At 32.4% G+C, this 71942-nt stretch overlaps 5 protein-coding genes, 1 long non-coding RNA gene, 1 other non-coding gene and 1 pseudogene across 17 annotated transcripts in view; 4 read left to right on the top strand and 4 right to left on the bottom strand.

The window, feature by feature from the left end:
* Nucleotides 1–1106, bottom strand: part of LOC133681932 (uncharacterized protein At4g22758-like) — a 1321-nt gene extending 215 nt beyond the window's left edge. Inside the window, exons 1-4 of the mRNA XM_062105141.1 lie at nt 1031–1106; nt 757–938; nt 394–601; nt 1–110 (exon numbers count right to left, since the gene is read on the bottom strand). The exon at nt 1–110 is cut by the window's left edge and continues 215 nt beyond it. Coding sequence (XP_061961125.1) covers nt 1–110; nt 394–601; nt 757–938; nt 1031–1106 — 576 coding nt within the window. The remainder of the gene's footprint in view (nt 111–393; nt 602–756; nt 939–1030) is intronic.
* A 1520-nt stretch (nt 1107–2626) lies between these two features.
* On the bottom strand, nt 2627–10050 carry LOC133681926 (pentatricopeptide repeat-containing protein At4g22760-like; annotated as a pseudogene).
* A 4214-nt stretch (nt 10051–14264) lies between these two features.
* LOC133684487 (methylsterol monooxygenase 1-1-like) lies at nt 14265–18102 on the top strand. The gene is made up of 5 exons (XM_062106838.1): nt 14265–14824; nt 15389–15711; nt 17279–17426; nt 17509–17541; nt 17740–18102. Exons 1-5 carry the CDS (start codon nt 14495–14497, stop codon nt 17818–17820), a joined length of 915 nt encoding a protein of 304 aa, XP_061962822.1. The 5' UTR covers nt 14265–14494; the 3' UTR covers nt 17821–18102.
* Nucleotides 18103–20812: 2710 nt separating this feature from the next.
* TRNAK-CUU (transfer RNA lysine (anticodon CUU)) lies at nt 20813–20885 on the top strand. The gene has a single exon. It is a non-coding gene; the product is annotated as a tRNA-Lys (tRNA).
* Nucleotides 20886–30595: 9710 nt separating this feature from the next.
* LOC133676797 (uncharacterized) lies at nt 30596–35528 on the top strand. Of its 9 annotated transcripts, none has more exons than XM_062098539.1 (3): nt 30596–33303; nt 34270–34287; nt 34673–35528. In XM_062098539.1, exons 1-3 carry the CDS (start codon nt 30872–30874, stop codon nt 34794–34796), a joined length of 2574 nt encoding a protein of 857 aa, XP_061954523.1. In that variant the 5' UTR covers nt 30596–30871; the 3' UTR covers nt 34797–35528. The 9 variants fall into 9 exon arrangements, with proteins under 9 accessions (XP_061954523.1, XP_061954555.1, XP_061954581.1 ...); XM_062098571.1 differs by having other exon boundaries at nt 30597–33257; XM_062098597.1 differs by having other exon boundaries at nt 30597–33280; nt 34673–34766.
* Nucleotides 35529–50309: 14781 nt separating this feature from the next.
* Nucleotides 50310–55341, bottom strand: LOC133676772 (uncharacterized). Its single transcript, XR_009835662.1, has 2 exons — nt 55112–55341; nt 50310–50472 (listed from the first exon to the last, which is right to left on the bottom strand). It is a non-coding gene; the product is annotated as an uncharacterized LOC133676772 (long non-coding RNA).
* Nucleotides 55342–55576: 235 nt separating this feature from the next.
* LOC133676763 (deoxyribodipyrimidine photo-lyase) lies at nt 55577–59089 on the top strand. Its single transcript, XM_062098500.1, has 9 exons — nt 55577–56045; nt 56290–56633; nt 56714–56954; nt 57188–57345; nt 57441–57477; nt 57589–57647; nt 58061–58142; nt 58221–58292; nt 58604–59089. The coding sequence occupies exons 1-9, from the start codon at nt 55719–55721 to the stop codon at nt 58775–58777; spliced, it is 1494 nt and encodes a 497-aa protein (XP_061954484.1). The 5' UTR covers nt 55577–55718; the 3' UTR covers nt 58778–59089.
* LOC133676748 (SNARE-interacting protein KEULE) lies at nt 59083–70055 on the bottom strand. 3 transcript variants are annotated; one of them, XR_009835659.1, is made up of 22 exons: nt 69768–70055; nt 68973–69031; nt 68474–68555; nt 67890–67968; nt 67172–67222; nt 66965–67061; nt 66775–66807; nt 65568–65693; nt 65300–65491; nt 65127–65210; nt 64931–65029; nt 64778–64854; nt 63690–63786; nt 62001–62126; nt 61824–61919; nt 61559–61678; nt 61391–61471; nt 60730–60920; nt 60305–60395; nt 60097–60186; nt 59888–59998; nt 59083–59547 (listed from the first exon to the last, which is right to left on the bottom strand). XR_009835659.1 is itself a non-coding variant. In XM_062098483.1 (21 exons), exons 1-21 carry the CDS (start codon nt 69841–69843, stop codon nt 59945–59947), a joined length of 2001 nt encoding a protein of 666 aa, XP_061954467.1. In that variant the 5' UTR covers nt 69844–70055; the 3' UTR covers nt 59815–59944. The 3 variants fall into 3 exon arrangements, 1 of the variants encoding a protein (XP_061954467.1); XR_009835658.1 differs by lacking the exon at nt 59083–59547 and adding an exon at nt 59636–59784; XM_062098483.1 differs by lacking the exon at nt 59083–59547 and having other exon boundaries at nt 59815–59998.
* Between the last annotated feature and the right edge of the window lie 1887 nt (nt 70056–71942).

The raw sequence follows: 71942 nt of genomic DNA, 5'->3' as shown, positions 1-71942 counted from the left end.
TTCTGTAATGGAAGAAGCTGAGCCTCCATTACTTCTACGATTGCTGCTGCTGCTTCTGAGATAGAAGCTTCTGCTACCGACATCCCCAACCATTTCTGATTTATCTAAACCTGTTAACACCAAGAAGCATAATTGATAACTTCTTTAAAAGGTAAGAGGATAACATGACAGAAAGTTATAAAATTAAAAAAACAAAAAGCAACTTGTAAATATTAAGATTGTTGTATCGAATCTAGCAACAAAATCAAGGCGTATTAGCTGTATAAAAAAGAAATCAACAAAACAACACTATCCCTTGGTGAATGACAAGGAACACCTAATCACTGAATTCCTAAGAAAAATGCAAAATCATAATTACTAATAAATAGATGAAAAGTCCAAACCTTGACTTACTTCGAAGGCTGAAATAGGAATGATGCAATTCACATGTTGATGCTGCATTCTTATCAAGTTTTGGGGTTCGCCCTTCTTCACTGTACTTGTCTACCACAAGCTTAATTGTGTCCTCTACATTAGATCCCAATTTAACCATGGTCCTAACTGGCCCTGGACTCCCTTCAACTGTTACAGTAATCACTACTTCTGCATCCTTCTTGTATCCCTACAGTCCAAGTTTTGCATCAATACAGCATAGACTATTTATGAATGAAATTCTTGAATTCAGTAAAATTGTGTCCAAATTGATGGTTGATTCACCATACTTCAACAATGTATTAGTAAGGGACTAATTAAGTAAGAACAAAAAACTTCTGGTACCCGATCAAGACTGGAGCGAGGAGAGAAATTAGTGGGCACGATCAAAGAAGGAGAAGAAGCAAGAGCATCTGTACAAGTATGAGGCCTAAACAAAACACCGCCACTACCACCATCACACTCGTACAGTAAGATGCTGCTCCTCTGTTTCTGCTGATCAACACTATCTTCAGCACGGCTCCCTCACACCATCATGGGCTCTGAGGACCACATCGCTTCAAAAACTTTACAGGCTTGGAGTGCTTCACCGATCGCCATGGTGATGGGGTCGGTCTACTTGGAGATGGGTGTGATGGCCTGATCTTCCGGCCTCCGTTCTCCGGAACTCTACGCCGGACATCCCTCTTTGGCATATATGTGGTATTATATATATATATATATATATATATATATATATATATATATATATATATATATATATATTACGTGCGATTAAAACAGTGATAAAATTACAAGTTTTAGTTATGGTTTTTTACCATGAGAGTGGAGAGGTAGAGGTTGTGTGAAGATAGCGAGGGAAAGGAAGGTGGAACGTTGGAAAGGTGAGGTGAAGTGTTAGAGTGACGATGGAGAAAACTTGTATATTAATTGTACTTGCTTGCCTCTGCGTTTTGTTTTTTTATTAAACTCAGAAAAAAAAAAAGGAATAGATTTTGTTATTTTGGTGCTGAAAACATGGTCAAGGCCATTCTAAATATTGAAAAAAGTGTAATTTATCCGCATGGAGGTTAGAAATTTATCACATATATTATATATCAAACTCTCAATTTGAGTACTAAATATAAAATAATGCACTTCTCTTAGAAAAAGTTTTTTCTAATTAATATAGATATTCGGGTCGGTCTATATTCGGGTCGGTCTATATGCATCTTAATTAATCTTACAGATTTTAAAGTTAACAATTAATTTTCAGTAACTATAATCATTATATTAGTAATCATATACTTCAAACTTAAAATTACATAAAAACAAATCTTTTATTAGAGAAGCTCTTCTCTTAGAAAAACTGGTAGAGGTCTCCGGCCTCTCATGGTAGTTACTCTCACCTGAAAAACAAGATTCGCAACAGACATGAAATCTTTCCTGACGGGAAAAGGAGAACTAATAACCACTCCCTAATTTCCTAACGGTAACACATCAGAAATCTCTTACAAGCTCTCTGAGATCTTATAATCTATGTTTAAACAATTTTTGCTACAACTTCTGCATATGTATGCCGCGTAAACCGTGTTGGATTAAAATAAGGATACAGTCCTGTAGCATAGGGCAAGCAGTGTATCTAGTATTGGCTTAGTATGCTCGCACAAAGGGTTCCAAGAAAAGTGTTCATAATTAGCTCTCTTAAATCAGTAATTATTTGGATGCGATCGTTTTTATGGGATTAAACCTTGATGCATATATTTAAAATAACCTAAACTAACAGAGGTGCTAAGAGATGAAGTTATATTGTTTCCCTGTTGGTTTAGACACTACATACTGAATAATACTTAATGTTTATTAAGAAATATAGTAGAGTTATTATATCAAAATAATCTAAAATAATTTTAAAAAATCAAAAAATAACAAAACAATGGTTTAATGCCAAACAGACCCTTAATTTTCCTGCCCATTTCCATTTATTTTCTACATTAAAAAAGATTTTCCCGTATCTGTGGCGCCATGGTCCTTTTCAAACTCTTCTCCGTCTCAGGGCAACATTGATTTTGACGGGCATTAATCCTCTAAAGCTGCCGAGAACAAGGCAGGCAAAACTCCTTTTGTTGCAGAATGGGAAAGACAGCCATCACAGGTTACAAATTAAGTTCTTTTCTTCAAAACATTATCCAGGATAATATAAAATAAAAGAATAGTATATCCTAACAATAACTGCTAATGGTTATAACTCTTCACCCTTATAAATATATTGGTTAACAGTAATAAACAACAACAAAGTAAAAAAAGCAAAGAAAAGAATGTAATTATACTTGTACTGGTGAATGGAGATACAAGATTTTGTTTTTTGGGACATGTTTATTTTGGTTTCTCCCTTGACCCTTCTGCTACTTTTTCCAACAACATTAAAATATAATTATTTTGGTTTCTCCCTAGAATGAGGCTGCATTGGCATACTCTTTATCAGCTCACACGCCTCTTGTAATCTTCCAGCTCTCCCTAAAAGAGTGTCCATGATTGCATAATGATCAATTGAAGGTACAGGTCATGGTCCTTCATGGAACTAAAGAATCGGTAGCCCTCTTCAACCAGACCAGCATGGTTACATGCCTGTAAATAGCCCTGTAAAGGTGGCTAAATTCAGACGAGTTTGGGTGTCCACCATCATTTCCAACAACTTGATGGCAGCAGCAACCTTTCCATTCATGCCACATCCCGAGATCATTGCACTATAAGCAACCGCAACCTTCTTGTTTAGGCCATGAAATAGATCATATGCCTTTTCAACACTCCCACACTCTGCATATAGGTAATGCAAAGCAGTAACCAACGGGTCATCAATATCTGTTCCAATATCATTTACATATGACTAGCCATGACGCAAATCTCCTGTCCCCCAGTTGTAAACAAGCTGTTACAACACTCACCAAAGTCAATCTGACCTGGCCGAATATTTGCATAAGCTTTAACGGTTTAACCATCTCGCTAAACAACTGGAGGGCCTTCTTCGGTTGGCTATTCTGAGCAAAGCAAGATATCACGGCATTAAACGTAAGCAGATCCTTCTTAGCTATCTGATAAAACAACATCTCCACATTTTGAGCACCCAACAATCATTGTGATCCAGGAAACACTGTCTCTTTGGGGCATTGCATCAAAGAATCTCCGTGCTGATTCTATGTTCCCAAAATCAACGTATACACTATTGAATGCATTCCAAGAAAATAGTTTTTCTCTGGCATCTGTTGAAACAAAACAATGCACGGTCCTGTCCTCTATTTTTGCATACCCTGATATCATTGAATTCCAGGATATGATATCTTTCCTTGGAATCTGGTCAAACACCCACTGAACCTCTAGTAAATCCCCAGATTTCAGATGCCCAGATAAAATTGAATTCCATGAGACTACATTCTTCTCCGCCAGCTCATCAAAAACCTTCTGTGCAGTGCTCATATCACCCAGTTTTATATATAAATCCACAAGGGCTGTTTGAGCATAAACACAGCTAGAGAGTCATATTTATAACTTTGAGCGTGGATCAATATTCCAACCATCTTGTAAAAGGTCCTAGCATACGCCATTAAGCAGAGGATACATCAAATGCGCTTGACACAACCCTTGTCTCTGCATCTGAGCACATAGATTAAAGGCTTCCTTGAAGTGGCCTCGCTGCGAGAAATATCTAACAGTGCAACCCCATGTGAATGGATCTGGAAGTCGCAAATGGTCAAGGATATTATGGACTTATTGATCAATTCTTCTATGGTAATTACAAGCAGACAGGAGGATTTGACGAACTAAGAGAGGCTCCAGGTTATTAAGACCATTGATGATGCATGCATGCATGACTTTGTTTTGTCTGGCTGGCAGTCGGATAATTATTCAATATCGTCGTCAGTTTGGCAGGCCACATCTACATGGCAAGGTTGAACAATCCAGAACGAATCTCTGGTTATTGAACCATTTGGTTGTAAATTCTTCGTTTCTATTCAATTAGAAAACTTAGTTTCAGCTTGCCTCGTAATCAGTATGTCTTGAGGTGAAGAAATGGCATCACAAAAAAACGAGGGAAGTCAAGCCTTTCACTCCCACACAACCATACCACACTGATGGATGATTGGCCATAATACCCACAAAGCATAAAAGATGATAAGGTTAAATGTATTATAGAACAGAAATTCAATCCTTCAAGCTATTAACCTGAACAGAGAGTAGTCCCACAGATAACCCAAACCTGAAACAAGAAAACCAAATCATCCAGCTTACTTTTACAGAACTTCAAAGGAACCCATAACACTAAAAGAGCTCAAATTCTTCACCATGCTTGCCTTCATTTAATAGAATCTCCAACGAATCGATCGAGTAAACTAAATAGCGACCAGAGAACTAAATTAAAAACAAAATACATTCATTTCTACATCAGGCATATCAGCAAGCATAGATACCCAGTAAGAAATGACTAAGCTTTGAGCTTTCAGCCTTGACCCCCCAAAAAAAAAGTCCTTTAACATCAAATGATTTAATACTAACGAAATTATACCTGAATTGAATATCACGCCACTTCCATTATCTGGGCTTTCTCTTTAACTTCTCAATGACCTTCCTGCCTCTGCCTCATCTCTCGGAAACAGCCATACTTATTAGTAATTATGATCTTTTACTATTAAAAAAACAATGGTTTATATATAAAGTATAAAAAATCATAAATCAAACCGAATCCAAATGAAATCTTATACTTATTTCAATCTAAAAACATTCTAAAAATCTCTATTAAATCATTTTCAAGCTTCAAACATCATTTAATATCTAAAAACATTCTAAAAATCTCTATTAAATCATTTTCTAGAAACATCATTTAAAGCTTAAAAATCATAAATTAAATTGAATAAAAAATAAAATTAATAGGTTTCCATCTTAGAAAGAACTTATTGACTCTAAAATCAATTCATTTTTTTTTTTACTTCTGTATGTGATTGAACACAAAAGGAAATTAATTAATGAGATAAAATCATATCTAGAATATATTAAAGATAATAAAAACAAATTGCATCATCATTGAATATTTATGAGTAAATTTTTAATTTTATTTGCACATTATATATATAATAATTAAAAATAAATAAATTTGTAACGCTCTCATAAAAATTTATAATATTACTTAAAAACTATAAAAAAAATTAAATAATAATATAAATGTCATTTTAAATATTTAATTTACAGGACAACCAAATCAAAATCTAAAAAACATGAGAAAAAAAATTGGACCCGAAAAATGAATGGCATGTTGTCTACTCTTTTATTAAAAAAAAAAATAACTTTGAGTCATATGTAGTAGCAAACGACATGTTATTTAATGGCTTAGTTTTCGATTAAGGAAAGTCATACAAAGATTTTTTAGACTTAAAAAACTTTTTTGTAATATACTTTCATCTAAAAACACCTAATAAACACTCTAAAAAACTCAATAAATCAATTACCACCCCAAAAAAATAAAAAAAAAAGTAAAAAAAAAACACAAAATAAATAAAAATTTTAAGTTCTTAACCCTAATCTTCTGTTTTTTTTTTTTTTTTTTTTGCGAGATGAAAGCTCAAAAACACTTCAATGATACTCCTCTCATCAAATATAACCCAATAACATTAAGATCAATATTTTTTGTTGTTGAAATATAGCAAATCAATAATTTTCTCTCTCCTCTCGTAATTTTCAACAACTTTCTTTTTCTTATCAAATTTCAAGGATTAAAACATAAAAACAAATGAAGTTCAGAACATAAATGCAAAATGCTTCAAATATGGACCAAAAATGAAATACTAAAAACATTTAGGAATTAGAGTGTACTTTTACTTCCTTTGAATAGTAAAAAGAAAAAAGAGCATGGGAACATTAATTTCTCTTCTCTGTAATTTTTCTCTCATTTGTTTGTTCATTGATTTAAGTATTAGAGGATCCCTGACTATGCAAGGAATTTGTTTTGCAGGACAGATCATCACACCTACACATCATCAGACGGGCTATGATTCGATGGTCAAGTAAATCATGTGTTCATGAGCAGCAACAGGATTTAAGCATGGAATGCACGCTGTTAAACCTTTTTTTTTAATTTAATAGTAAGTATTTTCAATGGAAGCTAAATTAAAGTTGAGAGTTCTTCAGACTTGTATTGATTTGATTATAGTGATTTTCTCTCCTGTTGTTCCTCGGTAGAGGAACAATCGTACCACAAAAAATATTATATTTTCTTTATATCCATGGATCTGAATCCTTAACAGGCCGATCATCCAAGTTTTTCTTGATTTTAATTTGCGCTCGATATCCCAGTTACATTTTCAGTTGGCTTCTATATATCACTTAATTATGCAGGCCGACCAGTAGAAGGATGTGCGAGTATTATCATGCCGTTGATCTTATAACCATTGATGACAAATAAGAAGGTTAATGATGACCTTTCATTATTTATCAGCAATCCATTTTGCCTCTTCTCGCATGCTAGGCATCAGTTTCTTCACCACTGCCTGGTCAATCATATCTTCAAATCCGGCAAGTGCGTGGCATATCATCATCAACATCACTGAGTCATTTGATCAAAATAAGGCAGGCCGCATGAAAGTGAAGATGGACGAGTCCATCGCATGATTGGATTTCGATGCGTTCTCTGTGAATCAACACTGTTTTTACAGAAAAAGATGGAAGATGATGTCATCCTCGAAGCTAGCTTCGCTTTGGTCTTTGTTGTCTGCTTGATAACTTTTATGTGAGTTGCTTTCACTATTGGGATCGCGTAAATGATGTCAAAAGAGAAGAATGCCAGCGATATTACAAGCTGAAAGACCGAGAGGAGCAGCGGGAAGGCCTTTTCCCCTCTGTTAATTGGAATTAGCTGGTGGGAGTTTTTTAAACCATAAACGTGTTTCATCTACTACAAAATCCATCCCTAAATTCTTCACAAATCGATCAAGCTGAGAGGTGTTGATCGGAGCTTCTATGATTCATAAGTCGAGTATCAAAAAGGCATCTCCAATGACGCATAAATCGGATCCTCTAGCGTGAAAGAAACTAATGATTCAATTATTTTTTTCCAAGTGATCAATTAGCTTGCAAGTTAATTATAATCATGGTAATCGTGCTTCTTATTATCATATGTGACGATTCTCATTCAAACACTCGAGCGACCTTTCTCTGTTCTAGGCTTGTAGTAAGTTGATTGGAATCAAACCGTAGTAAGAAAAGGATAAGCAATAACAAATTGTACACATTTAAAACACAAATAAAATAAAATTGTCTCTTGTAGAAGATTTATGGCAAGTTTTCTTTGAGAAAGAAAGATTTTTTATAAGATCAAGAAACTTTGATTCTAAGAAAACATTTTAAATGATGTAGGTCTTTCATTTCAAATTCTATGGCTAAAAGTAATTGCTATAATGTTTTTGGATAATTCATCATGTAAAAAAGTGTTCTTCAAATAAAAATATTATATTAGTCAATCTAAGTTGGCAGTTAAAAATAATAAAACTTAAACTATGTTGATTTTTTCTACAAGTATAAAGTCTTTGTGTAATTGATCTTATAAGTTTGAGTGTAACATTTTATCATCACCGTTTTCAATTTTTTAATTATGTTATTAACCTTGTACTTTATCATATAAATTCATTGGTATTTAACTGTTTTTTTTTTCTAATAAAGAATCAATAAGTTTTCACATTTTATCTTTTTGTAAAGATTTTATCTTTTTGTTCATGGTTGTTTTCCATCTCGAGTTAATGAAGGCTTTTTGCCTAACAATAGATATATATTTTTATTCTAGAACTAGAAGGATGAAACTAAAATTAAAAAATAAATATTTTAAATTACTATTGTATGTAATTAATTCACATTATGAGTGTAGATGAATATTAATTTCTCCACATTTTTTTTAGTTATTTTTTTTTATACAGTTAGGAAGAAGTCATATTACTAAGGAAGATATAATGCTTTCTGAGGGGATCGAAGTGTTTCTCTTCTACTTTTGGAAAGACACTTTTTATTGTACGTGTTATATGTTAACACTATACTTTATATTTGCATATTATTGATTTAAAGTATTTTGAGATTTACCGTTCTTCACTTTTTGTTATGTAAAAACTTACTTTTCATTATTTCTTCATTCTATACTACTTCTCATCCTCATTTTCAATATTTTATTGTTTTACAAATTTAACTTGAAATTTCATTATCAAATAATAATAATTAATTAAGTTATATTTCATTGGAATTATGGATTTATTTGTGTTTAAATACTTCATGTTTATGTTTTACTTGTTACATGTTGGATTTTGTAATTTATTTTTTAATGGATATCATAAAACAAAAGGAATTTTCAATTAATTTTTTATGTTACAACCAATTAAACATAATAAAATAGTTTATTTTATAGTGAATACAACTTACCCTAAAAGAAAGCTGATAACTCAAAAATTATAATTTATTATTATTAGTTTTAAAGTAAATAACACAAAAAATGTTATTTTACACGTCATTTTTCATTATGGATCTAAACATAAAAAAATAGGTCCAAACATTAAAAAAGAGGTTTTTCCTTTATTTTTTATGATATAGCCAAATTAACATGAAAAAGTAATTCATTTTTTCATCAATATTTCTTAAAAGGATTAACTTTCAAGGACATGTAGTTTTAATGTGTTAATATTAATTTAAAATTACCTATCAATAATTAAAAAAAATGGTAGAAACGGTTGTCTATCAAGTCACGAAACCACGATAATTAATTACAAATACATGGCTCATATACGGTCAAACAATTGTAACGTGGCGAAAGAATTTTGTCTTCTACTTGATTAACATAACACGTATATATAATTTGCTCAAGATGATGCACCGATATGAATTCCATGAATCAGATAATAATTGATCGCACTCAAAGTCAAAGACAAACGTGAAAGCAGTGGCATGAAAGCTATGAATGATAAGAGAGAGAGAGAGAGAGAGAGAGAGAAGCGCAGAGCTATGATGGCAACTTATCATGTGAAGGATGCCATGTATGATTCCTATCCTCTTTCTGTAACAATCCTGTTCCTACGTCACTTAAGCTAAACTTGATTTTGTTCTTTCTTAATGAGAGCTTAACAGTAGACAAGTTAACCAATCGGGCTCATAATGCACGAGAATATAATTGAAAATCGAGATTTTTAGCAGATGCTTTTGCTTTCCAAGCATGCATATTGCACTTGCACACATGGAAGGAGCCTTGATTCACACCGTCATGAATTTCATTCATTTTTACCCTTTCTTTAGCTCACTAGATATCTCTCTCCCTCTCTCTTTTAATCCAGAACATTCTTGAATCTATCCAGAACTGTGCCCGATCGGCTAAGTTGAAGGTGACGGCAACTCTTAATTATTCGGTAATAAATTAAGTAGAAGGTAAATCCCATATCGAGGAACTTGCTTCATCGTGCTTGGAGCTGATTTTGGTTCTGTAAACAACTGTCCAATTCGCATGTGGAAAGTAGACAGAACTCGTGTTTCAAAAGAAACAATCATTTGGTCATAAAGATGACTCAGTCGAAGATGATCATATGAAACAGTTGTTGGAGACAGAATTTCCTTATCCGGATTCCTGCATCTGGGGTGATCAGGACACATCGCTGATCGGCACATTGTTTCAATTGACACTAAGCTTGTGTTATATCTCGGTTAACTAGCACTCCCTCTCTCTCATTTTATTGATATTCCTACACTAAGATTGTAGGAAAGTTGCTTGTGCAGTACAGTTATAGGTAGGTACACAAAAGTCTCTGGATACCATCCAGTAGCGAGAACAAACTAGTAGTTTGTTGAAAACCAGGAGCGGTCCAAGGCCCCATCTGATCTTACTACTGTACTTCCGCTCACATGCTCTTTCTGTCTGAATTACGCTGTGTTCGACACCATGTAAGAAGAATCGTTTAGAAATTGATCCCAGCATGTTGCAAAACTGGCGGAGCCAGGGCAAGAAGAGGTAACTGTTCTTTTAATTTTTAATTTTTAATTTTTTAAAAAAATACTTTTTATATTACAGTATTAATAATATCTTAACAGGTTTAATTTTTTTTAACGGCTACTAATTAATCCAAGCTAGTTATTGTTAATTTATAACACAATATAATATATAATATATATGTTCATCACATTTTATTAATCTTTTTTTTTCTTTTTCATTAACTAACCGAGAGCCTTTCTTTTTTCTTTTGAGTTACTATTCTTACCTCTCTTTTTTTTTTTGTAAAATTTCTCTTTAAGTCCTAAACTATTAATTAGTTAAGCAAATAACTTCTTATGATTTATGTTTTATGTATATTTCCTTCATCTTTTCTATTTGTTTAATTGTTTAATTTTAGTTTTATTCCATTACAATTAGATATTGAAAATGTTAGGATTTATGATAATTTAAGGGTTTGTTGAATTAATATGTGTGCGGGTAATATTATATGCATATGGATATGAATTGAAATGGATTTTGATGAATTGATAAGTATTTTGCTATGAATTTCATATTGAAAATGGATGGTGATGAACTTACTAGTAATTAAAAATAAAGTATAGGACAACTCAGAAAATTAGGAACGCAATAGAGAAATAAAAAATTATATTTAACATTTATGTTTAACCCACCTGTAAAAAACAATAACAACATCAATTTGTCATAACAATCCTTTTAAATTATGGTTTTAGCTATTCTCTACCGGATATCAGCATAGAATTATTGTCTAGAACTTCGATAGTAAAGTTATTATGAAACGGTTTAAAATATAAAAACTTCAAAAGAACAATTATAACATAAATTTTTTTATTTTAAAAATATTCTTAAATTAATTTTGTTTGATATGAGTTAGCACATATATTTTAAATTGATTTCTCTATATAATATATATCTATATAATATATAATATCAAATATTTATTAATAATTTGTTCATCCATTTAAAAAATCTTAGCTACATCACATCACCACCTTCTATTGAACAACACTTACGATGATCGGGTGATTGGCATAATTAGAGAGTACGGGATGAAACTGCGACGGAAAAGAATAAACAAAGAATTGGAATACTAAATATACCATTAATCCATTTTCAATCTCATTGGCTTGGAGCCCACGTGCATCTCAGATTCTTTTCTCCGGAGTTTGGAGTGTTAGAGAAGAGGACAAGGTCGTCGTAGACATGCTTCCAGTTTCAGCCTGTGACTTGCAGACTTGCGAGGCTACTTGTTGCCTGCGTGTCTCCTGTCCATGACAATAACATGTGCCCTCCATCTACACGTGCGTGCCTGGGCTGTGTCGGATTTTTATTGTGAAAAAACAAAATGAATTTATAAATCCAATCTTATTTGAATTAATTATTTATTAAGAAACATGTAGTGAATGGAGTTTTTCTATTCAATATAAGGGTATTTTCTATCTGCTTAGTTAATAATATTTGTTTTAAATTTTATAGATAAATAACCCTGTTTTTTTTTCCTTGTAGCTGTGAGGACCTGCCTGATTTTTTTTTCTGATCCATGATATATATACTTTTAGTTTTTTATTTATTATTATTTCAAGCTGAATATTACATAAAAGATATGCGTATACACATACATCAAATCCTATGGCCATGTAAAGTTGGAAAGTTCTTATAAATTATTCTATTGAAGTTCGATGCCTTCATATGTGAGTTGCTAGCTAGTAATTATTTTACTTAATTCAATCTCTATATTAAAATAATTTTTAAAACAATTTAAGGGACCTTAAAATGGATGAATACGAATTTGAAGATATTTCTTGTATTTTATGTTCAAAGAAAAAATATGCAATTTATCACTTAAATGAAGACTTATAAAATGATCTTTTATTTGGCCAAAATAAAAATAATTTATCAAATAAATATTTTGTAGGAAATTTTCATTCGAAGTTTTTTAATTTTAATATCTTTAATATCTCTCCTTATCTTACCTAATTGCCAAGATGTTCAGATTTTGATTCTATGATGCACAGTTATAGGATATTAATAGTTTTATTTGGCTTATTACCAACCTTTGAATCCACTCTTCAAGATGACGAGAGCTTATAGATTTTACTTTGTTGCTTCGCTGCTGCTATTATTATTAATATTATCAATAAATCTAAAATATACTCAGAATTCATTATACATACATTAGAAATCCTCTCAAAAGAACAATCTAGACATATCTGAGAAATAGTTTAATTAGTTAAATCTTAGATTTATTTTTTAATGGTCATGAATTTGAGTCCCCTCATAACCATTAGAGTTTTATATTGTCATTAACTTCAAGACTTATAAGATTAGTCGAGGTGCAGATAAGCTGACTTGTACTCCCACGTTAACAAAAAAAAAACTATGAATATACTATTCACAGTGTTTATTTAATCTTTTTTTTATTTTTTATTAGAATAAGTAATATGCCGATTCAAACTAATTTATTAAGGGAATGTGAGAATAAAAGACAGGTTTGAAATGAAAAAATAAAATAGCTAATAAAATAGGCGTCTTTTTTTTAAATTTAGGGTTAAATGCCTATTTTTTTCTTGGAAACAAAACCAATAAAACATGATACTAGGGTAATTTAGTGATTTCACAATGATCCATTTGTCATTTTAAAATTTAAAGGGGCAATCACATTGTTTTAGTTTATAATGCATAGTAAAATGACCCTCATATCCTTATATTAAAAAAATTTTAAAGCTTTACGTTTAGGGTTGTTTTCATCGTTTTCATTTCTAATGAACAATAAAATGACTTGCATGCTCTTGGGTTTAGATTTTTTATAATTTACTTTCAGGGGTATTTTTGTCCCTGCACTCCAGCTTTTTGTAATTGTCAAGTTGACGCATGAGACATCTCATAGCAGTCAAACGCTGCCTTTAGCGATAATGTGTACACGACAACGCAATGGTTGGGCTCCAATTTTTTTTCTTCTCCTCCCTTTTTTATCTCTCCTCACCTCAGGTTTCATGTATGTCTTTTAAAAAATAAAATGTGTCTTGTTAGTTTGTATTTGTGTCAATTTTAATCCTTATTCTTTTGATTACTATTTGTTTTTCTTTTAATGCCTTTTGAAGTTGATTTTATTTTTCAATTTAATTCCTCAATGGTTGATTTCATATAATTTTTGTATCCAATTTGGTCCTCATTTTTTTACCATTATTTTTTTTTAATTTTTTTTTATCATTTTCTTGATTTTTTTTTCAATTTCATCCCTTATTATTTTATTATCTACTAGATTTGTTCCCCTTTTTTTTTGCTATTTGATTGTTTTTCAATTTTGGATAATTGAGAATTTTGCTTCATTATTTTTTTGTATTTTTTTTCTATTGGGTAATCCGGGTCTCGTGACATGGGTTATAGGTTTCAAAGATTAGCATGGTTTGACTTTGGTTTTTTTTACATGTTTTTTTAATTGATTTTTTTTTAGTTTTGTCTTTCATTATTTAGTTTGCTTAAGAGTTTACCTCCATTGTTTTATTCAATTTTTTTTGTATGATATTATCATGATTTCACAACTAAACCGTGAATTTAGCATGTCAACTGGAGTCAGCTATTTAATTTGTTGGTAATTGAGTTTCAGATTTTTAATTTTTTCTTTTTACAAAATTAATCGAGTTTATTATTTTCATCTAAAATCGGATTTTTTGCTCTCCTTTTAAAGCACCATATATAATAGCTGCATGGATGACGTATTAGTTGTACTTATATCAAGAATGGAATAAAAAATATCTTTGCAAACGGGAACAGTCAAACTAACACCTCCGATGAAAAGAAAAAAAGAGAGAAGTCTATTGTGCTTTTATAAATCTAATTTTATCAGAAAACATAATGCCATCCCATCCTAGTGTAATTGCGTTGTCGTATACTATTATGGGACTCCTATGGCCCGGCGAACGCTGATATAAAGACCAAAGCCCTTTGTTTGTTCCTCAATCCAGTTTTAATTTCCCGCATATTTTAAGTTTAACTAACACCCATCACTCTCTCTCTCCCTTTTCTCTCACCACCACCAATTTTCATCACCCAAATTTAGTCTCCGCCTCTGTCTTCTCCACCGCCGCAATGCTCCCGTACTCCACCCTCGACGAGGCATCGGCGGCGCTAGGAAGGAATTTGACTGTAGCGGAGACATTGTGGTTCAATTACTCTGCAAAAAAGTCTGATTATTATCTATTTTGCCACAACATCTTGTTTCTTTTTCTGATCTTCTCTGTCGTGCCTTTACCCTTGTTCTTCACGAGTCTCTGGCGATCTGCTGGGCTTGACAAGTACAAGATTCAGCCTAAAGTCAAGCTGTCTCCTTCTGAAGAGTTCAAGTGTTACAAGGATGTTATGTTCATGTTCTTTTTTGTCGTGGGGCCTTTACAATTGGTTTCCTACCCTTCCATTAAGGTAAAACAACTTTTGTTTCTTTTTTGGAAAAAAAATGTCTTTGTTAAAAGAGTTTGTTAGTCTCATTTTGGATTTTGATGGGAACTTTTTTTTTTTTGGAGGGGGGGATTTGTGTTTTTGTTATAAGAATTTGGTAGTGAGGTTTTGATCGTTAAAGTTTGGTTTTTGATGGGTATTTTGGCTTTTTAACAGACTCTGTGTAATGGTATTTGCTGGGTTTTGGCATTGCTTTCCGTTGGAAATCACATATTTTGTTGATTTATGTGATATTGGATAATTTGTTTTGTTTACTTGGGTAATAATTGCGTGATTTCTATTAATTAAAGCCTGCTGTATGTATATTTTTTTCCCTTGGATTGATTTTCTGGTATCATGTTTAATTTTATTGGAGTATATTGATCAACCAGTTTTAACGTTTGATTCTTTTAGGACGTGGTTGTGACATTTTGAATATTTTTAACCATCCGTTGACAAATAATTGCTATATATATATATTTTTTTTGTGAAATTTTGAAATGAGATGAAGACTTCTGATGTTGCGTATTTAACTTTGCATGTCCACAGATGATTGGGATTCGAACAGGTTTGCCATTGCCCTCCGGATGGGAAATCTTTCTACAGTTGTTGGTGTATTTCATGGTTGAGGACTATACCAATTACTGGATCCACAGATTTCTTCATGGTAAATGGGGATACGAGAAAATTCACAAGGTTCACCATGAATATACAGCTCCCATTGGGTTTGCTGCCCCATATGCGCACTGGGCTGAAATTTTGATCCTTGGAATTCCATCTTTTCTTGGTCCAGCAATGGTTCCTGGGCACATGATCACATTTTGGTTGTGGATTGCTTTACGGCAGATTGAGGCAATTGAGACGCACAGCGGGTACGCATGCTATGCTTTTCTTATTTGCTGAGAGCCCTTTCTACTTTACTTAATTGTAACAAAATGATAACGACTTTAGAACTTCTCTGCTGTTTTACTGTTTTATTATTAGACTTCTCTGTAAAATAGTAGATCTCAAGTATCTTCAGTAGTGGCTTACCTTTTTTTGATGTGGGGATCGGCATGGCACCTTTTCTTTTGTTATTATTTTTCTTTTTCTTTGGTTTAGTCAGCGAATGGTTACTGATTTATAAGCAAATTGACAATCATTTGCCTGATCAATTGATAGAGTTAGGGCAAGATAAAAATGCAAAACTTGCAAAAGGCAGCTAATGTTTTTCTGGAGAGGTTAGGCCATGTCGCTCTCTCCACGGAACGGGAAGTGCCTATAAAGTAACAAATTTTCTTTTTCTTGTTGATTTTATTCTTGTAAAATTTAAAAGCATACAACAGGTGATGGATGAATATTGTGATTACTGTTCAAATGTAGTGTATACTAGTTCCTATCCTTAGATTATGCATACCAAGGAGTTTAAGATTAGTGAATATTACCTAATTAGATTCTGTCTCTTCACTTTTCCCAAAATTTATAAAAGCTCATGGGTCTACGGGTTCCTTGTATAGGATGAATGAATGGTGTATGTAATAAATATTGCCAAGTTAGTTTTGTCTTGACCAGACTATAGTGTGGTAATATTGTGTTTATGGCAGTTACATTAGCTAAATGCTGTGTGCTTTCTAACTATGATACAGAGTGCTTTGCTAGGGTTGAAACTGTTTAAAAGTAAATTCGATGTTTGGGATGGAGTCTCCTAGTAAGAGTTGTAGTATCTAACTATTGTGTAGGCTTAAGACATGCAAATCTGTATGCAATAGATATGTGGAGATAAAATCCAGTGCTACTACAAGGAGCCGTGGGTTTGATTTCCCTCAATTCATTATCCTGCAGACAGGTGTTGTGATGGCTCCAAGTGATAGCTTCACTACAATTGAAATGACTTGCATGGAGCTAAGAGATAACAATGCTGCTTCCTATGTTTTCAAACTTTTTTCTATATAATTTGGGAATAAAAAATAGCTTAAATAGAGCTAAGAGATATTACTCAGTTGTTTCCTTCCTCGTATGAAGGAGTGAAAAAGGAAAAAGGAACAATACTACCGAAACATGGGTCTGTGCAACTGCCTAAGAATGGAGAGGTGTGCATACTAGACATCTTCATATATTGTTTCATTGGGATACACATTTAGTTATGGACATTTTCAGGACTTCCTTTTCCCATCATCAATGATGGGTGGTAATTGCAGCATGAACCACATTGAGCATGTTTCATGTCTTTTGTGAGTTTTTCGGATCCTGTTAGTACATATTGACTCCTCCCTCGGTAGTTTTCTTTCTGTTTTTCTTTCTTTCTTCTTTTGTTTTTTTGGTTGATAAGCAGCATAAGGACCCGCTTATTCTTCTGCTACTCTTCATCTCCTGGCTATATATATTTTGCAATGATGATTTAACTTAACTTTCGGGGGCACACATGGTATGCATGTGAGTAACTTACATCTTGCTATGCAGTTACAACTTTCCCTGGACTCCCACAAAATATATTCCATTTTATGGTGGTGCAGACTACCATGATTACCATCATTATGTTGGAGGACAAAGCCAGAGCAACTTTGCATCAGTGTTCACTTACTGTGATTTTATTTATGGAACTGATAAGGTAAACAGACAATTCTTGTGACTAACAATGCTATCCTGGAAGTTATGATAACTGATATTGGAATGTTTTCTTTGATGATTAGGGTTATCGGTTTCAGAAGAAGCTTCTTCGGAAGGTAATGGCTTTTTTCATTTTCCAAACATGTTGATTGCCTAATGGAACTTGTTTGATATCTATCATCTATGTTTGAAAAATACAGACAATTGTAGTTCAGTACAGGTCAATGTGAAGCAGAATGAACATAGTTACGCTTTCTACTTGGATTTTGTATCATTAATTCCTGCTAACATCATGTTTCTTTTATGTAATTCAGTTGAAAGAGGGAGTGGAAAATGGTGGTGAGCAGAATGGAGGTTCCTACCATATTGCTACACAAGATCTTAAATCTGACTAGCTGTCAGACTGCAGAACTCTTATTCAGCACAATGCTCTTAGGGTACAACTCTTGTAAACGAGCCATTTTAAGCTGACGTTGTCCATATGCTAGTCTGGTTAATTACAAGTTGTGAGTATTTCAGGTGGATATTAATTCATGTTGTGTAGTCGTGAGAAGGAGAGGGTGTTAGGGCTCAATGTCAAGTTTCAGAATGTGGGGGTTTTGTTTAAATGAAATCTGGTTTTCTTTCGTGTTTGTTATCCGTGAAAAGTGCAATCAAATGCTGTTAGTTTCGGTCTCTCTCTTTGACTTGGTTGTCTTTGCTTTAGGATGAGCGCTGCGTGACTAAGGGGTTCTTTAAGCGAAAGAAATAACAGTCCCACATCAATTCTGAGTTTGATCAGTATCTTACTTGTTCATTGTCTCTGATCTGCTGCGGATCAGGTTCACGAAATTTTTTTTACATTGTTATTAAACTTAGCAAAACTGATAATCTTGAAATCCTACTATTAACTCAAGTTTTCATTTAAACAATGTGGAAGCTACCCTAATAAATCTACTGATTTTATTTGTTTAAATATAATTTTGAAGATTAATAAAAATATAGTTTTATTTTTAAAATAATTTTAAAATGATATTTTTTAAAAAAAAATGTTAAGATAATAAAATGTTATATTGATTATATTCACCCAACAAGTCATGGTAAGAACTATATTAAATTTAATAATTTTCTATAAATATGTTTTTTAATTATATGTTAAAAATATATGCTTATAAAATTGAGTTTCAATCTAAAAATAGATATTTATTTGAGACAACAAGAAAACAGATAAAAATAAATCTTATAGTTTATTTTTCAACTAGTTTAATATTGAAAAAAAAATAAAGGAAAAAAAACATATTTATCTAGTGGGTAAAATCATCAAACTTGTGAATCAACTAATTTGAGTTAGCATGCTAGACATGTAGACGAGATCATAGACTCTAGTGGGATTATAATTTTTTAAAAAACTATTTTTTATTTAACTATATAATAACAAAAAAAAAAGATCGTTAGATTGAAGACCAATCCCATACTAAGATGTTGAAAAATAACTAAAAAATAAAAAAATAACTTGTTAGACTTGTTAACCAAGTCAACCAACCAAACCTGTGAAAATGTTCATGAACTCTATAAATTCTAATAACATGATTTTTCTCTGAAACTATTTTTTTATAGTATTAAAAAAAAATTGATGGACAAAAATGTCACAGCCCGACCCAACCTGCTAAATATTGTCAATTTTGGGCTTTATCGTCCTCACATATTTGTTCTTGGTGATCACGCATGACTTCAAAACGCGATTAACAAGTCAGCAACCAGCACTACTAATAAGACCAGCTACTAAATTCTGACATTATTATTATTATGACACTATCACTATTGTTATTATTATTACTCTTAGTATTATTGTTGTTATTGTTTTTATTGTTGTTGTTGTTGTTGTTGTTATTTACCTTGTTATTATTATTATTATCCATTATCATTACTACTATAAATATTATTATAAATATAATAATAATTATTATTGTTATCATTACTATTAATGTTATTATAACCACTATTACATTACTACTATAAATATTATTATAATTATTATTATTGCTATCATTACTACTACTACTACTATAATTACTATTACTATTACTATTACTATTAATGACATTATTATCACTATTGTCACCATAATTATGGATATTATTACCATTATAACCATCATAATAAATTATTATTATTACTATTATTGTAGCTATTATTGTCATGAAAAACTATTATTATTACTACAATTATTATCACTATTAGCAATATTATTAGTATTATTATTGGTTTAATAGTTACTACTATCATTAGTATTATAGAAAACTATAAACTTGATTTGTAAGATAAAACTAAAAATCGTAAAAACTTTGATAAAAGGGCAAACAAAAAACAAATAAAAAATTCAAAAAAAAGAAAGACCAAACTGAAATAGATATTATTACTATTGAAATAAAAAATAAAAAACTTGATTGGAATGATAAAATTAAAAACTATAATTTTTTTTAACAAAAGAGCAAAAAAAAAAATCAAAAATAGAATGATCAAATAAAAAAACATTATATATACAAATTAGAGTTGAATGATTAAATTAAAAATAAATAAAATTTTAACAAAAGAAAAAAAGGATTAAAATGAAAAATCAAAACTAATAAGATGGATTTTGAAACACCAACAACAATGATGAACAAATTTATTTTTTGGAGTAGGAGAGAGAATGAAGAAAAATAAAAGAAAAGGAGTCACTAGCGATAAACATGTTATTTTTAAATGACATGCGACACCTATAAAAAAAAACATGGCAGAGAACAAAATAATATGATAGAATCATATTTTTAACTGTTGTGAGACGCTGCACGCACAGCCCAAAAAGTACAGCGTCTCCCACATGCCATCAACTTTTTCAATTTAAATTTTAATAATTAAATTGTAAATTATGTTATCACCCTAAGCAAACCAACAATCACAACAACAACAAAAAACCAGAATTGAAAAAAAATTAATAACCCTATATATGTCAATGGCTTAATGTTTTTAATTCTAAGGTTAAATTTGTAATTTTATTGTATATCAAAAGGTAAAATGTCTCAAAAGACCCTTAACCTTAGTGAAATGATTTTTTACTTTTAAAGATATTAATGTCATTTCACTATGCATCAATATAATAAAAAGACAATAAAACTTCTGAATAATTTTCATATAACAAATGAAAAAAAAAATACTATTTTACCTCTAAAAATATATTAATATAAGAGTTTTTTAAGGAAAAAAATTATTAGTTTACTATCACAATGACAAACAAAGAGAAATTAAATATTTTTCTTTTAATACCGGCACATGAAGCCTGGAGTGACTCCATTGGAATCAAAACGTACGTTGCAGTTCTCTTAGTTTATAAGTGATATAAAACCAAATATGAAAACAAGACAAAAAGCCCGTCTAGCTCAGTTGGTAGAGCGCAAGGCTCTTAACCTTGTGGTCGTGGGTTCGAGCCCCACGGTGGGCGCATTCTTTTTGTTTTGTTGAGGACAAGTGTGCCATTCACTGTGAGGGGCTTCCAGCTGTGGCACAGTGCTTCCTATCCAAAACAAAAAGGTTAATCCATTAGTCAATGAAAAGCATTCTCAAACTCTCCTTTATTTTTTTTTATTTTTTTTTAAGGATGCTATTTAATTTGAATGGATGAATTCACGATATTTATTTTCAGGAATAAACCCACCCAGTTATTAGTTATTAACTGGGCCAACCGGAAAGACAAATCTTGCACGAGGAAGCCTTGAAAATTGAAAGGTCACATTCTGGGCTTAGAAAAGCCCATTGTGTACATGGGCCGGCCTACCATTGTAAGTTGCTAGTTGAGGTTCATAAGATTTACTTTTTTAGGCCCACTGTGACCCCTAAACATTGGAGATGCTGAATGGCCCAATCGGCGATTTATCAGATGGAGAAAGAAAAAAGGAAAAGAAGAGCAAAACAGTGGTTAGCGGAATCAAGGCCATTGGCTGTCCAATCAAGTTAATTTTAAGTGATCTCCAGGTGGAAGTAGAACCAAGCCAAATGTCAATTTGACCAAAGTGGGTCCAGCAATAATCATGTGGTAGATATACAATATACATGTTAGATAGATTACTTTTGTTATATCGCGAGTCGTGTAAAATGTTTTTAATATAAAAAAAATATGAGGAGAATACTAATATTTTTTGAATGAAGTAAGAAAAATATGAGATATAAATCTTTGATTATTTAATTGAGTTCAATAAATTTAATTAATTTTATAATATTATTAAAAAAAATATTGATAATAAATAAAAAAAATAACAATAATTAACTATAAAAAATGAGCTGTTAATATTATATTTAGGATGAGAAAAAAGAAAATTTTATTGAAGATTCATTGTTGTTCTTTCATGGACACCATCCTACCACTAAAAAGAGGTTATTGAGACAATTCTAATAACAATGTGAAAGGCTACATGATGACAATTAAAGAGGTGTCACATGCCATCAAAGTAGCAACCTGAAAAGAAAACCAAACAAAATATCATGAAGTGAGTATCTTACACTTGTATTTAATCAATTCATTTAATTTAATTCAAAAAAAATCTCTTTAACAAAAAAACCTAATTTTAACAAAAAAAAAATGATAAATAAAAAGACTTGAGATAACTAGGGTTATTTTTAAAATCAATGAAAAATCTTATAGAAAAAAAATAACAGAGCCCGATATCCAATTAAATAAATGCTGAAGGATGAAACTAGAAAAATCATGGGCTTAAAAAAAGAAAAAAAAAGAAAAAAAATCAAGTGAATCTCCTAAATCTTTGTTAATCTCTCAAACTCGCAACCCAAAAATCCTAGAAATTAGCCCATTCAAGAAGATCAAGTATTAACTAATTTAATACTAAAGGATAAAACTAGAAAAGAAAATATCAATTTTAAAAATTTATCAAAGTAAAAAAAATAGTAATTAAAAGAATGAAGATCAAATCTGATAGGAAAGAAATTGAAGGAGGATGAAATTGTACGGAAAAAAATTTAATTTTAAAAATTATCTCAAATAAAACAAATAGCAATCAGAAGAATGAGGATCAAATGATAGATAAAAAATATTGGATGGTGAAATTGAAAAAAAACTAATTTTATAAATTATTTTAAATAAAACAAATAATAATAAAAAAACATGGACCAAATCTTAAGGAAAAACAAAATGAAGAGATACTTTAAAAATTTAAAGGGTCAAGTGCAAAAATCAAGATGGAGATAAAAAAGAGAGGAGAATAAAGGCCGCTTGTTCCAAACCAAAGATCAGTAAGCCACTTACAGCTGCTAGTTCCAAACCAAAGATCGGTAAGCCACTTGCGCCATCTAGGGATGGAGGGGCTGTTGAGATGATTTAAATGCTGCTTTGGAAGCCATCGTTTGGATACCAAAGGTCTCCTTATGCGATGCTCGAATGGCGTGACCATCACATATGCACTGACGTGTGCAATGCACACATCAACCACTTTTTTTAAAAATAATACTTATATTTATAAAATTAATAAATTGTTTCTCATTCAACATGATTATAACAAAAAACCAAGATGAAAATATAAAAAATTCATTGGACTTGAATTTAGAAAATTTTATTTTTAAAGGTAATTTAGTTATTTGATTGTGTTTTAAAAAGTGAAAATATAAAAATACTCATTAATGCATGTTTAATTTTTAAAAAGGTAATATAATAACTTTATTATGCTTTAAAAATATTAAAAAATTGATTTATCTCTTATCAATCTGAGAATAACTAATGAATTCTTGTGAAAAGATCGTATTACCTTTAATAACTAATTCATTGAATTTTTTTTAGAATGAAAAATTAATGATTACAATTTATCGTGATATACTAATTCATGGTAGTTTTTCTTTTTAATATATATATATATATATATATATATATATATAGTTGTTTTGATTTCTAAAAATAATAAGTGATTCAAAATGTAATAAGGCTTGATCGACCCATTTTCTTTTTTGCTTTTCCAGTTCTTATAAAGGAGGGTGAAACTTTGCAAATGAAATGTTTTGTTATTTCCTTTATACCTTATTGTATTTTTATTGGGTATCATCTAGGAAGCTCATATTTACTTTAAGGTATTGGTTTTCTTGACACAAGAAAGCTAATTAATCTTCAATAAATCAGATATACAATCTTTGTCCTTACAAAGAAAAAATCTTTATCCTTACAAAGAAAGATATTTTATCATAAACAATGAAAAGGAAAAAAATTCATGTTTATTATAACCAAGCTGCTAAAATTTTCAGCTCCAAAAACATTACAGAGTCTCCTCTAAATAATCCGAATAAATCTTTTTTGAGTTGTAAGCCAATGAACCCAAACTAAGAATTAACTAACACAAGTTCAATAATAAAATAAATATTTAAACAATGTCTAATGAGCTAGAATAAACTCAAATTAAAAATAATTGTTCAACATCAAATAAATAAAATAGGATAATAAAAACAAATTTTCATGTTAGTATTCCTCCATATATCCGAAATCTCCTAGCTCTCCCGAGTGGTGTTTTGATCGAAACTTTTAGTGTAGAAATTAAACAAGGAAACTTTGTTTTGATTGCTAGAATTTTATTCATTATATTGCCTCCTTTTAGTATTCTTGATGTGTTAGGAATACCTGTAAAATAAGAAAAAGAAACCCAAAAGAAAGATTTCTTTAGATTATACAACATCAACTTATAACCTTTGCAAAGTATGGACTTTTTTCAACAAATCCTTGTAATATTAGAAATCCTTGTAACCTAAGCCCGTGCACAAGTTTAGAGTCTAAATAAGCTTCATTTAATCTTTACTTGCTTTTCAAAATTAATCAATTAAAAGTCCGTACTAATTGAGCCAAAAATAACCAAGAAATAACACTATATCGACAAATCTGCTAAAACAATAACAACAACATAGATCAATTTAACTAAATATGTTTTCAAATTTTGATTTACTTGAAATCTTATCAAAATATATTTTTATAAGTCTAGTTTTTTCCTGTAATATTTTAGTTCGGCCTAATATACAGGTTTAAAAATATATTCAATCTCTTGTAACTAATAAATATATATTTTTAAGATAAAATTCAAACCTAACCTGACTGATACCATCCATTGCTGAATAGAACCTCGTTCTCAATCCTTTCTCCCGCACAAATGCATAGAATCCCTCTGTAATCTCACATTGCTTTTTTTTTTCGAGAGTTGTTTTTCCTTTATGTCTTAAAAAGCCACCTTGCTGGAGCTGTTTGTGGATGCCGTCACCAAGTTGGCTACCTTTTTATATGGTGAAAATACACGCTCATGAATGTTCCATATTGATATTGTAGTAGCACCGAAAGTTCCTGGTTGGTGTGGGAGGGGGGGCATGAAGAGTTAGGTCTTGTTGGAAGCCATTTCAGCTATGTCTCCATACACTTGCTATGTATGCATATTCTCTCTTGTTGAACTAGTGTTTTTTTGCTATTTTTACCCTTTCTCTTATACGTAGCTAGCTACTCCATGATATCAAGTTGGTCCCATATTGGTATTGTGTAGTAGCTAGCAGAACCTACCCTGTATTAAGTTATTAATTTAGTCTCGAATATAGTATTCTTCTTCTTCTTCTAAACCAAGACAAATTAAGGTTTTGAAAACAATCAAACGAGAGATGAACTGAACAATTGGATGGTCACTTGCGTGTGGAAATTAGCTCCTAGCTCAATAATGCCGGCCCTTAGAGGTGAGATCAGGTATCAGACACATCAAAATTACGTACGTTGGAGGGGGGAAAAAGGTGTGGAGATGTTACTTGAGCGGGGAAGACGTTGAGCAGTAAGGGACGAACACCTTTTGGAAATGCTTAGAGAAAGGAAAGCTAAAATCCAGCAGGCATTAAAGTAGAGAAAATGACAGGCCAGATGTATAATTTCCCATCTTCAAATTCAATCATCATCCCTAGCTCCTTAAAAGGTCTTCGAATATCCAAAATGAGTTAGAACAGGGAGGCAGAGGCCAGCCCATATGGCCTCGTATTCAATTTTTTTTCCTCTTAACGAGCATGCATAGAGAACTTTTAGGTAGCAAGCCACTGCGCTGTGATCCTAATCTGAACTTTCATCCAAGCTCTCTGATGTATCGTACCAACCTTCAAATTTTCACGCCAATAACAAATCATGGGCCAAGCGCTCTTGATGCCTAGGATTGGAAAGTGGGTGGCAGTTGTGACATATGGTTCATTGACTAATTGGCAATATTGACAGGCATGAGACATTAATACTGTGCACTAACCTCATTCAAGAGTACTTCAATAGCTGCCTCCTCCTGGTTGATAGAAAAAGAGTCTTTCCTTCCTTGAAAAATATAATAAATCTGTAAAATCCTAAACCTTAAACTCAGACGCTATAAATCTAATGCATTTGGATTAGAAGGTGGAGCATTTTGTATAATTTCATGGTGGATTAAAATCCTTACGAGGCAGTCATATTGTTTGTCGTTGTAATTCTTGTTCTATGAAAGCTCTTTTTCTTCGTTTTGCTTCTGAACCATAGATTAGTGCGTAGTCCATGAACTATAGGTTAACAAAATAAATTGATTTACTGTTTCATGGGGTGGGAAGTGGGACACATATTAGACTATTAGTTATATGACTTGTAAATTAACCATTTTAATTTTTATATTTTTTTAATAAAAAATATTTTAAAAACTCGTTGCTCTATTTTACCGTGCATGCAGCTACCTACTTTATATATATACTAGCTTTGATACCACGCGATGCCGCGGGTCATTTTTTTTGCATAAAAAATATTAAAAAAAATAAAAATTTAAAAATCTTGGGTTTTTCTGCAAAGTTATACCCAAAAATCTTGGGTTTGACTGCAACGCCTGACCTAAGAGTAATATTTATAATATTAATAATAAAATTAAATAACTCGTCAAATCAGGTTAACCCATCAAACCTGAGATTCGTATCATGAAAATCTGATAACTAAATAAAAAAAAATCACATTAACAAACTAAATCAAACAAAAAAAGTTCATAAAAAAATTAAAAATAAAAAACAAAAGGAAAAAACAATTATGTAATATAATACAATATAATAATAATTATTATTATAATTATAATGAGAAAACGTGGGGAAAATTTTAAAAAATGAAAAAAAAAGTGGGGAAAGCTAAAGTTAAAGCTAAATTCTCAACCAACTCAATATTGAAAAAATAAATTTAACAAAGATAATTTAAAAAAAAAACATGTGGGGAAAACACTGTAGCCAAACAAAAACCATGTAAGGGAAACACTGTAGTAATCCATAGTGTTTTTTTTTTAAAAAAAGCTATAAAGCTAATATCTCAACCAGCTCAATATATAAAGAAAATTGACAAAGGCTATCTAAAAAAAAAAACGAAGAAGTCAATTTTGGGTAAAAGAAATGAAAAACAAAAGTACAAAAAAGGAAACAAAAGCGAAAAAAAACACGTGGGGAAAGCTACAGTGTTTTAAAGAAAAAGATAAAAAAAACTAAATTTTCAACCAGCTCAATAGTAAAAAAATAAAATCAACAAAAATAATTCTGAAAAAAAATAAAAAAAATAAAAAAAATGTAAAAAATGACAATTTTGGAAAAAAAGAAAAAGAAAAATAAAAGAAAAAAACATATGGGGAAAGCTAAAGCTAGATTATCAGCCAGCTCAATATTGAAAAAATTAATTTTTTAAAAAAATATATGAGGAAACACTGCAACAAACAAAAACTATGTAGGGGAAACACTGTAGTAATTCATAATTTTTTTTAAAAAAAAATCTACAAAGACCATTTTGGGAAAAAAATAAAGAAATCATAAAAAAAAATGTATGAGAATATTATAGCAATCCACAATGTTTTGAAGAAAAAAACTACATAGTTAAATTTTTAACCAGCTCAATATTTAAAAAAATTTAGCAAAGATAATTTTGAAACAAAAAAAATTTAAAAAAACAAAGAAACAAAAAAGAAGAAGAAGAAATCAATTTTGGGTAAAAAAAAAGCATAAAAAAGCATGTAAAAAAAAAAGCAAAAGCAAAAAAAAAAAAAACCAGCTGCTGCTACAGTAAAAAATCTACGCGTTTTAGAGTTCTTACTAGTTACATGCCCCGCGCGATGCCGCGGGTCAATTATTTTTTGTATTTTTAAAATAGTTAAGATCTAAAAGTATTAGATTTTTTTACAAAGTTATATCCAAGAGTCTCAGGTTTGGTTGCAACGCCTGATCCAAGAGTAATATTTATAATATTAATAATAACATTAAACTTGGGTTAACCCTTAGCATAAAAGTGTCTGGATTGCAATACCAGACCCAATAACATTGGACATGGGTTTGGCTGCAAGGTTGTGTCATAAAAGTGTGATAATTTAATAAATTAGTTAAAAAAAAACCAACAGGAAGAAAAAAAATATGAATTAATTGGGTTAACCCTTCAAACCAGGTTAACCCGTCATACCTTGAATTTGCATCGTGAAAGCTTGATAGTTAAAAAGAAAAAAACAAATTAATGGGTTAACCCATAATTAATTGGGCTAACTCGTCAAACCAGGTTAACCTGTCAAACCCAGAATCCGTGTAAAGAAAGTTTGATAACTAAATAGAAAAAAAATTAACATTAACAATTTAAATTAAACAAAAAAAATTAATTAAAAAAAAAAGCATTAACTTTTTTACAGTGGACTGCACTGTGCAGTTCAAAGTCAAAGGCATAAAAAAAAAACTAAAGGCATCAGTCGAGAACTACTTAGAAAAAAATTTAATATTAATAAACTAAATTAATTAAAAAGAAAAAATAAAAGAAAAAAAAACCTCTAAGAAGAAAAAAAACTAAATAGAAAGAAATTTAACATTAACAAACTAAACTAAACGAAACGAAAAAAATAATTAAAAAGAAAAAAAAAGCAAAAAATAAAATAAAATTCATGTTAACTCGTCAAACCAAGTTAACCCGTTAAACCCGGGATCTGTGTCATGAATTTCTGGTAACTAAATAAAAAAAAAGTAAATATTAACAAACTGAACTAAACAAAAAAAATTAATTAAAAAGAAAAAAAATCCGGGTTAACTCGTTAAACCATGTTAATCTGTTAAACCCAATATTTGTGTCATGAAAGTCTGATAACTAAATAAAAAAAAAATTTAACATTAACAAACTAAATTAAACAAAAATATTTATGAAAATAATAATAATAAAAAATTGACAGGTCAACCCGGAATTAACTGGGTTCACCCGTGAAACTCGGGATATGTGTCATGAAAGTCTAATAACTAAATAGAAAGAAATTTAACATTAACAAACTAAACTAAACGAAAAAAATTAATTAAAAAAATAAAGAAAAAAGCAAAAAAAATCCCAAAAAGCATAAAAAAACAGCTAAAAAAACTTAAATAACCTATATAAAAAAAACACGCCTAAGGAAGGAATCAGTGTAATCTCTAAGAAGAAAAAAAACTAAATAGAAAGAAATTTAACATTAACAAACTAAATTAAACGAAACAAAAAAAAATAATTAAAAAGAAAAAAAAGCAAAAAATAAAATAAAATTCATATTAACTCGTCAAACCAAGTTAACCCGTTAAACCCGGGATCTGTATCATGAATGTCTGGTAACTAAATAAAAAAAAAGTGAATATTAACAAACTAAACTAAACAAAAAAAATTAATTAAAAAGAAAAAAAATCCGGGTTAACTCGTCAAACCATGTTAATCTGTTAAACCCAGTATTTGTGTCATGAAAGTCTGATAACTAAATAAAAAAAATTTAACATTAACAAACTAAATTAAACAAAAATATTTATGAAAATAATAATAAAAAAAAAATTAACGGGTCAACCCGGAATTAACTGGGTTCATCCGTGAAACCAGGTTAACCCGTGAAACTCGGGATATGTGTCATGAAAGTTTAATAACTAAATAGAAAGAAATTTAACATTAACAAACTAAACTAAACGAAAAAAATTAATTGAAAAAAATAAAGAAAAAAGCATAAAAAAATCTCAAAAAGCATAAAAAAACAGCTAAAAAAACTTAGATAACCTAAAAAAAAAAAACATGCCTAAGGAAAGAATCAATGTAACCTCTAAGAAGAAAAAAAACTAAATAGAAAGAAATTTAACATTAACAATCTAAACTAAACGAAACGAAAAAAATAATTAAAAAGAAAAAAAAAGCAAAAAATAAAATAAAATTCATGTTAACTCGTCAAATCAAGTTAACTCGTTAAACCCGAGATCTGTGTCATGAATGTCTGATAACTAAATAAAAAATAAATGAATATTAACAAACTGAACTAAACAAAAAAAATTAATTAAAAAAAAAATTCGGGTTAACTCGTCAAACCATGTTAATCTGTTAAACCCAGTATTTGTGTCATGAAAGTCTGATAACTAAATAAAAAAAAATTATTTATGAAAATAATAATAATAAAAAATTGACGGGTCAACCCGGAATTAACTGGAATCCCAAAAAGCATAAAAAAACAGCTAAAAAAACTTAGATAACCTTAATAATAATAATAATAATAATAATAAACATGCCTAAGGAAGGAGTCAGTGTTTTACTGTGGACTGTTCAGTGCAATCCACGGTAAAACACTGACTCCTTTTAGTTATAGTTTAATTAATATATATAAACCCTTATATATATATATAATACTATATTATAAAACTCATAGTAATAAGATAAAAATAAAGAAAGGGAGAAAGCTCCATGGTTGTCTTGGTCAACACTGCCCCCCCTAAGAAACTGGTGGAATTCATTAAATTCCTAGGCTGCCTTCTTCTGTCCACATTCTGGAAAAAAACCACATGAACAAGAAGTCACAAAAGGAAATACCCAAATTACATGCTACTCTCCATGAAAAAAATAAAAATAAAAATAAAACTTAAAGCTTTTTTTTTTTAAAAGAGAAAAAAGGGAGAAACAGACAAGAAGACTCCTTCCCTACCAGACCCACAATCCAAAAAAGAAAAGGGAGAAAAAAATGAAAAAGAAGAAGCAAGAAACATGAAAAGGATGCCAAAACTAGAACCTTTGTTTTCAATGAGCGTGCACTTCACTCCCCAATCAACAGAAAGTGACAGCCAATGTCAGTAGTGTTTTCGTACGTCGGACCGTGGCGCTAGTGTGTTTCTTCAATTGTAAAGGCTCGGTTCCCATCAGCTTGGCTCTCTCCCGTTCCCCCCCACTTGCAAATATACCCGCGCGTTATTCCACGCTCCATATTCCACCATTGAAACTCCTCTCCTAGTCTTTCATGCCTCCCTTATTTCTCTCTTCTTACCCCATCACCTCTCTCTCTCTCTCTAAGAAAACAGACCCTTTAAAGAAAGACCAAACTAAGCCACACCCCATACTGAAAACAATAAGAAAAAAGACCAAAACTTCTTGACATGGACACCCGCCGGAAAACGAAAATCCGGCAGCAACGACCGCCGGCAGCCTTCCCAAGCTGAATGTCAGTCTTGAAACGCCAAAAGTTTCGAACTTTGACCATTTTTTTGTTCCACTACTATAAATATAATATTGCACATAAAATGGCAACAACAACTAACACAGCAACTACACCACCACCACCACCACAACAACAAGTAGATACAGCCATGGCAGAAGAGCTAACAGCAAAGGCAGCTCACAAGAGATATGAAGGTTTGGTGATGGTAAGGACCAAAGCAATAAAAGGAAAAGGCGCGTGGTATTGGGCTCATTTAGAGCCTATGCTGGTCCACAACACCGACACTGGCCTTCCTAAAGCTGTGAAGCTACGGTGTTCATTTTGCGACGCCGTTTTCTCCGCTTCCAATCCCTCCAGAACTGCCTCTGAGCATCTGAAACGTGGTACTTGTCCTAATTTTAACTCTCTACCGAAACCCATTTCTTCAATCTCACCCAACACTGCCTTATTGCCTTCTCCTTCTTGCGGTGGCGGTGGCGCTACAGTAGTGCATACTAGTAGTAATAGGAAGCGACCTGTCGTTTCTAGTTCAGGAATTTCTGGTTCTGGTGGCGTTGCATCATCAACGTATCCAGTGACAGCTGTGGGTAGTACGTACCAAGTGAGTCCTCTTGCTATCGTCGATCCATCACGATTCTCAGATGAGATAGCTATGTTGCCACAACAACCACATTTGATGTTGTCTGGTGGCAAAGAGGATTTAGGTGCTTTAGCTATGTTGGAAGATAGTGTAAAAAAGTTGAAGAGTCCTAAAACTTTGCCAGGACATGCTCTGAGTAAGACCCAGATTGACTGCGCGTTTGATTATTTAGCTGATTGGGTTTACGAGTCTTGCGGGTCTGTGTCGTTTACTAGTTTAGAGCATCCAAAGTTCAGGGCTTTTCTGAATCAAGTTGGGTTGCCTGTGGTTTCAAGAAGGGATTTTGTTGGTGGGAGATTGAATGTTAAGTACGAGGAAGCTAGGGCTGAGTCTGAAGCAAGGATTAGAGATGCTATGTTTTTTCAGATTGCGTCAGACGGGTGGAAGGTGAAGAGTAATGGGGGTTTTGGTGATGTAAATTTGGTTAATTTGACAGTGAATTTGCCTAATGGAACTGGTTTGTATAGAAGAGCTGTGTTTGTTAGTGGTTCAGTGCCTTCCAAATATGCAGAGGAGGTTTTTTGGGAGACTATAACAGGCATCTGCGGGAGTCTTGTGCAACAGTGTGTAGGGATAGTTGCAGACAGGTTTAAGGCTAAGGCATTGAAGAATTTAGAGAACCAGAACCATTGGATGGTCAATCTTTCTTGTCAGTTACAAGGGTTCACTAGTTTGATTAAGGATTTTAGTAAGGAGCTTCCACTGTTCAGGACTGTTAGTGAGAATTGCTTCAAGCTTGCAAGTTTTATCAATAATAAGACACCAATTCGAAATAGTTTCCACAAATATCAATTGCAAGAGTACGGGAATGCAGGATTGTTGAGAGTGCCCTTGCGGGAGTATGAGAAGATGGATTTTGGACCTGTGTATACAATGCTAGAGGATATAATGAGCTCAGCTCAAGCATTGCAGTTGGTCTTGCAAGATGAATCGTATAAGATAGCATCCATGGAGGATCCTACTTCAAGAGAAGTTGCTGAGATGATTAGAGATGTGGGGTTTTGGAATGATTTGGATGCGGTGCATTCGCTAGTTAAGTTGATCAAGGAAATGGCTCAAGAGATTGAGATAGAGAGGCCATTAGTAGGGCAATGTCTGCCGCTATGGGATGAACTTAGAGCAAAAGTGAAGGATTGGTGTTCAAAGTTCCACATTGCTGAAGGAGCAGTGGAGAAAGTGATCGAAAGACGATTCAAGAAGAATTATCATCCTGCTTGGGCTGCGGCTTACATACTAGATCCACTTTATTTGCTGAGGGACAACAGTGGCAAATACCTTCCTCCTTTCAAATGCTTGACCCAGGAGCAGGAAAAGGATGTAGACAAGCTTATAACCAGGCTTGTTTCAAGGGAGGAGGCTCATATTGCACTGATGGAACTCATGAAATGGAGAACAGAAGGGCTTGATCCTGTGTATGCAAGGGCTGTCCAGATGAAGGAGAGGGATCCCATTACAGGAAAGATGAGGATAGTAAATCCCCAGAGTAGTAGGCTTGTCTGGGAGACTTATCTTACCGAGTTCAAGTCACTAGGGAAAGTTGCAGTTAGGCTTATTTTTCTTCATGCCACTTCATGCGGGTTCAAATGCAATTGGTCTTTGCTGAGATGGGTGTGTGCCCATGGGCACTCAAGGGAAGGCATGGACAAGGTGCAAAAGTTGATATTTATTGCAGCTCACTCAAAGCTTGATAGGCGGGAGGTTTTGAGCGATGAAGATAAGGATGCAGATCTCTTTGCATTGGCAAATGGTGAGGATGATGTGCTAAACGAGGTTCTTGTTGATACATCCTCAGTGTAACATTTTTTTCCACTACTTTTGAATTTAAATTTGTAGGATTTATTTGAATTCTTCCCACTTCTTATATCCTTTTGTATTTCTTTACTTACTCTTTAGAAGATTTTTGGGCAGTCAGATTGGAGGAAGAGAGGAATTAATAGGGATTCTGTTTCTGTATGCCTAGTAATGCATAGCTCATAAATTGAGCAAGTTCTCATCTTTCATTCTAGGATGAATTTTGGAGGTTCTGAGTTTGCGGGAAAAAAAGAAGAAAGAAAGAATCTTGTTTGTAAAGATAGCAATTTCTTTTTAACAGATTTTTCAGAACGGGAACACTTGTACAATTTTGTTCTTCAAGTATTCTCCGTACTTTCTAAGATTGAGTTTATATAATAGCAGTTGCTACGAATTCTCTGAACCTAACATGTTAAATACTCTCATTTAAGCTTGGGTGAAGTTTATCTGGGTTGTTCAGCAGTTGATTTTTCTGAGCATGATGTTCATGACTTTATTTAGAACGTCGTTATGAAACTCTGGTAGCCATTATGGTTATTATATTCTTCACCATTATGTCATGATTGTTGAAGTTCTCCATTTCCAAGGATGACTTGCTTTCTCTCATAAAAGTTTGTCACCGTTCTTAAATTCAACCAAAAGTCCTGCTAAACCTTTGAAGTTAACGAGACTGTGGAGTTTAGTGCCTGTTCTCCTATTCATTGCGATGTAGATCCCTCTATTCTTGCCTGATGATCTTATAATTCCTTGAGCAACAAGCATGATTCACTGCCTTCTATGATATTTTCCCTAATTGAGTTTCATGTTTTGCATGTATGGTGTAATAATTAGAAGGGGTCTGCTTGAAAACTTTTCATGTTTTTTGTGCTCCTTTATGTGCCCAAATAGGTTTCTTAGAATGGGATTCTAGTTTTATTTCCCACAATGAAAATAGATTCTTCTGTTGAACCTTGCCACATATTTTCCAGGTTATGTTCCAAAATTAGGTAAAGTTCCTCCTGCCTATAGGAGCTCCTTCACATGTCATGCTTAGAAGTATCTTTATCACATCTACTCGAGCTGCTTGCCTAAATGCTGAATCACAAAGTTTGCAGTATCATTCTCTGCCCTGAGTTCATAACCTGGAGATTCCTAGGCGGGATCTGCTCCTTTCCTCTTTTAATATTTTGTTTCTACAATTAATAAGTCTTCTTTAATGATGTAAGTTTAATCACTATACTAATCTATTGCCTGGTATATGTGAGTGCAACAATCTACTCTGGGAACATAATGATTTTCCATTTGTCAGGAACTTTGATCTGAGTGATAATCATTATTAATTGAACTGAAGAAAACTGAGATATTATGCTAAATTAATCTTTGTGGTGGCAGAAGCGTTCGACAAAGATATTGTTGGACTGGAGAAACCACCGTAAGATTGTTGGATGTTAGTACAATGCCATGGACAATGATTAAAGGTGGAATTCTGCCAGAAGGATCCAAGGACTTGACTTGAAATTTTTGGAAGTGAAATGTCAATTTGTAACCAGAGGTTGCTTAAACAAGCTGGTTCGGTGAATGGCAAGCCAAGTACCTCTACGTGGGTCAACAACCTCGGAAGGACCTGAAAGAACACCTTTCTAGCTGGAGAAGCACTTGCAACTGTTTTCTTTTTTTTTTTATCTCAATCTATATCTCCTGGTTTTTGTGTCTTTGGGAAGGTGGAGCCCCACCATGAAAGAAGTGGAAGTCTTTTTCCAAACTTTGGTTGTCATGGAGGGAGAAAGAGAGACATCAGGGTTTTTCCCATCAAATCATCTTTCGGGTAACTTCTCTTTTAAACATTCCAAAGCTTGTGACGTTCATGCAGGGTAATTGGGCAATGTTCCCCATAATTGCGTGAAAGGTGTTTATAGGACCCAAAACGAAGACTGTCGGCATGAAGCACTGCAAAAGATGCTTGAGAGTGGTTCTGCAACAAATTCAGACCAATTTTATTGGTTCCTTATCTATAGCTGATCAAGTTGGAAAAATATAGTTTAACGGGACGCAGTGGATTCAATCATCCTTAGTTTCATTATGCAGTTCACCAATGATGTGCTAAGGAATTACATGCTGATTGGTTTTGAATTGTTGTTTCTTCTTCTTCTTTTTTCCCTCCGTGTGTATTTTCCTGAATATAAACACTATGTACATGTGGTGCTTTTATGGCTGCTAATAGAAAAGGGTTAACCTGTTTTGTTTGTTCTGGATACTATGTCCTTTACCAATCATAATTATTCACATGGAAGGCATCGAAACATCACTGCTTGGTATCGGAGGAATGATGGGAACCTCGGTTCTGTCAAGGACTCCACATTTTGCGTCTGCGTCTGCGTCTGCTTGGGGATGGAAGTTGAGAATCTTATTGATAGTTTGAGGAGTGAACATGAATCCTGTTAGAAGTGTTTAGTTTTCCCGCATGCTATATATATAAACAACTTTGTACAAGTACTTGCAAAATTTCAGATCAAAACAGAGTGAAAAAAAAATATATAGTTGTTGTCAAGGACTTTATTTTTTATTTTTAAGGTTGAAATGCACTTCAATTAATATAAAGTCTTATCCTTTTAGAATTTCAATATCATTTGAAAGGATACACTTTCAATCAAGTCATACAGACTAAAAACCTTTCTCAAACTCTCTTTATAAAGACAAAACCTGAAACTGGAGCATGGGGAAAAAGTAAATAAATGATCTCTCTGTTTGAAAACAGAAGCCCTCACTCCTCGTTATATAGGAGGCCATGGGATTCAGATTAGTTGTAGAATTAGTTCAAATTAATTAGAGTTTATTTCAGCAATTTTTAAATTTTTGAACTTATCAACATAACATTTATTATTTCTTTTTATGGTTTGGTTTTTATGTTGAATATTAATATCATTTTATTAAGATGAATAAAAAACAATAATTTGATGAATAATATTATTTTGATCATAAAACTCATTAAAAAATGTTTCCTATTCTTCACTTTTATTACTTTTTATTCTCTTTATATTTTTATTGAGTTTGTTTTCAACTTTTTTCTTATAACATTTAATATTTTAAGAGTTTTAAATCATTAATATTGGAGTGAGTTAAATATAGAGGTCCGTTGCTTTTTTTAATTATTTGAAATAAAATCTTTGTAACTTTTACTTCCATATAAATTTCAAACTTATGATTTCTTCTAAAAAACCCTATAGTTGGTAATGATTCAAAATTAATTAATCTTTGCATGGAATTATAATTCATATGTTCCAGTATATCATACCACATATCACAAAACTCAAGTGAATAAAAAAATAAGATAATCTTATTTTAATTTTTTTTTTTCATAATAGAATAACTTTTTACCTTAGAGATATTCTATTTTTTATAATGATAAATTTATTACACTCAAAGACCATTTTGAACATATTTTTGCTTAATAATAAGTCAAACACTAAGTTCTTAATATCAGCAACATGAAATATATTATTGAAGGTAAATTGTTTTTTGAAAGTTATCTTCTAAATTATCTTTATAAAGCTTAGTACTTTTAAAGTTAAAGAACTCTTTATATACAAATATTCATCATCTATTTTTTGGTAAGTGGATAACATCATTTTCTCGACATATATATGTTTTATTGTATCAATAACAATCATCACTACTTAGAATTATTTACTAGATTGACCTTAGGTTGACCTCAAAGATAACCCTAGAAAAGCGCATCTTCAACATGTCATTTGAAAGGTTATCTACTTCAATAACATTAGCTCGAGGTGTCCTTCATTTCTTGGATTTGCCTTATTGAAACTAATTTCTCTAATCTTTATCTTACTATCCAACCTTGTTATAAATAAAGAATTTATCATTGAAATTATTGGCAATGCCTTTATCAATTACAAAAGGCATTTTCTTTTGGTTGTTTTTTTTTTTTATGAGACTTTGCTAATTATCCAACCATATTTTCCGGAGGGGCAATTAAAGAGGAGCTAGCTATCCTTTGGACAACTTATTATCATTTTACATCCCTAATCTCAAAATAAAATCTTCAATTCTCATCTTTTTTTTCTTATATCTAAAGTAGTTGTTAAGTTTTTTTAAAATGTTGATAATTTCTTAATAATAGCAGCCACTTGAAAAGATTCATTTAAAACCATTATCTCAACATGAATATCATAAAAGATGAGCTGAATCTCTTGGATTTGGCTCATCATTTTCATTGAATCAATCATTTTGAAGTTCAAAAATTTATCGACTTTGAATTGTTTTAAAGCTAGCATCTTTATCATTAGACTTTTAATCCAAAAATCTTCATAGTGTTTTAGGACAATTGATGGAATTATACATATCATAAACTGAATTGTCTATCCTATTCAAAATATAATTCCTATATATTAAATGATTTTGCTTCCATTCATCAACAACTTCCATTATTGTAAGATTAGATTATTTATCAGACAACTTTGGCATATTTTATATCAAGAGTTTTTTTTTAGTCCAAGATGGTGAGATAAAATAACATATTTTGTTATCATCTTTTGAAGTTTACACCACATAATTTCTCAGGTTTCTCATAATGCACTATAAAAGGTGATGGTGGAAAATTTTATATCGAAGTAGTGCTTGCCCAATCAACATTCTCGTAAGCATGCATGTATATATATATATATATATATATATATATATATATATATATATACATACATACATACATACATAGAGAGAGAGAGAGAGAGAGAGAGAGATTGTTTATTATGAACAACAAACATGTAATCAAAAGAGTAATATACAATTAAATTTGTAAATAAATTAGACTAGAGATAAGTGCAAAATATAGAACTATGAATATAAAGTGCTTTCTAGTAGAATTTCAAATCAAAACAAAGCATAAAAAGATTATTGTCAATGACTGTATTCTCTGTTCTTGAAGGCTAAATTGACCATCAATTAGTGTAAACGATCTTAGTGCATGAACCCTTCCAAAATTCTAACATCAATATCTTTTGAAATTAAGGATGCATTTCCAATCAATGCCTATGGCTTAGAAAACACTCTCAAACTTTCTCTTTACAGAAATACAAGTTAAAGCTAGAATAGGGAGAGTAAAAGAAAATAAATAAGGTAAAAAGAGCAAATAATTTCTATGTTTGAAAATCGGAGCGACCACTCCTATTTATTTTTCGTCACCACTATATAAACTACTAAAAATGTTTATAATCTTCCAATATAGTATATGGCCGCTTTCAGTTTAGATTAATTGAGTATTTTGCCAAGTAAATTAAGATTTTTCAAGATCAATTTCTCATATTATAATGTTAATATTCTATGTTATATAATAAAAAATATTTTTTGACAAATTCTTCACCTCGAATATAACTGGACCTTCAATTTTAATTTAGCTTCAAACACATCAATTGAGTATGCCATAACTAATTTGTCCAACGAATCTTGCGGTGAGCCCACAAAAATCTTAAATGGTTGATCGTAGAATCTCTCCACTCGTTCACACATTCATGTCGTCGTCGTCCTTTTTTTTTCTAGGCATGGTTTAAAGTTTCATATTTAAGTTTCCTGCTAAATTAACGAGATAAAATGTGAACTTTTACCCCATCATTCTGACAGTACTAGCATGGGCACAGGGACGTTAAACTTCCCACGATAATTGCTCGGCTTGAATGGATTCGAAGGCATGATTTCAGAATTTATTACTCATCAGGAGAAACTAGGAGCTGGGGGGATTTGAAAGTTTGAGCCAAAAATAAGAGGAACGAAACAAAGACATTGAATTACCAAGAGTAGTGCTTCAACCATTTTTACTACAAGTAAAGCTAGCGGTCTTCCATGCTATAATGTTTACTACCCTAGCAATTACTTTTCATGGCAGCTAATGTGTTGCTTTTTCAAGGAAAACTATCCACTTATGTCAACATATTCTCTCATCACACTATCCCTCCTATACTTCAAACTCTCTTGATGGATTTCAGATTCACCCACCCAACTCCGCAAACTTACAGTAAAAAGGTGAAAAATCAAGTGTGATTTTCACTTTCTGGTGAGTGAACGAAGAGAGTATAAAAGTAGAGTGGATTGAGTATGGTATTATTTTACCACTCTGGAGTCTTCTAATTACTCGTTGAGTGGAGAGACAGAAATTCTTGTCGGCAAGGCTTACCAGTGCTGACTGCTCACCAGCTAATTAGCTCTCCTGATCTTGAACTTTTTGCCATTGGTATGGTATGCTGAACTCCACTCATTTTAGGTTAAAGGGAAAAAAGAAATATATTAATGATTAGTACAGGACGACACCCTTTCTTTATACAAGAATCTGTCCCTCTTCCAATGTTACCCATTTCCTTTTCCTTTACCCTTATTTTTGTTTCGACATTAATTAGGGTTTATTTTTTTCAATCTTTTCTATCGCCCCGCTCACTTTGCACAAAGAGAAATTTTCGTTGTCTTCTATATATATGATTGTACGTGGTGATTTTCACATTTTACTATACATGGGCGCGATTTTAATTACAATTATGTATTGTGCAGTGCCCTCTTTTCTTCGTGGAGAAATTAAGAACACCAAGGTTTTAAAATGGGTTTCCTTGATAATTAACGAGTCTGGTTTACCTAAATTAATTTGGTCAATATTTTTTTTTCTTTGATAATCAGAAGTTACTAAGGGAACTTAAATAGAACTGAAATAATATATATTTATTTTTTTAAGAAATCAAGTCTCGATATATGTGCATTGTGTGAATTAGCTAGGGTAATTAATTGATTTAAAGGTTTAATAGTTTGTAATGAGCCTGTTGCAACTAATGAAGGTTTAATAGGAGAAGTTGAGAAAGTAAAATTTAGAAGAAGATGCACGATTTTTTTTTTTTTAGTTTAACGTGGGTATCCGGGTTAATTTTCGCACACCTCGATTAATTTCATGGATCCTAAAGTTAATGTCCATGTAAATCTCAAGTGGTCATTATATGAACAATTATAAGACTCAAACTTAAAACCACAGAAAAAACAAACTTTTTAGTTTAAAATTCTTACCATTGATCACCATCTAGATGATTAAGATGCACCCCAATTAATTGCACTACATTGCACCTGTCATGATGTTGCCTATATTTATCTTATCGCCTCTACTTTTCGGTGAAATGTCAAGAAATCGAATTATAATAAGGACGACTATCGCATGCTCAGTAGTGATGGTAGTTAGATTAGGGTTCGGAGATGCACAATAATCTCAGAGCCTTTTTATCTCCAATTAATTTGTTTCACATATATAAAGATATATATATCATTTGGGTTCTTGAGAAAGATCTTCTTTTCCTTTTCAAAATAATGTTTCATGAATATTTAATTTGCACAAATATTTATGTTTATTCGTCGTCAAATTAACCTGAACTACAGTTCTAAATTAAACTTCATCTTACTCCCATGATCATGATGCTTCGTGGACCACTCCTTTCTCTTCTTTTTTCAACTACAAAGTTAACTTAGAAAATACCTTCCATTTGGAAAGAAAGATACGGTTCTACTTTCATTTCACTGTTCTTCCACATGGTATGCTATTTCTGTCCTGCATAACTGACAAGTTTATCTTAGAATAATGCTGCGAGAAAGTGTTCTCTCTTTCTGTTCTTTCACGAACCCTAATTTGGCTGGTTTGTTTACATCATATATATAATTATGTCTTGCAAGTTGCAACTCCTTTGAATTTTGTGGTCCTAACTCATAACTTGCATCCACCTACCGCACAAGCATTACTTGTAGGATTGCATAAAATCATCATGTGTGTTCGTATTGACAAATTTATATGCGATTGATTTTCTTTCCCTTGATTCATCAGTCACCAAATTAACCTCCCATTAAATATTTATCTCATTTCAAAAAATTCCCAGTTGACCCTTTGGGTCCTTCATCTTGATCGATCTTCACAGATAGTTTCATATTTCGAAGGACAGAGTAGAAGAAAATGATAGTAGTGCTTTTGCAATCATTTCTATTTCTATATATTTCTTTCTTTTTTCCTGGAGAAAAGATAGATCTGGAGAAAAGATTGGCTCAAGAGTCAACATGGCATACATTATCTCGACAGAAAAAGAAGAGATACTTTGGATTTCGCAGCAACCAAACATGTTAACGTACGGCAAGGGATGGGAACAGTTGAGTGGATAGGTCTAAATAAAAGGAGCTTTGTTTATAGAATGAGATTTGAGTGAAGAATTTAAAGAAGCTTGAACTTACGAGAGTGCAGGATTAACTATATATCAACGCTAATAATGAATGTCACTTAAATTATGATCCCACCTTGTTCCAAGACAAGCTTAAAAGTAATAATTCATCACAGTACCATATGTGGCTGAAGAAAGAAAAAAGCTTCCTGTATCATGTAATCTAACCATTCAATTAAAATAAAATAACTATAACGTATTGTTTACCATGCATGCATGCATGCATTCATGCATTCATGCATTCATGAGACAGTATCTATCTATTCAACAAGGAGCAGTTTAGCATTGAATTTCAAATTTTAAATAGTGTTTTATGAAAAAAAATAATTTTTTTATATTATTTTAATGTGTTGATATTAAAAATAATTTTTAAAAAATTAAAAAATTTATTTTAAATTATTTCCGAGTAAAAATTACTTTGAAAAACAATAATTGAAATATTTTTAAATACAAACAAAAAGATTCAAGATTTGTGAACATATTGTGATTATTCATTTCCATCGTACTTCGATTGATGCATTTGAATCTCTCTCTCACACATATACTTCTTTATCGATTTCTGCCCATTAATTTAATTACTTTTATAAGAATTCTCGTTGTAGTTATCTTAAAATTAAAACTTAAAATAATTTCGTTCTTAATATTAAAATGCAGCTATATATATCACTTTTCAATAAATCAAAAGGTAGACTCGAATTTAAACTGGGTAATAATTATTTATCTTCGCTACTTGAAATCAATCCTCTATTAATACTACTGGGTAATAATTCAGAGGGTTTGTTGAATATTGATTCAGTTATTTATCAAAACTGCATTGGTTACCGTGAAAAGCGAGTATAAAGTGCTAGAATGAAAATGATTTAGAGTACCACCATTCATATATAATAAGTTAATCAGGGTTGGGAAACCGAGGCACGTGTCACAATCATGGACTTTTATATAATTCACAAGGCCGTACAATGGGCCCACCACTCCCGCTTTAAATCGCTTGTTGTGCCGAAGGTGAACTGTATAATAATGCGTGTCCCCAAGCTGTCATTGGTAGTTGACCTGTGACCGTGATTAAAACATGTACCATGTTTACTTTTATTTTTCTTCCACCTGGACGATGCAATATCCCGTCGCAAAATGATCAAAACGCTTCCTCAGTCCTCTTTTTTTTTTTTTTTTTTCTTTTCATAAAAAGTAGTAACACATGCTCAATGCACCAGGCGTTTTTTATTTAAAAATTTAGAGCTTATTTGTTATTTTAAAAATATTTTTTGATTTTTAAAAATTTAATTTTGATATCAAAATCATTTAAAAATACTAAAATAATTAATTTTTAAAAAATAAAAACTTATAAAAACACGAATAAATTACGATGGTCTAGAAACCCACAAATATCCCGTCCCCTGCAAATAAATAAATAAATAATCTGTGACGTGTCGGCATTTGTCTTCGTATCAAAGCCACCGTGTGAGGGGTCTGAGGCTGGTGAAGAATGAAGGTAAAAAAAAAATAGCATAACGGTAAGTAAACAGGATATGTTCAGGTCGAGTTAAAATAATCGAAACTAGTTTTTTTTTCCCTTGTGTGATACCGCGGGATTATATTCAAAATCTATTTTTATTTATTTATTTTATCAATTAAATTAAATATTCATAAAAGTTTTGATGATTTAAATGCTTGAAAAAAAAAATTGGAAGAAGTTTCTTTTTCTTTTAAAGTAAACATGCTTTTTTCATCAAAAGTATAGTTATAAAAAAAAATTCATATCTTGATAATTTTTACATGATTGTATAAAACATAAATAAATAATTCATTTAAGAAAATTATTTAAAATAATAACAATAAAAATAATAAAATAAATATTTTACTTTCATTGCATATTCATGAGGGTATCTGCGTTGGCTGGCAAAAGAAATCTTGAATGTATGGTAAAGCGCAAGACACGGCAAATGAGCGAGTGAGGGAGCCGACTGGAGGGGAAGGGGACACGTCTGGACTAGAAATATTATTTTCAAGAGTTGCCAGGTCAGCTACTGTTGAATCTTGATTTCCTAGGACGTGATCATATTTGTTCATGTCCGTACACATGACGATCCATCCCTTTTCCAGTGACGTCACTCTTGAAAGCAGGAAAGATAGTAGCAGGCAGGCTGGCTGGCTGGCTGGCTGTCTTCTTCAGTTAGCAACCTCTCAAGGAAAAAGGATACAGAAAAATAAAATCGATCATGCTCTATGAATGTGGCGGTGCAATCGCCGGTATCTGTCCGTGCTACGAAACAAATCTGATATGTAGCCGGAAGAACTACTCGTGAGTTCACATTATTCTTTATTTTTATTTTTTTTATTAATGTGAATGTTGGGATTAGCTTTAGTACATCTCAATTGTCTGAAAGTAATGTCTATGTAAATTTCTAATGGTCCTGAAATTTATGAAACTTGAAGTAATAACTTTTAAAAAATAAATTTAGAATCTGACTAGTTGAACTACACTCCTCAGAGTTAAGTTTACATTATTCTTAAATTGTTAGGAGTTGGAAATATATTATTTATATAATTTTCCATAATATATCCAGAGCTCTTTAAATTTAAAATTTATATATATTTATATTATTTTATATTTAATTTTTATTAAATAAAATAAAAATGATGAAATTTAAACTCATGATTATTTAATCATAAAATAATAATACAATGTGAAAAAATCAAATTTATAAATTATTAATTGATTAAATGCTTATATTAAGTAAATACAATATTGGTTAATTAGTAAAAAGAACAATTATTCTGATCCTTTTCAAGGATGAAATGCAATTTTACTTCTTCTTTTTTTCAAAATTTATACCTTACATATCATAATTTATAATATTTATAGCACTTCACTAAATATAACACACGAAAAATTAATCAACAAAAAAATTAAATAAGATTACAAGATTGTCATTATAATTGAATTAATGATAAAAGAGCAATCTCCTCTACTTTCTTTTCTTGTTGCTTCTTTCTTTTTATCTCCGACGGCCACAATAATCATCTCTCCTTTCTCCTTTGATTCCACATAATTTAGGCATCTTTTTAAGATAATCAATCTGGGATCTGCCACCAAATTAATTAAAAATTAATTTAATAATACCGAATTAATTAAAAATTAATTTACTAATCAATCTGGGATCCGCCACCAAATTAATTAAAAATTAATTTACTCTATCCACTCGAATAGAATCAACACTTTCACTGCTGAAGTTCATAAACAACATTACCTGCAATTGTCAATCGGGTTCTTAGACGATACGTAATATATATATGGTACAAAAGAAGGCTTTAATGGAAGTCGCCAGCAATTCATATATATGATAAAACAACCAATCTTAAAAAAAAAAGATAAAAGAGTTTAAGTGAGATTTTGGCAGTTTGGAATTACGTCCCAAATATTCTAAGAAAATTAAATTTTTTTATATATAATTTTTGGATCTTAAAAATAATTCTTAAAAAATAAAAAATATATTATTTTAATGTGTTTCCGAACTAAAAACATTACAAAAAACAATCGGTATTACACTTTCAAATATTCCTTTTAATAAAAGACTTTATTATATTTGAGCAGCATTGCATGATGCATTGTTATTTTATGAAGGGATGCAAAGAAAAATATGGAATTAATTAAGCAAATTATGATGGAATGAACAAAAATGATTTGTTACCTTTTTTTCCTCTTCCTACCAAGTTATTGTTCTACACAGTAACAGAAAAATCTGGAATTAAGCAGCATATGGTTCAAGCCTAGCCATTTCCCTGGCTAACCTTTCCAGACTTCGCCGAATTAGGGTTCTAGACATTGATGATTCCCCTCGTGAAAGGTGCTTAGCATCCATGGTCGAATTCATAGTCAGAACGCAATTTCTCGACGACAACCCAAAAGTTCTCCGACTCCTCATAAAACTTTGGGAACTAACCCAGCACCAGTCATTTCTTTCTCATAGCCGAACTAACCCAGCACACACACACACCACGCCACATAATCTATCTCTCTACAAAAAAATCTATAAATATATCACCTTAAAATGTCAATGATCAAGATCAAGATAATTATGTATTTTTATCTTGATGCTTTTAAAATTATTTTAATATCAAAAATAAAATTTTAAAAATAAATAAATATTATTTTAATATATTTTTAAATAAAAAATATTTCAAAAACAACTATTGCTGTAATAATAATATCAAGTAACTCTAATTCCAGGTAATTTTTCTCTAAAAAAATCACATATCACCTTTTATCTTTTTTATGGAATCGATCACCTTATAAAGTTTTATGAATTCAGAAGAACAAAATAATTAAGTCCAATATCACTGACCACTTGAAATATTATTTTAATATATTTTTAAACTAAAAAAAGTATCATCAAACATTTAAAATATTATTTTAATATATTTTTAAATTAAAAAACAACTAAATACCGCTAGCATATTTTAAAAAATAGTTATTCGCACTCTACCCATAACCATCATCACTCGTTTTTTACCCCTCAAAATCAGCCATCACTGGTTAAGTTTTAGACTTGTTGTTTAAAAATCATCAGTTCAAGTCTTATAAATTTTAAAGTTATTGAAATCTTACATGGTCGTTAACTTCAGGATCCATAAAATTATTCAAGATATATACAAACTAACTCAGATATTTCCATTAATTTATTTTAAAAAAAAATTCACCCTCGCCCACTAAAATAAGTAGTAAAATAGCAGGCACGACCTAGCAACCCTACAAAACCACCACCATCATCTAATTCCACCATCGACAAGCTCAAAAAAACTACTACCATCAACATTTGCCACAAAAACCAGTAAGATAAAGGGAAATAGTTGAAAATTATGGTAAAATTGGGATGATTTAGGGTGTGTTTTAAAGTTACCGGTGAAGAAAGATAAAGATGATGTAAGAGATGGGGTATCTGAAGGAGAGTGCAAAGTTAAATGGGTTTATAGAGGAGTTTGTGTCGAATTAGATTTCAAGAAGTGAGGATACTTGAGAGGTTGAATGCAGTGCCTAGTTTAGAGAACTGTTATTATGCCTTACACCTGCGCGCGGTTCTTGATAAAATAGTAAAATACTAAAGAGAGGAGCTGTTGAAGGAGAAAAGTTACAATGGAGATTGATGCTAAGGCAGGCGGGGAGAAGGAGGGTGTGAAGATGGAATAAAATGCGACGGTGTGAAGATGAGTGAGGAGTTTAGATATGAATCGTCTGAGTTGAGACTTGGAGAGGGATGGCGCTATTTAGCATAGAAGAAGGGTGGTTGCTAACGTGAGCCAAGGGTAGAGGTGAGTGGTGGTTGCTGACGGCACTGTTTTCAGCAGAGGCGGTGGGCGGTTGCTAACATGAGCCAAGGGTGTTAGGACCATGGATTTTAATTCCAGTTAATAAAATGGTTTTATTTCCAAGGGTAAATTGGAGAAAAGAGGAGTCATAAAGCGTGTTAAATAGCAAATCTTTAATGATTTTGATTTTTTTATTTTATTTTGAAAGGCCACTACTAGTGTTAGCGAACGAAGTTAGAAAATATGATGTAAATTAAAATTAATTAAATAAACAGCAACATATATCTCAATTAAACACACAGTATATTGATCTTAGTAATCTTTCATTTGTTAATTAAAAAAAGGAAGGCAATGATACCAATAACGTGATCATGATTAATTTAAATTTCAAGAAACAAAATACATCATTTATTATTAACTACAAAAATGAGAGAGAATTACACTAAAAACGTGATCTTCACTAACCTTAAATTTCAAACAGTAAAAGCACATGAGAGAGAGGGGTACATTAAGATTAAAAATTTAAAATTGTGGATTACACGGCGGATTGTTTGAGAGTGTGATTGCTGGTTATTTTTTAAAATATATTTTACTTAGAAATACATTAAAATAATATTTTTAAAAAAATTATTTTTATCATTAATGCATCAAAATGATCTAAAAACACCAAAAAAATATTAATTTGAAGTAAATAAAAAAAATTCAAATTTTTTTAAAAGCGTTTTTGAAACGAAAATTAAAAAATAATATTTTTTTAAAAAATACTTTTGCAACAGGAGAATTGATTAAAAAAGAAACAAAACAATATATTTGAAAATTAAAGAATAATTAAATCTCATAAATCTAAAGTAAATCTCATGAGTAAGAGGTCCCCTTGGCTAAAAGGAGAGGTTTTTCTTTTTCTATAATGAATAATGAGTTCATAAAGGTGTCTTAACCCAACTAACATGATTTTTTATATATATATATATATATATATATATATATATATATATATTAATTAATTAATTAATTAATTATATTAAAGAGTCTCATCATCGTGTCGTGTCGTGTCTACTGCACAAGAAATCTTCAAGGTTAAGTTGCCTAATCAAGCAGAGATCTTTTGTGTAATGAAATCACAACCTCCATTAAGCTTAACACCAATTACGGTCATTGGTCATTAGCAGATAGAGATTGGATTTGGTGATTACCCACGTGCTTGGCACGTGAAGGAACCCGACATGGAAAGCAGCTGGGATCCCCTGCGACAGTACCCACGGCACAATCTGGGTGGATTGGTCATCATCTTCGTCCTTTTCTTTTGTTTTTTAAAAAATCTCTTTCAATTAACTAAAGTAGCATATATATATATATATATATAGTTTCAGTTGAAACATAGCTTTCTGAAACACCGAAAGGAATCATTGCTGCCATCTCCTCCACTTATTTCATATAACTCTGCAGTATTTTAATAATAATAATAATAATAATAATAATAATCTGATTTGTAAGCTGATTGGCTAGCGAGTAACGGTCCATAACAAATCAAAAGAAAAGTGGGGGCTTATGATGTGTCTACTGGGTTCTAGTTGAAAATGTGGGCTTCATCTGGTTGGTCTTGTGGGACAAATCTAACCCCTCCCCTACCAACATTATTTCATTAGGCAACTTAAACGTCCACATCACTCTTCTTTTTCCGCTTTCTGAGCAGTCAATTATGCTTTGATTTTCTTGTTCTTCTTTCTGAGTTTAATCATTACTTTTATTTATATTATCGCCGGGAATAAAATGGTGTCCTCAAGTCCTACCGTCTTTTGTTTTTGTATTTTTTAAAAATAACTGCTATTAAAGGCAAAACAAAATAAAATAAACAAATACGAGTCAGGTGATATGGGAAACCAACTCTTGATTTATCAAAGCAAGTTGACAAGGTCCGACGTCGGGTTTTCTTTTCAAGTCCGACTGAATTAATTGCTTAAAACAACAGAAGATATTGGCTGCGGTTATTTAGTAGATGGTTAGATAATACTCTTTTTTTTTGGATTAAAATCCATGTTCCTTGGATTATTTATTTTTATTTTTAAATCATAGTCCGGAATTCTAAATCATGTTCCAAAAGACATGAAAGGATCCAATTCCAAAATTTTAACTAGGCAAAGATAAATTATCTTATTATACATGTATAAGAATTAAGAATTAAGAAACACATCTTATAAAAGAAAAAATTATAAGATAAACATTTGTTCTTAGTTCTCATTTCTTAATTGACAGTACTGGCTTAACTCACGTAGAGGGGAAAAGGGGCAAGGAAAAAAAAAAGGGAGCAAAGGACAAGGCTTTGGGGGTCATGAACATGATGATAGCAGTTGTGAATGAAAAGGAAAAGTAAAAAAAAACAAAAAGAAAAGAAGAGAGGTTTAATATATACTTTTGGTTTCATTATAATTGGAAATATCTTATAAAATATATGGTTTTAAACTAGTTCCGTGACCTGGAATTTAAGGACAAAATGTGCATCATTAGGTCAAATTCTCTTGGGACAAGGAAAGGCATCATGTCCTAACATGGTTTTGAAGCTCCAAACAAGGCATCCATAGGAGGGAGGCACAGAAACAGTTTCTATCTTTTCAAAGGTTGTTAGCCAGAGCAATAACTAATCGTTACTGATTGACTATGGTTTTGTTTTATGCATGATTACGGGAGAGAGTAACTTTTCATTTTTATTTTTTGCTTTCAAAGTTGAAATCTTGGAGGCTCCCAAGCATGTTCATGCACCAGCAACAACAAGCACGAAGTTGTTGATTTTCAGTCTCACTTTCCAGTTCTTGATTGATTAGTGATCATTCCTCAGATAATATGATGGAAAAATATTCCTACAGTTTAATTAGAGGACAAAAAAAAACTGAGAGATCCAATTTGACACGAAGTTCTAGGCCCGCAGCCCCTTCCTTTCAACTCCCTCATTGAAACAATCCCTTTCAACGCCCGATCTCCTTTGTCTGAAGAGAGACATGCATTAATGACACAGTGATTCACCATGTCATTATACGACGTTGATTGCCAACATGTTGCTTGTGGAAAAAGTAATCCTTCTATTCCTTGATAAACCAGAGGAGATCATTTACAGAGAATGATTGTAGGGGTAAATATGAAGGGAGCCTCACTTTTACTTCTTTGTAGGTATCAGATGCATTTGTTTTCTCGCGAGAGTTCCTGACCTGACTGACGTCTTAACTTTTCAACATTTAACTTGTTCTTGAAAGCAGCCTCAGTACACATGGTAAACCACCTCTAACATATCAATCCTAATCGCCACCCAAAGACAATGTCGGCCATGCCGAGTATTTTGTTCTTTTCCGGTCATTTGCAAGATGTATTGCCACGGTGGGTCAGTTAACATTCAGGCGTCATTTCTTCTCTCGATGTCTCGGTTTAAAACTCTCTTTTATAAAAATAGAATAGAAAAAACCCGATACTATAACGCCATAAATTTGTAGCACTCGAGCTTGCATCCAAAATGTTATATATTTGAAGAAATAGATTATATACATGCCGGAAAACAAGCTTAAAATAGCCTGAGTCTCTGGTTAATGTGTAACATAATACTTGTTTTAGTACATACCAAGCTTTATGCGAGTGCAGATCATCATCTACAATCAACTTGTAAACCTGTTAAAGAACAATCCAATGTTCAAAGCATTCTCAGATCAGATCATGCATGTAGATACTCAAACTTCTTCGACTCCCTTTTAATTGTTGCATCAACGCACGGATGGCCAAATTTAAGATTGACTTTCTTTGGTTTTCATTAGTGTTAGCCTTTCTATCCCATTGGATAAACTTTGTTTTATCCCGAAAGGAGTATAGAAGAAAAAACTTTTTTGGAACCAGGTCCATATACAAGAGTCATATGGGCTTGTCTGTCCGAGTATTTACATTCGATGTGGACAAAAAAATTGGACATAAAAAAAATGCTACTTATAAAAAAAATTATACCCAAGTCACTGACTAATTGATAATTTAATTAAAAAAATATAGCAATAATAATGAAGAAAGATAGAAAAAAAACAGACTTGTGCTCATCTAGAATATAAAAAACTCAATATTAAAAAACAAAACTAAAAAAAAAAAGTTAAACTAGGTTAAACCATGTATCAATAAATATAAAATTAAAATAATCTTATAAAAAAGACATGAAAAATATAATCACTTGAACGGAAAGAGAAAAAAACTGTAAAGATCAATTTTTAATACATTGAATAGTATAATTAATATAAGTAAATTTAAAAATGACAATATATATATATATATATATATATATAGAAACCACTTCCATTAAGTTCTACTCTTAAATCCAAATCAAATTTATTGGTGGTTGAAATCCAATCACTCAAACATTCTTTCCATAAAAATTTATGATGATTTTTCTGTTTCTTTTAAGTTTCAATGACCGAACGTCAAACAAGTGAACTTCAAAATCTAAACGAGCATTTCAAAACCATAAGGGGTCAAATTTTAAAAAAAATATTAAGGGACTAAATTGTAGATTTAGTCATCTTATAACAGTCAACAAGGAAAAAGGCTATCATTTATTACCAAATGTCAATTTTGATCCTTGTTTATTAATTTTGTTTTTATAATAATTCAAAAATCTCTAAGTAGAAATAACATGTCATCCAATACTAAAAATCTTAAACACCCGGGAGTGTGATAAAAGACAAATCCTAAAAGAAAGAAAACTCTAGGGCAAAAAGACAGAAACTTTTCAAGTCCAAATTGAAAGAAATTAAAGTTGGATGACTGAGATAAATCAAAATAAAAAATCAAGGGACCAAGGAAGAAAGGTTGGTCAGTGAACACTACTATGAATAAAATTTTATGGGAGGGGGGATAATGTCTTGCACAGTAATACCCCGTCCCCTTTTAGTTTTTTTTAATAAAGAGTAAGCTATTGCCACATGATTTTAGACACCAATTGGGTACACATTTATTTGGTCTAGTTTATTTAATCAGTATTTCTACCATAGTTGTTAGGCTAGATCCAGAAATCAACCTAGAAAAAAGTTTGAATTACCACGTCAACTCGATAGGTCAATTATAAATGAAAGATTAAAATGGAATGTTACAAGACTACAGGGACAAAATTGAAAGATTATAAGATTACAGAGACAAAATGCATTTTTACACATCACCAAACCCTAATATATTATAATTTCAGATAAAACTAAAAGAGTTTTGCATTTCATTATTCCATATCCCTACTTTTCCTTGGGGAACTGCATCTATGGCACATTTTATTAAATCACTATCTCTATTGATGCATTTTGCAGCACTAAGGGGGATGCCCCGAGCCAAAGCCGGCAACTATCCATCTGACTTCTCTTTTGCAGATTGCAGGAATAAAAAATGTTGTCCCAGGCTGAAATGGAGGATATTAAACTAGAAGATAAAAGCCAACAGAAATTCGAACTAAATTCTGATTTAGAGGAAGACGAGGCAGAAAAAAACAAATTCAGGGCACAGAAGTTTAATGAGCCTGAATGATGCCTCTGATGAATTATTTGATGTTCCTGATTCTGGTGAAGTGATAGATCTTGGCCATATAGAGAATGGTTGGTTTCCTGAAGTGAGTCAAGAATGACTTGCTTCGGTATTTACTAACCTTCGGTATTAATACAAATATCAATAAGAACCCATGGCTGACCGTATGGCTCGGCATCCTTATTCCACTTGCTAACCCTTTTCGCATAAAATGAAATATGAATCATCTACATCACCTACACCCTTGTGATCAGTAAAAGGACATGTCTACTCCTACAGTCGGTGTACCATTTGGGATGTGCTAGGACTGCTGCTTTGAGAGGATAGAAATCCAGAAGCTAATAGTTGAGCTTGAGAACTCATCAAAACTATTGATGGTCTGTTCCCAAATCCAATATGATCGGGAATGAAGATTTTTGTAGCGTTTTAATAAAGTGTGATCACATATTCACATCAATATTCTCTTATTTAGAATTTATAAAATTGATAATTAGTGATAGAAAACTCGATACCTGTAAAACAATTCTTTTGGTGGGATTTAAGAGCCCTCTGGTGATAAAGTTAGTGACTTTTAATAAAAGATTACAATAAATGAACGAACAAAATTTAAATTCTAAAAACAAGAGTATTTGTTCTTGTTTTTAGAACTATGTGCCTGATTGAATACCAATGAATAACTTTAATGGTTTTTTTAATATTTCTTATAATTATAGTTATCTTTATTTATTTAGATTGTTAATTTTGTTCTATTCTGTGTGAGATGGCTTGTATACTCTTATCATTTAAAAAAATGAAACATAGTGAAATATATTTCATCTCGCTCAAGATCTCAAGTCATTTCGGATTTCTCATCCAAATTCGAGCCAAGATGTTTCAGGTTTACTTTGTTCGTTATTTTCCGGATAATCAACTTTTGTTCTTCATCACTCAAGGATATATATATATATATATATATATATATATATATATTAAAAATACACTTACCATTTGGTCCTCAAAATGCATGAAGTTAAATCCTTCTAGACTAATACATGGATGATGGCTCTGGCTGGGGATAATAATAATAATAATAATAAGAGGTTGTCATACGTAAATAGATAAACCATTTAAAATTTTTGTATCTATAAATATACACTTGATATTCTGGCAGTTATTATTATATATGTTTGACTGACCATTTCATGTTTATTGATCTAGACTTTACAAAATGGGAGAAGTAACGTGTGGTTTTGATTTTAGAAAGGTATTTTCATAGGCAGTTGGGTTTTCATTAGTTAGGGGTGCATTAAAATCCAAACACTTGTGAGAGATTGGATTTTAACAATTAAGATTCCATTCCTCTTGGTAGATTATTATAATTTTTGTTATAAAAACATTGATAGTTTATTAAGGTATATTTGTCTACTTCGATAGTGAAAATGACAATCTATAATAATATTTAGAAGATGACTTTCCCTTCATACCACTACAAAATCAAGATCCTTATTTATATGTTAATGATAGAGATGATATTTGATTTATGCTTCTTTTGCATATAAAAACCCTTTTAATTTCTCAATATTTTAGCATTTTCTTTGTGTTGGATTATTTTAAGTTAAAGTTCTCTTTAGTTTTTACTCTTGACTATTTATTAATGTTTTAAATTTTATAATTATGTTTCAATGCTTAACATTGTATTTGTATTGTATAATTTGAATTTAATTTATCTTCATATTTGAATTAGAATTATGTATATTGAATTAATATTTTTTATTATATATATGTGTGTGCGCGCGCGCGCGTGCAATATATGATGTCAAGACAAAACGATGAAATGCTCTGAAATCAAAATTTATTCCAATAAAAATAATAGAACACCAAACATAACAAAATTAACAACTTGTTCTTAATAGGTAAAATATCGCATGAAAATAATTGAATGAGTGACAGCATCACCAATGGAAGTGGCCATTTAGAAAAATCAAATTGTTAATAAGACAGTAAATATATTTTCTTTTCTTATGTGTACTCTCCAATGAAAGATGCTATTTTAACAAGACGCTACTTCAACAACTTATTTATATTTTAATATATTTGAAATCATACAACTATAATTTAATTAATTTTTATATGATATAATAATGTTTTTAATTATATAACTAAATTTAAAATTAATGAAGTAATATTGTTGCATCATGTGTGAATTAATTTTACAAGATATGTTTAAAATAACCAAGAAATCTTGACATAGTTAATTAAAAATGCATTAGCCTAAACAATACATCAATTGAGTAAATTAAAATTAAAACCCATATTTTGCATAATTTCTAACTTTTATATTTTCGAAATCGGATGCAACTTAAAAATGTCAATTTTCATAATTTGTTCTTCTTTTTGAATCCTTTCTAGTTCTTGTACTTTGATGTATCATTATAGATCATCCATCATCCAAGTAGGAATTGAAAACAAAACTGTTATCTTAGTTTTTTTCATTAGGAGATGAAAAGGCAAGGAATTGAAGAAGTATCTACATGTTCGCACAGGCTTCAAATCACTCTACAAAAATGAGATTTCACCAATACAGGCTTCGAATCAAACCAAAAATCACCAAAACCAACACTCAAATTCGCAGAGACTGGCTACCAACAATAGAAAGTTTACAAGGTAAAGTCTAATTAAAAAAAATCATCGAATAGATCATAATTAAAGAGAAAAAACCATTTTGAGAACGGTAAGCAAGCCAGTTGAAAAGGTAAAGCAATAATTGATGAGCAAGGACAATAATCACCTGAATTGAGAGGTTAGGGCACGGCTAAGACAATCAATTGACGAGCAAGGACAATCAAAGGACAACTGCCTCTTGTTCTTCTCAGTAAACCACAAAGAAGCTAGGGCACAAGGCTTTGAGGTTTGCAGGCTTCTTGTTCTTGTTTTTGAAGAGGGAAGCAACGGACACCTGTAGATAAAAGAGTCGTTGGCCAACAGGTATAAGTACCTCCTCCATGCTTTTTTGCTTTTTTGCTTTTTTCAGGGATGTGTGGAAGGCGTAGGAATAGCGTTTCAGTGGGAGAAAAGATTTTAGTTTTGGATTTTTTAGTTTCGGTTTTCGTTGTTTAACCCAATTTTACTGTCCCGGGAGGAGGAGCAGCCGGGAAAGTTTATGGGCCCACAACTAAACCAACACGTGTCAAACAAAAAGAGTCTCCACGTCTATCATTTCAAAACCACAACTTTAACTGTTTCCACTTCGCTCCATTTCCCTCTCTCTTCTCCACAGTTCCCGACTTTCCCTCTCCTTAAATCTACGCACTCTGGCTCACGTAATCCTCCGCTATTCTGCATCCACTGCGCACGTTACCAAGCACTATAACTCTGCTGCCCTCTTATTCTCTACTATGGCCTCTCTATCTTCCCCGCCAACCCAAAACACCACCGTCCAACCGGGACGGATCCGGGTCATCAAAGAAGGATCCAGAGGGCAAGTGGGCGGTGGTCCTGTTGTTTACTGGATGTTTAGAGATCAACGGCTTCAAGACAACTGGGCTTTGATCCATGCCGTTGATCAGGCTAACAGGAGCAATGTGCCTGTAGCTGTGGCATTCAATTTGTTTGATCAGTTCTTGGGGGCCAAAGCAAGACAATTAGGGTTTATGTTAAGGGGTTTGTGTCAGCTTCAAAGTCACATTGAAGAGACACTTCAGATCCCATTTTTCTTGTTCCTGGTCAGTTTTATAAGAATGTTGAATGAAACCCATTTAGTTTTTTCTGTGCTGCTTGTGGTAATTTGTGTTCTTTTTGGGGTGCTCTTATATATGGCGATGAAAATATTCAAACTTCAATAATCAAAAAAGAAAAAAGATTCAAACTTTGACGAAAAGTGCTTAGTACTTTGCATTGCACCCGCTTAGCTATAAACAAACCATTATCATGTGAAATTTATTGGCTTTTCTGGGGCTTGGTGTGTAGGGAGAAGCTGAAGAGACTATACCAGCATTCTTAAAAGACTGTGGGGCTTCACTTTTAGTTACTGATTTTTCACCTCTTAGACAATTTCGTACATGCCAAGATGAAATTTGTAAGAGAGTAAGTGATTCAGTGACCATACATGAAGTTGATGCTCATAATATTGTACCTGTTTGGGTGGCGTCAGAGAAGTTGGAATACAGTGCTAGGACTTTAAGGGGTAAGATAAATAAATTGCTACCTGAGTACCTCATTGATTTCCCAATGTTACAACTGCCGAAGAACAAGTGGGTTGCAGCTACAAAGCAGTCAGTTGATTGGAATGATCTCATTGACAATGTTTTGAGGTTAGACATTAATGTGTTTGAGTAAAGCTGCGTTGAGCTTCATTGGATTGTAGTGTTGATTCGTGATTTCGTATGTGTAGGAAAGGGGCAGAAGTTCCTGAAATCAAATGGTGTGAGCCAGGAGAAGATGCAGCAATGGAAGTGTTGATGGGAAGTAAAGATGGATTCTTGACGCAAAGGTTGAAGAATTATTCTACAGATAGGAATAACCCACTAAAACCTAAAGGGCTCTCCGGTCTGTCTCCATATCTTCATTTTGGGCAGATTTCTGCACAGCGGTGTGCCTTGGAGGCACGTAAAGTGAGGAATCTTAGTCCTCAGGTTTGCAGTGTCAAATCCTAGAATCCTGGTTCAAATTTTATTTTCAAGTGAAGCATGGATAATTATAATTACTTGGTCCTTCGGCTTGTCGTTTTACATGTTAATTTTTCCTAAGCCCCCGTAATTAACAATCTATCACATGTTGATCGTTTAATCAATTGCTTTTTCTCTGTGGTTCTTACATACAACTAATGTGTAGCTTAAAATATGTTCATGTACCTGTTACTCTGAAGTCAGCCGATGCATTTTTGGAGGAGTTGATTGTGCGTAGAGAACTTGCGGACAACTTTTGCTTTTACCAGCCCAATTATGATTCCATACATGGGGCATGGGAGTGGGCACGTAAGACCTTGGCTGACCATGCTTCTGACAAGCGAGAACATATTTACTCGTGAGTGTAATTGTTTTCATTTGGTTATTTATACTGCAAAAGTTTCTGTCGCATGCCAGACTTTCTGAAATTTCAAATGACAACTGCATTTATAGGAAAGAGCAATTAGAGAAGGCACAGACAGCTGATCCTGTAAGCCTATGTTTTGTCCATAGATACTATTCTATGAGGACCTGCCAAAGATTATTTTCATAGTTTTCTTTTGCTTATGCATTGCTAATATCATCTTATATCAATTTGCAGCTTTGGAATGCTTCTCAGCTGGAGATGGTTTGCCATGGGAAGATGCATGGTTTCATGCGGCAAGTAACTTTTCTTTTTTTCTGATAATGTGTGGCTAGTAACTTCCTGATTGTTATTCTCATGTTTATTTTATCTGGTCTGATAGTAAGTCAATGAAAATCAGGAAAATTTGGATATCTAATATGAATGAATATAATAGAGTCAGGTGAACCAATGCAAAGAAATTAAGCAACTGACGTTACAATGACGGAGAAATGCAAAAGCATGATTGAATGAAGAAGCCAATGTGAAATCTTTTGAACATATATTCATATCAATGGTATGCAGTGTCATTTTATATATCTGCAAGCATGTTAAGTGGTGGTGCTTTTAATTTGAGAGTATTGACTGTTGGCGTCAATATTGGCTACCTGTTTGTATTGGTTTGGTTGCTGTCATTTGATGTTCTTAGAAACTAGAAAACTTTGTGCAGCATGTATTGGGCGAAAAAGATTCTTGAGTGGACAAGAGGGCCTGAAGAAGCCCTTGCAATATCCATATATCTAAATGACAAGGTAATTTTACTACAATGACATTGTGCTTCCATGAATTTTCAAACCAGAGCATAATGTGTTCAACTAAACTACCTGCAGTATGAGATAGATGGGAGGGATCCAGGTGGATATGTTGGTTGCATGTGGTCAATATGTGGCATCCACGATCAGGTTTGGTTTCAATAATTTTAGTGGGATAAGCTACCTCCTGATTTTATGCAGTGCTAAAGTTCGTTCCTGAAATCCATCTAACATCATTCTATATCATAGTAAGAAGCTGGTATAGATAAAAATAATGATGTACTTTTGAGTGAAATGAATGCGTGATTTCCGTAGCTGAATGAACTGTAAATTTACGACAGTAGTTGTATTCATCTCTTCTGTAAATAAATAAATAAATAATTGAAACTAAGAATGGTTCTGGTTAATCTTTCTTTTACATAGTACGTGGCAGCAACTAGCCCTTCTGGTTTTGATTTCAGGGTTGGAAAGAGCGACCGATTTTTGGGAAAATACGTTATATGAACTATGCAGGCTGCAAGCGGAAATTTAATGTTGATGGATACATTACTTATGTCAAGAGAATTGTGGGCGACATTAAGAAGAGAAAAGCGGAAAATGAGCTCCACAAAACAATGAAGGAACTCCCCAGTTAAGTTTTGCTTTAACTGAAAGATTAGGAATAATCTGTTAAAAAGAAAATTATCTGTGAACTCCTAGTGTGTATTCAAATTTTCAACACAGATCGATGTGATCTGTTCCGGCGACTCCAGCACACCTAACCTCTCAGCCTTGAGCCGAACCAGTACCTCATTACAATTACCTAGTTAAGAGTGTGTACCGTAATCGGAGCAGCATAAGCATGCGGTGCGGATTACAGCGTGACACAGTACTTTTATTTTAAATTTAAAATAAGATTTGTGAACACATTGAGAAATTTATTCTTAAAATATGGTTCTCGTTATGCATGAGACTGAGTTCCATGTTACGTAAATGGCTGCACAGCAAACTGCTCTACAAAACTTTTCTAATTATGGCACATGTGCTCGTATCCTCAAACAATGCCAAAGGGATTTTAGAGTAATCATGGTCGAGGCTTTTCCTACTGAAAGATTAGCCGTATGCTAACTCCATGGATCTTCTCATATGAACCCAAAAAGAAAACGCACCTTGATTGCTTCTAACCCGCGTAAGTGGCGTTCTTCTTGTTCCGGCTTCCCTGGACTGGCCTATTTAAGAAGAGAATTTTTTCATCTTCATCCCAGTCATAAAATTTGAAAGCAGTGCTGCGTGGTTCCTTTCGTCTTTACCATCACCGAACATGTCTCTGTTCTCGGTGTCCATGAATTGCAGAACCAATGAGTCGCCGCTGAACCCCAACAACCTTCACAACTGGTGCGGTGCAGCTACATCTGAAACGCCACATCTGGTGGTGCGCCAAAAACATAATATCCAAAAGATTAAACCAGGATGCCATAACATCTTATCACTATCATTTATAGCAGGGGAACTCATTGTTTTCAGTTTCAAAATTCGATTGATTTTTTTTTTTCAGTTTTAATTAGTGAAGCAATATTTATACACGTCGTACGTTTCTCTGCAGCTTTGGCTTGTATTATAAAACACACAAGAAGCTACAGCCTTAAGCAGGGGGGGCGCTTTCCTATAACATGAAACATAAACCACACAACTATGACAATCAAGGGGCTGACACTTTAAATTAAAAAAATGGATACACTAAAAGGAAAGGTGTGTTGATGAATTACAAATCGTATAGTCAGAACCTAGAGAAGCCTTGTGTTCCGCTTCTAATCCCAACACATTTATATCTGCAGATCTTCCAGTGAAAGTTCATTTGCTGTAAGCAGTTTCAGCTTCTGCAATTTTAAATCAATTACATTATTATTTTGGCCAGACATTCAGTTCAAAAAATAACGTATAAGGGTCATTGGAGGCTCTAGAGAAAACTAGTTACCGTAATAAATTGTGGAGGATCATCAAGACTCGAAGAACCCAAAATTACTTCCCTCTGTAACTTGCTTGTAAGCTTGTGGCAAACTCTTAGCTGGAGATTAATTTGAGTAGAAACACCAAACAAGCCAAAAAGACAATCATAATAATTGATTTGGGATTGAACATACAGACAACCATAATAATTGATCTGGGATTCAACATCTTCTTACCTCAGATCTTGTAGCTCCACCTACGATGAATACAAAAATACGCTGGCCCATCTTTTTGAAATCACTAGATGCATGTCTTAGAATAGAATCACTGTAGGGAAATGCAAAAAAAAAAACATTACAAATAAAGCCACGAGGATAACAAAGCTACTCTTGGCCTATTAAGTTCCCTGACACTCCAAATACAAGCACAACAGACTATGGTGGCACGGTTAATTTTGAGGTCATAAGAGCAACAACCTAAATCAATCAGGAGACCATAAACATGCAGGGAATTCGTTTTACAGATAAAGCACAGAAGCATAACAAAAGATTAAGAATGTGTCAAGTTTAAAAAGGAAAATATCAGGAGTTGAATTCCATGGTTTATTTTCTCAGATAATCATAGAATATTCAATTGACTATGCATGAAAGAACAGCAGTACCTTGAATAACCATCTTCAGAGTTCCGTGGTCGAGCCCATGTAGGAGTCCGTCTTGATCTCATTGAATGGGGTGCTGGAGCTTGATGCATTGGTGTAGACTGGGATGTCCCATGGAAAGTTGGGCTTGGGTCATTCATGCATGGATATTCATCCTTGGAGAGTTCTCCTTTGTTAAGTTTTTCGATAAGTTCCTGAAAAGGATTTGCACTAGGGTGAGTACCATCATTTCATATTATCTAACCAAAAGTTAAGGCATCAAGGCTGTTGATAAATCATTAAACATTTCGCACCAACAGAAATTACCTATTTAGGAAACTTCAAACTCACCCATAGACACAAGGCACACGGATAAAAAGCTCAATGATCCCATATAATGAAGTATGAGTCTTGCATGATTTTGACCACATGTTCTGTTTTTATTTGCCTAGTCTATGAATGAGTCAGTAAACTAAATCTACACAATGATTTCTCCCCATTTAGAAGCAAATTTGATAATGGAAGAGGGAGGAATTAGTAACAAAACTACATGTAGCAAAAGCAATATAAAAATGAAAGGGGAACAATAAAAGCTTTTTGAAAGGAAATTTTTTACGTCAAAGATAACAAAGCACAATAGGTCAGCCTATACATGAAATATCAAATACAAAGAATTCGGATGTACCTCTATCATGGGGTAAAAGCGAGACAACTGCCATGTTGTTTCTTCAGCACCAGTGCGGTCTTTCCTGGCAGCGCGCTTCTTCTGGCAGTGGATTGGGAAGGAGAATAGAAACTGTAAGCTTTGAAAGTGTCAATCAGAAGTGGCATTTCAACAAACATTTGTGTTCACCTTATGAATATCAAACTTCAGGGAGAAAGCACCAGTTGAACTTTTTTTGGTCTCTGATGCCCCCGCAAGCAATCTCATATTATTCACAGCATTCATGTCATCCTGCGGTAATCTTACCACCTGAAAGAAATTCAAACAATTAATTGTGATGTGCATGGAAAATGTTCTCAATAATATCAAACCAGGAAGGTAAGCAAAAGCTCTGCTCATTGACCTCAAAACAGTACAAGAAATTGAAAACCAGCACAGAAACAAAGAAAAATACCTTCATTATATTATGACCTTCTTCACCCTCAAACTTCTCAGGATAAATGGTTGCAAGAATCATCAACAACCGCAACTTATTTTCACGAGTTGCATCCTGCAAAAGAGTGAGACTCGTACTTGATAAATGTTATTGACAAGTTGAAATGCATCCATTAAAATTTACTTCAAGTTTTACCTCTTTTGTAGTCAAAAATTTGATAACATCTGTCATTCCTGCATCTCCAAAAACCAGGTCCTGCTCTAGTTGCCCAAGCTCTCGAAGCCCCGACTCCCTGATAATTCTACTAATTTTTTCAGCAATCTGCATCCATAAAACATAATTTGCATGAAGCCATGGACCGCAAGAAAATTCCATCAACCAGTGGGTCTTTGTTTTCTTTCTGATTACGCACTAACTATTCCATGTGTATTCCAAAGGGGAAAAAACTGAATAATACAATTTAAGCTGATTGCAATTCGTGCTTCCATCAGGAAAAAAATTTGACCTTAATCATTTGTGCTCCCGTAAATTATGAGTTTTAAGCAGAGCACACAACTTAATATTCAGAAAGCAGAAATTCAACATCGATATCTACAAAGGCAGTCAAAAGTGTAGCATTTCATAGTTACTAGAAAGCAGGCAAATGAAAATATGGAACCAAATAATCTAATGGCATTTCCATCAGGGCAAAAATTCAAACTCCACTCACTGGTATCAAAAGCAAGATTCATTTAATGTTATGTAAAAGTATCTGAAACTCAAAAGTGACATGCCAGGAAGGAGAACTGAGCGAAGAGGAAGAATTCAAAACCCTAATATTAATTGATATTTCCAGTGAGGCTTCACAATCATGACACACTGGTTTGGTTAAGTAAGTTAATTAATTAACAAGTCACCTCAAATAAACCGAGCAGAGCCTTAACAATATCTATGTGACACTGCACTCAGAGGGAGTACGAGTAGGATGCCTAAACATAAAGCTCTAAAAAAGGCAACATTGAGAAGTAGATAAACAAAAAATGGGTTCATTTGTCGTGCTCTCTAAAACATTGTGCTGTTCTAAAAGGGACTTCAGCAGCCTAGCTAAAATAGAGTATAGAGACAAGCAAGAGTAAAAAGCAACAATCAAGAAAGTGCTCAAAAAGTATCCTGCCTCATTAGTTTGAGTCAGTAATGGAATGAATAGAGAATTCTTTGGACAAGAAATAAAGCAGAATGCACTTTGGTCAATAACCTCATCTCATTTTGTTACTGATCAAATCTACACAAAATGATCTCCATTAACCATAGCATTTGAGCTAATAAGCAAATAGCATCAATGACCTCTTAATCATAGGGGGGGAGTTTACATTAAACCCATAATGCCAACAAACATTAGGAATTCAAAGATAAAATCGTTCATGAGAATGAAATAGCAAAATCATGGTGTCATCAAGCCAAGCATTGTTCATTTGTAATTAAAACTATGTACAACACCAACACTCAATCTTAAGGGGTGAGACAGAGGCATAACCTGGTGGTAACAGCACATCTCCTTGAAAGAAAAGGTCTGGGATTCAAATACCCATCCCATAAAATAACTATTCATTCATCAAAAAAGTTGTTTGGAAAGGATATGTAGAATGGGAAATTAGTTTCAAATAACTAACATGTATAATAGCCACAATATATGTCAAATTGCCATGGCGAAAGCATCACATGGCATAGTGGTCTGGAGCCTGAAAATTATTTGCTAAACAAGTGGGAAGAACGAAGCCAGACTTCTGAGCCAGATTTGAAAATAAGAGCATCATATTAAAACTGTATTCCTTTGCTTATGTTACAAATATGCCAACAAAAGCAGAAAAAAAAGAGGTAGTTTGCTGGCAGAAGCAAGAAACTAACCTCCACATGGAGGGAGATCTTGTCAATCTGCTCACTGTATTGAGGCAATGCTTGAACCATCTGTTGCAAGTCCCTTGTAGAAAGTTCACCACCATCTCTACACAGGTAAACTTCAAGGTTGGAGATATACCATCACATAAACTCAAAATCTGATTAACAAGTAGCTTTTACAAAACAGGAAGAAACAAAAATACACAAGGCATATGCCACACCTATAATTGAACAATCAAAGTGAACTATACATGGTTGATATAGAAACAAGCACACATCAATTCCCAGCTTCGACAGGTATTTATATAAAAAAGAAAGAGGATGGAAACATAACAAGAAAAATTCTCTTTAAGATAATATGGGTAGCGGTTGTTCTCAGTAAACTAACACCATTGATATTTTTAACTTCTTACTGCATCAGGCATCCATCCACTCATTTCCCATACTTCATGGCCACCTCCCTCCTTAAAAAACAATCCCTCTCAATTCCATACATCCACAGGTGTGTGTAAAAGAAAACAACATATCAGCATCCTCACAACAACCAACCTACCATACAGGTGCTCCCCACTTCCTATAAGAATCTAAAATTTCTCAACCCTCCCCTCATGTGGGCACTTCCAGGGGAGATAAATGAGTAGGCACACATGACAGATTTCTAATGGCTAGTCTTCTCTACACCTTTTTCTCTTCATGAAAAATACTCTAGACCATTTGGCAATGGGATCCCAGACTGCAAAATATTATGAACCAGGTGGTTCAAAGCAAGAGGTGAGAAAAAAGAAGTTCAGATCACAAGGGAATAGAAGACATGTAAAACCCTCCATTAATTAAACAACACTGAATTAATGAAACAATTTGAATATCAATTTAACACAGATCAGTTATTAGAGCAATATCTCATAAGTAGCATCAGTAACTAAATGCCTTTGAAAACAGGGAAAGAATTTTCTATTGAATTACTCATTTGTGAATTTTGAATCATTAAGCAATGCTTCTATGAAGTTAAAGTTGATGAAACTAACAGAATACACTAGGTCACTAATGAAATCATGAAAATGGTCAGCAATTTACATGAATAAAGAATTTTCATCAACCTTGAACCATGTTGAATTTTGGCTGCTTTATTTTTTGATACGAAGTTGGTCATCTTCTCGTGCAGCCGCTGACCAGCCTAATAAAGAAACCAAAGCTTAGAGCATTCACAGAGTGGAGGTTTAAAACCTACCAAAACATATAACCATACTTACATCTGCTATGTGTGCATGCCGAAGCTCAAGCCAGACAGGATCATGTTCCTCCAAAAGAACATCCTTTTTTTCAGGTGGACCACCAGCTTTGCTGAGAACCTGAAAAATGCAATTCCTTGATAAACAGTATAACAAAGAGATCCAACCGCAAATCAGTAAATGCTGAAGTATATAGAACTCTCAACTGTTGACTTACCTCATGCACATATTTGTTTCCCTCCATATTCAATAGATCATGACACATGGCATCATATGTCCACTCATGTATGATAGGAGCAATCTAGAATTGCAAAATAAGCACGTAAGCAATACAACCAAGCCATACAACAAGCATGTAGCGAGTTTCTAAGCAACATGCACTTGAGAGACCTGATCTATAGATCTATCCAGGATAAGCAGTTCACATGTTTCTGTCTGAGGGAAGTGTTCAGTCTTTTGCTTATATTGGATCAGACAATCCCAAATTCTAGCAGCAAGTTTTGTAGGAATTAAATCACGGAAAGTCGTCATTGTTGTTACATCAAGGGACTTGGCAGCACGATATCGCACAAAAGGAAATTCCTGGAAAAACAGACATGCATGCCTAAGAATATTATCAGGAGATTGTGAATCAACATTTGGAAGCCATTATATATACCCGAAGCGAGGCAAAAACTGTAGCAATGCGAGAAGCCATCACATTCAAACATGCATCACCTTTGCGAGAATCCTCCTCATCCACAAAAAGTTCCTCTAAAGCCCTTTCATTATCAGTAATAAAACCCTGTGTGGAATAATATATCACCTCTAATGGGAGAAAAAATAACATAATAAAGATAGGCACAAAAAAATGGAAATTATGGATGGAAATAAAACATTTACAAACCAAAACAACTTTCATAAGCTGTAATCGGAAATTTGTAAAAAGGATCAAACAATTAGTTTAAATAACAAATAAAAGTTTTAAAAATTGAAATAAAACACAAGCTGTTTTAAATTGCTCAGTTTGATATCTAGCTTAGAATCACCTCAACCTTCCCCTAGGGGCTTTCTTTAAAAAACAAAAGGAAAAAAAAATGATATCTAGCTTAGAACCAACTCAAACTATGCCCTAGGGAGATTCTTTAAAAAAGGGGAAAAAAAGTTCATTTCCCCTAAAAACAAATTGCAATTTCAAGTTATATGCAAGCATTGGCATCATCATTGACTGGATCTTCAAGAACCTAGCATTGGAGCTCAGTCAATTAAGATGCCCTAAAAATAATCATCAGTCATTATGGCAAAAGCACCAGATGCATGAACAATCGCATCTATCTCTCTCTTCCTCTTTTTTCTTTCACAAGCTCTATATTTTTTGTTTCATTTTTAGGTTGTATGCTGCTCCCAATCCCATCTCTACCATTGAGTTATAAGCTCAAGACACAAAAGGCTTTTTCTCTTAAAAAAAATGCAAATATTGACTCAAAAGAAGCATAAATAGTTGGATACCAAAAGAGCTGCAAAGTTCGGAAATTGGCATTATTACAGATTGCCATGTCATATGCCTTCTGAGATACCATGTTGCACTGGAGAAAATAAAGGTAACTACTTTTAAACAAAGATAGCATCTAGTCCTAAAAATCAATCTTGTTGATGCTAATTCTGGTTGAAAACAAAAGGATCATGGAAGCTACAAAATATCAGTAATGAAATGAGGCATCCCTAAAAAGTTGCTGGAAACTCAACCTGATAAAAGAGCTTTTCCTCGGCAACAATGAAGATTTAAACAATAGCTATTGTTGTAATTTAATGCATGAAAAAATAGAAAAGGTAAACAATATTTTGCATGCAATATTGAACCAGATAAATCATTTAGAATTACAAACCTGGCTATCTATAGCAAAATACTCCAAATTCATCTGCATGGCTCACACATCAAAATAAAAAATATGTCAATATCTTTTGTGAGTTTTAAACAAATGATGGATTGAGATAACACATATCTAGCTGAAAAATCAAATTGCTTCAGCACTTGATCCAAAGGGCAAAAAGTTTTACTGAGAAAGAGACCCGTACCTCTCTCAATGCACCTATACGAGTTAATACACTTGAATCTTTCTTGATATGAGAAACCAGTTCTCTTGAAATAGGGGAACTGAAGAAAACAAATGCCCTTCATATGCAGACAAGAAAAATAAAAGAAGTTGAGAAACATTTGTAAGTTTGAACTTCCAAAAGGTAAAATTGACTAGCATAGGACAATGAATAGAACTTTTCACATACTTTTTGTATAAAGGCGATTTCCCAGACATGTCTGACAAGAACATTATAACACTGCAAAATAAAACCAATAATAAGAACACCACCGGCATTACATAAATCAAATAGAGACAGAATTAATAACATGGGGACAGAAAAAAAACAAGGGACAGAGTGACAGGGCCCCATCCATTGACTTCTCTATAGAGAGAACTTCAATTCTTTCTTTAAAGATAGCATGATTATATAACTATGTCAAGCATGTGGCAGTATTCGTTTACAAGTAAATAGGCACTGCAAAACATGCATTGCTACTGATAAAATTGCACTAGGTAAGTAATGGAAGTAAGATTTGCTAAAGAAAAATAAAAAATTACAATGTAGCCCAGGAATTGACAGGTAAAGTCCCTTAGTCAACCTACCAGATCAGCTCAGTAACTTAGCGAATAATAACGAACAATGCCCAAAAAGGTTGGGCATCATGTTTACTGAAACTGAGTATATTTCAAGAAGTCATTGACCTGCCCTTAGAACTAAAATTCAGATTTATAATCTCACCCACTCTGAAATTGAACACTGTATACAATCTATTCAAGATGAATTAACAAAATATGTCCCAATGTTATTCAGGCAGGTCCCAGTTGCTGCAGAGCAATTAAACTGGAAAAGCTCCAGGAAATCAATATTCTTTTTTTTTTCTTTTTGAAGGGCAGGATGCTGAATATTGTCAAAAATATATTACTTCTCCTTTGTTGGTTGGATGAAGTATATAGCATCCATGGAGGGCAATGGCTGCCTTCGTCTGTATATGTCTTCTACCACTGCAGAGAGAAAAAAAAAGATAATCAAGCAACTTGGAGAGTACAGCAATTGAATTTCAAATGGACATAGATTTTTCTTTCTCCCATCGTTTAAACCATATAATCCCACTTGCAATGCAACTTGAGGAATTTTACTCTAAGCTAAGAAAATAGTATATTGGAGCGGCATTTTTCTGTAATTGACAGCAATCAGAATACCGGTACGGTTACATGGAGGATAAAATGCTTCAATGGATAGCCATGTGTGGAATTGAATCATTTATTTTTATGGCATAATATTTCATGAATTGCTCCATCTCATAGAATACTAAAATAATATCCTTTGGTGTTTGCAGCCTGTTATCTAAAGTGATCTAAAATGCATATAATACATTCCAAGTAATATTTTGCACAGAAAAACTACAAAAAGCAAATTTTCTATGTTATGTCTCTCAAGTGGATTTTTAAATTGTAATGAAACAGCTGAACTATCTCAAATTTTTTGAGTTTGCCCTTTTATTCTTACATGAAACTCCTTCCTGTGTGATATCAGCCATCTTGCATGAGTATGACATGATCTTCACAGTAAGTCTGTCCATGATAAGCACCTGCAGGTATGAGATTCAAGTCCTGATATTAATGAAATATGCGTACTGTAAGAGATGGAAAGCGGTGGCAAGATAGCTCTAATCACACGGAAATGTATCAAAACACTAGTCTAAACCGGGAAGTCATTGGGTTAAGGCAATAGACATGATTCTAACAAGTCCCAAATTTTCACGAACAGATAATTTCGTCTGTATACAGTCAAAATACCATCGACACAAGCTGGACATGTGCCATTTGTATCAGAACACAGGTGTCGTACTTCTAAGCTTGACAGGAAATCAATTCCAGACACTGTGAAATGCTAGGATGTTTATTTGAAACTCCATGAAATGCAAGGACATTTACTTGATCTAAGTGGTATTAAGAAAATAGTATAGATGACAGGAATAGCAAAATAATAGAACCACGTGAGATACCTTCCAAGTTGATTTTGAATTCCCTGTTTTGGCTGATCGAAGCATTTCATACAACAAACCTGAACAATGGGTAAATTTAGAATGACAAACAAAGTTCATAAAAGGCACCTATTTAATAAGAAAAAAGAAGTAATAGGATCAAGAATGAACAGTGCACTAGCAATAAATGCGAGAACATTCACTTCCATAACATTCCCTTCCTATTTTTCTGATAGACTCAATAAAAGAAGATAACAGCATCAATCAATTCAAGATGGTCTAATAAGCTTTGGTCTCTTTAGCAAGTAGCGTATTCCAATGGACAGAATTTGTTTCGTGCAGAAGCCATTCTTCTTAGTAAAATAAGATATCCAAGCCCATGCATTTCAACTCCTATCATCCACTTCACAAATTCTAGAATCCAAACACTGATACAAATATTTCCATTAACAATAATCCTCACAATCTTAAAATTGCAATCTCCACCACCACGAAACTTCGATATAGCATAGAAATTGAAGAAATTCCTAGCAACTAATACTAACTAAGTTTGGCCAATAACTCTATTAATTAGTTACCAGAAATATTACAAAATTACTAGGAACACAATGTCATCGTTACATTACATCAACAAATAATCAACTACACTTGAAGCTTTAAGGAAAAAAAAACTAAATTATTACTCTCAAGACAAACCAAATTATAAACTCCATTGGACAGAGAGAAAAGGGCACAAGATCACATCAAACTGCTTGCTTTTGACTCTATCAAACCGAACCTATAAAATTCGAGTAGAGAAGGAGAGATTGAACTTACGTTCACGGCTGATTTGCCTGAGATTCTTGTAGTCGCTACCGTAAGAGGACGACGAGTCAGAATCCGAGAGCGACATGTCGACAATTATTCAAGCCTTCAGAGCCTCTGATTCTATCTCTCTAGTTTTCTCCCGATCGGCGGATCCAGAAACGACAGTTGCAGAGATCGTTTTCTAGTAAGCTAAGTAGGGAGAGAAAGAAAAAGGTAGGGAGGTCAAAAGGAAGCAGAAATGGTGACCGGGAAAAAGAATATTGAAAAATTGGCGAATCTTTATTGTCATTGCAGGGTTTTTTTATTTTATTAATTGAAAAAAATATATATGAATAGTTTTTTGAAATTTATAATGTGGGTTTTGGTAGTTGACCATAGCCGGTTCAATTCGCGTTTCGTCGTGGAATGGAAAAGGATATTGACCGGTCTGCGATGGGATTTCTTAATTTTGTTTATAGCCATTGTTTATTGGATTAATTATATTTATCATCTTTTACACTTGCAGTTGCAATATTTCTCCCAAAACGAAATTTTAGAATCGTTCTCTCTCGAAGAAAACAAAAATTTAGTCAATTTACAGAATAAAATTACAATAATTTCACGCCAAACAAAAAACTAAGAAAACCATATGAAATTTGATTCAAGAATCTCACCTATTAAAAAATAAAATTTGAAATATATAATAGTATCATGTACTTAGCTATTTGTCACTGTTTTATCTAGGTAGAATAATTTTATTTTTCAGTAATAAAATAAATATTTTCAACATGTTTTTTACCATAAAAAAATTCAAATCAAAATATTTATATGCGCTTCTAATTAAATAAAATAAAAATTATTTGTGCTAGTAAACATAAAAAAAATATTGTTGTTGATAAGTAAAGACTAAAATAGAAAAATTAAGAGATAAATGTAGATCAAGATATTTGATATTGTAACAGAATTATGTCCTCAATTGTATTTAATAACTTTGTTTCTTAAAATAAATTTTTTATTTAATCAACCGATTATGTATACAAATAAAACATAGAAAAAAAAGTCGTTTGTGATAACTAAAGACAACATTGAAAAAATAAAAAGATAGATATAGATCAAAATATTTAATTTCGCAACACGAATTATGTATTAGGCTATGTCTAACATTTTTATTTCTTATAATAAATTTTTTATTTAATTAAATGATAATAGAAACAAACATACATGGAAGCGATTAAATAAAATCAAAGAAAAAAAATATTTTGTAAGGCTGTACGTATTAAAAAACAATCTTATGATTTTATGTGAAAACCAATTAAAAAATAAAGTGATATTTAACTTATGATTAAATTAAAAAGTTGAGAGATAAATGTAGCTAATAACATTGTTTTCTCAAATGAAAATTTTATTTAATAAAATAACAATCAAAAACCATATATAAAAAAAATTATTAAATAAAATTAAAAGAAAAAAAAATAAGTAGAGCTACAAAGAAAGAATGTCTCTTATATATATATATATATACTTGTAAACAATATTTTTTGGCAATTTGATTTTCCCACCATATTTAGAGTTATAATGTGTTCGCATATGTATAATAAATGAAAATGTAATATTTATTAAGAGTTATTTGATATTATTTTTGTCTTTAAAATTTGAAAAATAAAATGTGAATTTTTTTTTATTTTGACTATTTTTTTTTTAAGAAGATGTTTTGAAAACTTTAAAAAATATTTTTTTTCTTTTAAAACTTTTATGTCATTACATTGTATAGAAGCCAAGTTGGATTTAAGATATAAGAGACAAATATGAATGTGAATCACTTGATTGGGGTGCTTGCAATACTGATAGAGGTTATTTTTTAAAATATTTTTTGTTTTGAAATATATTAAAATAATTTTTTTGTTTCTAAAAATTTATTTTTGATATAAAAAATATGGTTAACCTAATGTTATCAAAATTATTTTTATATGTCTAAAAATTGACTTTGGTCTGATCACCAAACATCCAATCTTCTAGATCCTTGGCTCTGATAATATTGAGGAGTGCGGTTTAACTATATTTTTTATTTCCTTTTCAATTCAAGCGGTCTTTTTTTTTATGCCTTTTCTTTCCAAGATTATCATAATCTTATATATATGATCACAGATTGTGGGAGTTAACTAGGGTTTTTTTTTTCATCTTTCAACATTAGGTTTTTTGATATTT

This window comes from Populus nigra, chromosome 1, assembly GCF_951802175.1.
Source record: "Populus nigra chromosome 1, ddPopNigr1.1, whole genome shotgun sequence".
Lineage (NCBI taxonomy): Eukaryota > Viridiplantae > Streptophyta > Magnoliopsida > Malpighiales > Salicaceae > Populus > Populus nigra.
This window is presented reverse-complemented; position numbering and strand designations above follow the sequence as displayed.

Bases quoted from the DNA above. Each gene is read 5' to 3' on its own strand.
- LOC133676797 (XM_062098539.1), top strand. From the start codon at position 30,872: ATGTCAGTCTTGAAACGCCAAAAGTTTCGAACTTTGACCATTTTTTTG.
- LOC133676763 (XM_062098500.1), top strand. From the start codon at position 55,719: ATGGCCTCTCTATCTTCCCCGCCAACCCAAAACACCACCGTCCAACCG. The intron at 56,955-57,187 runs GTTTGCAGTGTC...GTTACTCTGAAG, and splicing joins TGAGGAATCTTAGTCCTCAG to TCAGCCGATGCATTTTTGGA. The intron at 57,478-57,588 runs GTAAGCCTATGT...ATCAATTTGCAG, and splicing joins AGGCACAGACAGCTGATCCT to CTTTGGAATGCTTCTCAGCT.
- LOC133676748 (XM_062098483.1), bottom strand. From the start codon at position 69,843: ATGTCGCTCTCGGATTCTGACTCGTCGTCCTCTTACGGTAGCGACTAC. The intron at 69,032-69,767 runs GTAAGTTCAATC...CCCATTGTTCAG, and splicing joins CAGGCAAATCAGCCGTGAAC to GTTTGTTGTATGAAATGCTT. The intron at 59,999-60,096 runs GTAACTAGTTTT...TTAAAATTGCAG, and splicing joins ATCCTCCACAATTTATTACG to AAGCTGAAACTGCTTACAGC.
- LOC133684487 (XM_062106838.1), top strand. From the start codon at position 14,495: ATGCTCCCGTACTCCACCCTCGACGAGGCATCGGCGGCGCTAGGAAGG. The intron at 17,427-17,508 runs GTAAACAGACAA...TTTGATGATTAG, and splicing joins TTATTTATGGAACTGATAAG to GGTTATCGGTTTCAGAAGAA. The intron at 17,542-17,739 runs GTAATGGCTTTT...TATGTAATTCAG, and splicing joins AGAAGAAGCTTCTTCGGAAG to TTGAAAGAGGGAGTGGAAAA.